This window comes from Bidens hawaiensis, unplaced genomic scaffold (assembly GCF_021521415.1).
Source record: "Bidens hawaiensis isolate Kalapana, Puna unplaced genomic scaffold, B.hawaiensis_p1.1 tig00062494_1, whole genome shotgun sequence".
Classification (NCBI taxonomy): Eukaryota; Viridiplantae; Streptophyta; class Magnoliopsida; order Asterales; family Asteraceae; genus Bidens; species Bidens hawaiensis.
In genome coordinates this window covers 1-64,713 of record NW_027506512.1, presented here as the reverse complement: position 1 = coordinate 64,713, position 64,713 = coordinate 1, and the positions used below count along the sequence as shown (strand labels likewise).

At 34.5% G+C, this 64,713-nt stretch overlaps 2 protein-coding genes across 2 annotated transcripts; one reads left to right on the top strand and one right to left on the bottom strand.

The window, feature by feature from the left end:
* Nucleotides 1-31,704: 31,704 nt before the first annotated feature.
* LOC143618045 (putative NAD(P)H dehydrogenase (quinone) FQR1-like 1) lies at nucleotides 31,705-35,731 on the top strand. Its single transcript, XM_077090386.1, has 4 exons — nucleotides 31,705-31,739; nucleotides 34,857-34,950; nucleotides 35,071-35,333; nucleotides 35,430-35,731. The coding sequence occupies exons 1-4, from the start codon at nucleotides 31,714-31,716 to the stop codon at nucleotides 35,665-35,667; spliced, it is 621 nt and encodes a 206-aa protein (XP_076946501.1). The 5' UTR covers nucleotides 31,705-31,713; the 3' UTR covers nucleotides 35,668-35,731.
* A 6,826-nt stretch (nucleotides 35,732-42,557) lies between these two features.
* On the bottom strand, nucleotides 42,558-45,181 carry LOC143618046 (uncharacterized). The gene is made up of 7 exons (XM_077090387.1): nucleotides 44,900-45,181; nucleotides 44,188-44,782; nucleotides 43,981-44,076; nucleotides 43,828-43,893; nucleotides 43,656-43,721; nucleotides 43,519-43,572; nucleotides 42,558-43,011 (listed from the first exon to the last, which is right to left on the bottom strand). The coding sequence occupies exons 1-7, from the start codon at nucleotides 45,133-45,135 to the stop codon at nucleotides 42,868-42,870; spliced, it is 1,257 nt and encodes a 418-aa protein (XP_076946502.1). The 5' UTR covers nucleotides 45,136-45,181; the 3' UTR covers nucleotides 42,558-42,867.
* Between the last annotated feature and the right edge of the window lie 19,532 nt (nucleotides 45,182-64,713).

The following is a 64,713-nucleotide window of genomic DNA, read 5'->3' as shown; positions in this document are numbered from 1 at the left end:
ACTCGAGGTATCACCAAGATAAACAATGTGTTTAGAAATGATAGAAAAAAGATGAAATTTGTGATGGTGAAGGGACTAGAGAATGCTCATCTTTAACGGAACTTATTAAGAACATGATTTCTCTAGCTTCTTCTCTTTCTAATGTGTAATCTTTTTCCCATTTAGTTAATATTGATTGTTTCCTAACTTTAATAGTTGCCATGTGAGCCTATTTTAATTTATAATATGTGCTAAACAAATCTTTAAAAAAAACTATCTTAACTAGTCAAAATAGATTATTACAACAAAAAATCCTTCTACCTAATGTTATAGCTAGCTTTAGCAAAATTATATAAATGGGTTAAATATAACAACCTAACAAATAAGAAACTAACCAATAAGTTACACATCAAAACGTATTTAAACTAATGTTATCTCCGTATGCAAAATGACGCTTCCTCACTAAAATTCGAGGGTGTGGGTCCTGCTTTGAGTTGTAGTGTACCCATGTATTGTACAATTTCGTGACCAATTCCCGTGCCACACTAATCGATGTCGGATGCTGATAAAATATAAGAAAATTTAAAGCCCTATTCACCTAATTTAGATATAATTAGGGTATCAAACTACAAACATTTAGTAGTTGGTGTGTGACTTCAGTTAATTGGAGAAATAATGTAAAAATTGATATTTTGTTTGACGGTTGTGAATACTAGTTGCATATAAATAATTAATAACAGCTTGGATTGTGAATATATAGAAACTGAACACAACCAGGCTTTGAGTTTATTAACACAACTTGTTATATGAATTCTAATCCTTAATTAAAGTTACATAAATATAAGCTTGATTACTATGATAATCCAAGGTGTAAGTGACTAGAGTCGCAAGTGCAACTGGAATCCACAACGAGTTAACATTGTACAAAGTAATCACAAGCAAACACTATATCAACCTGACACTAGTATTATACAATTATGGAATGTAACGAGTCAACACCGATAACATTAGAATGATAAACAACAGCTTTACTAATAACTTAGAACATACACAATCATATAAACTACATGAAACATTCACATCATCAAGATAATCCATCAAACATGAATGCAATCAAGTCTGATATAGAAAGTAACTCAAACTGAGCGGATGGTAAACAAACTCTACACCCGATTATGAACACAAGTGGTTTAGCCACACATCACACATGCATAGTAGAAACATAGATGTGTTGCCATCTTTTTGGTCGAAATCATGATGAATTTGAAATAGGAATGCATTACTTGATTTCTCTGTCTCATTCATTCTCTAAACTTGAGGGTGAATTTGATGAATTTCAAATTTGTACTTTTTTTTATCATTTTTTTTTAATTTGAGTGGTTAACCATGATCATGAAATCATGGTTCTATCATTGTTCTAGTTCATTTTGAACGATTTATTGTAGTTAAATCTTATTTCATAGTGGGGTGACATTGTGTGATTTTTTTTGACTTATGTATAGTTTAATGGCTTAAATAAATGATTTTTACATAAAAATATTGGCATTGGTGATACATTATACAAAATGTGAAAACACAGAGAAGAATATAGAGCATAAGCTGCCACCTAATATTCAAAGAGGAAGTACTCGAATTCTGATTGTTTTCTTACTTTTTTAGTAGTAGCTATTTTCATCCTATTTGAGCTAAACAATTTTTGCCCCTAAATGATTTAACTAGTTCACAACAGATTATTCTAACATCCACATGGCCAAAAACATCTACTTAAAATGTTGTAACTTTTAACATGTTTTATATAACAAAGATTAAATTTAAAGACCTAATAAATTCAAGACGGGTCAAACAAGTTAAAAACAAGCATTTTTACTCAGGGTATCCATTAACAGTTCATTTTAACAAAGTTAAGCTGCTATATTGGTAGTATAGCATCTTAACTTTGTGCAATGTATCAATACAACATTTATTCATATAGAGTTGATGTATGCTAAAAACAAGTATACAAATACAATTCTATGAGATCAAAGTCAAGAATATTGAAGAATTGATGTATGTTGAAAACAAGTATGCAAATACAATTCCACGTGATCGAAATCAAGAATACTAAAGAATTGATGTATGTTGAGAACAAGTATACAAATACAATTCCACGTGATCGAAATCAAGAATACTGAAGAATTAAAAACAATAATCTTCAATTAATCAAATAAGGTTCATCCCACTCAAATCTTTATATACATCCGCATATATACAAAGACCTAGAGGAAACATTGTGTTCTTTATTTATTTATCTTTTGTAAGGCATAAATGAACTAACAAAAAAAACATAGCAAGACGCTACTCTCTAGGAGAAGAAGATAAATTAAGTAACGTATTCTTCTAATGAACCGACATAACCTTTTACAAATATTACTAAACTACATCTTGACCCCCCTACACTCCTAGATAATACAATTTCGACAACAAACTAACTATACCTTAATTACATAATTGACTCTAAACTTTATAACAAACTTGATTACACAATTAAGACTAACAATGTATGTTAAAGAACAAAGACACCAGTGTCTTGATTTTATGAAATTGAATATATATGTATCTTGTGAGCTCTCCTCTCTACTTAAGTAATATTTAAAGCTATTCAACCCATTAAACGGTTTTTTTATATACAATTAAACTTTTTAACAAAAGTCAAATATATTTTGAACAACTATGCACGTACCCATATTTGAAGTGGGACATATCACATATGTACCTAATCCTAACATCATGTGTGTCATATATGTTTGACCGGGAGGCGGTCAACATATTCCTTTCAAGCAAAACAAAATTATGACGTCAACCACAAAATTGTTTCCATGTTTGCTTTCGTGATGCTTTGTTTAGACATCAACTTTATGTTTATTTTGGATGGTGACAGGTGGAAAAAAATAGTACAAGTATGCAGCCTCCATAACATAAGTTATAGGATTATAAAAGTTATTTTTTTTCCTTATAAACGATATCACCCCAAATTAATAATAAAAAAAATTTATAAGGTAGACAAAAAGTATGCAAACTTAATATTATATTTGTTAGATCCTTTCGAATGTGGTGTAACGATAACCGGTAACAATGCTAAGTTTTTTAACAGAGACTCATGTTCAAACCCCCACTGACAACACTCTGGAAGGGACATGAGTGGTTCAATGAAGGAAGACTAGGATTTTTGTGATCTCCAGTTCGATCCTGAGAGCGTTCGGGTTTTACAGCCAGTAGGCCTTTGGGTGGGTGGATTTTCCCGAAACTGGAGATAACTTGGAGGCGCTTAAAGGTTCTATAACGGCCATGTTGGGCAAGCTGGCGGTGGTCTTTTGCTATTGGGTCACCCCGTACAGAGTACCTAGACTGTTTGATAACCGTTCAAATAAAATATATAATGTTTGTTAGGAATGTTAGGAAAGAGTCTTGGCCCATGCTCTATGAAAATTGAACATTTATTGTGACCAATCACCCCATTCCCAAATATCTTTAAATATGGTAGCAACTAGCAACCCATAAAACTATAGAAGTACGAATTGTATACAAACAATACGATAAAAAAAAATATTATATATCTATAATATTAAATTAACATTGCTTTATAGGAATTTGATTCACAAAAGGCTTTTTGTGTTTCAAAGTTTGATCGCAAACGCTTTTTATTTAAATTAGTATAATTTTCACTTTTTTATAAATTGATCACAATATTTTTGTTCTTACAAGTTTAGTCAAAAAGTTACAAGTTTAATCAAAAAGTTTTTGTTTATATTTTGTGACAGCCTAACTAGTATTCACATAGGTACAAGTATTTATTTTTTTAATAGTCTTTATATTAATGTAAAACATGTGCGAGTATCTTTTGGGCATCCCTTGACTTTATTTGTTTATTATTCGGTCACACGTGTCAATATTCTTTTGGACATATCACAATTATATCAGTATCATACTGGTACCGTAGTGAACTGACACCAATCGAAACTGAATTCTCGCTACATTACGCAAGGAAATTATGCTAGCATACAGTAAAACCTCTTTAACACGTCTAGAGATAATTGTTTGATACTAAACCAACTTTAAATATAAAATAGTAATTAAGAATCACCTGATAGGATTATACATTTTTGCTTCAACATTAATACATGAATAAAATACTTTACATTTTACCTCATCATCCACATCTTTCATTATATCGTCCAAGTATTTTGCTTAAATACCTTATGGGATTTTTACAGTTCCATGGTTAAAAATAGTTGTGTATTGATACTCTCCATATATCTTATTTTAACTTTTAAGAGAAACCTTTTATTCTTCCTTAAAATATCTCACAACTACATAGTTGCAATGGATTTTGGATAGAATGGGTCAAATCAAAAGTCAAAACTTGTTTCCAAGTGATATTTGGGGCCCCAAATTGTCCAAGCATGCAAATTAGTACTTTTTTTTTTTTTTTTTTGAACATTCAAGCTTTCCTCCTACTATTTACATTATACCGCCAATGCCAGGAATCGAACCCTAGACCTCTCACCCAAAAGGCCAAAGCCTTTACCATCCCACCAAAGTGGTGATGGCGCAAATTAGTACTTTTTGTGATGATACAAGAGAGCCCCCTTTTCACACCTTTCACATCCTTCTTCCTTTTTAGTACCAAAATAAGAAGTTGAGAATAAGGATTCTTAATTATTTTATAATAATAAAAAAACCTGAAATTTATATATCATGAATGACATAATTTTGCTTTGTTCATGTGTATCATAGATATAAGATTTGATCCAGTCTTTTGTCTTTCATGCTTTTTACTGAATAATTCAAACTATTCTATATTCTATACGACGCATGTAGGACTCAAATACTTGAACATGTATTTGTCATTAACCAACAATATATATTTTCAACACGACTCGTGTATTTAAGACTTATCTAACCTCAAGCCAATGAGCTTTAGCTCAACTTTTAAGATTAAAGAGAAATGAACATTTGAGATGGAGACTAGGGTCTTAAGTTCGAATTCAACGCCAATCGGGTTTTACTTCGAATTCGATGCCAATCGGGTTTTGCTGCAACGAGCCTTTGAGAGACGGGTTTTCCCGAAACAGATGATGGTGGGCATGGGCTAGCCAACGCTGTATGCGATCACGCACATATAGGACCGCCTTTTGACGTTAGGTTATCGCACTAGCCAAGCTTTATTCGTTGGTGGTTAAAAAAAATAGCCTCAAAAGTATTTCCAGACTAATCTATGTATTTATTTTGTCAAGTAAGGTTCGACATATCGCAGATAAAAGATAAAAGTAATATATTTAATAATAGAAATTTTAGGTATATTAGTGCATGCTAAAATAATTAAACTTCTTAGACCTACTAAGGGTGGATCGAGCGGTATCGTCAGGCTGGCCTTGAAAAGGCTTTGGTCCTGCCGAAACACCACCCTAGTTTCTCCCCCTCGCCTCCCCCACCACCCCCCCCCCCCAACATTCCCCAACATATAGAGTGGGTGTGAGCACCACCCCCCCCCCCCCCACACACATTCCCCAACATATAGAGTGGGTGTGAGGTGGACTTTCAAAATGGTGAATTTTAGATTGGAAGGAGTGGGAACACCACCTATTCTCCTTCAGGATGAAGCAAGATAACTAGGGTGGGATTAGTACTCCCACCACCCTAATAAAACTACACTAAATGTAATATTAATTAGTACACCCATTTATACTCTGTAGTGTAAAATTTGGTGCAATACCAACTTGAAGGACCCGAATGGTTAATATAAAAAGTATAAGGGTGGTACGGAAGATCTCAATGGATGGTTTTGTGGAGATCTAAAGTTCATGTACCAAGTTGAATAACTTGTTGCCAGTTCTCTTTTATTTATTATTAAATAAATTAGAAGTCTAGTATGATTATATTTCCTAGTTTGAGTATGATTAGAACTGTGGGTGTTATAGAAACCCATCAAAAGTTTTATTTTTAGGTAGTAGTATGAATTCCGTTCTTGTTTCTTATTAATAAAAAAGAGTCGCATAAACATTTTATGCAATATCATGTTTGGTGCTCTACTGCTCTTGTTTCACTTGTTTGAATATGATTCACTTGTTTGAATAAACATTTGCCGTCTTAAATATGTTAAAAGGAATAAAAGAAGGAATCCAAGCCAAGCAAGCAGGCTTGTCAATTATGTATCACTTCCCAGTTATACAACCATTTGATGATCCTTGATTTGCATCATAATGGTGTAAGCACATACATAATTCAAGCCGGCTTGTCAACTATGAAAAAAGAATTTAAGCCGGCAAGTAATTATTTCATATATATTTATATTTAATCAGGTAGTGGAAGGAATAAATGCTGCCACTATTTGTATAATTGGAGGCACGTTTAAACTTAGAATTGTGACACTTTAAGCAATGTGACAATTAATTGTCATTTTTGGTGTCCTTACATTAAAAGAAAAATTGTCACCAATTTCATCAAGTCATGAATGGTAGGTAAATATTTAAAATATATTATAAATTGAAAATACAAATGAAAAATACAACTAACATGTTAAATATGACAAATATATCTATGTAGTTGTAACAATACTTTATTTTGTAAACGGGAAATTTATATGGTAAAATGAATATGTGTCTGTTAGGCACCTAACTTTACATTTGAAACAATCAGAACTACGTAATTTTGATTAAAAGTTTTCAAAAAACTGATTTTATTCTCCTCTTAAATTATGTATTCCCTCCATACTTAGAGTAAACCTCCAATTCTTAATTCATCATCGTCGAAGAAAACAAATAAAAATAAAACCCTAGATTAATATGAAGAGAAAAGGAAGATGATTAAAAGTATATTAGCATGATTTGAGTGGGAATTGAAATTCCATATCAGAAATCTATTTTTTGGTTTCTACTCTTTCATCCGAAAAATAGCATAAGACTTTTAATTATTTCATTGTTTTCCAATTTAAATGAAGGTTGTTAAAGTATTTTTTTAGGCATTCTCATCTCACTGAATTAAGAATTAGGGGTTGTCAATTAAAATTAGGGTTAAATTAAAAATTAGGGAGTTTGATTTAGCTAGTTTAATGGAAAGAAAACATAATTAAGAAAATAAAGTTTTTTGAAAACTTTTAATAAAAATACGTAGTTTTGATGGTTTCACATGTAGTACTAGATACTTAATAGCCTCATATACAGTTTTCCCAATTTATAATGTTGTATGGATTATATCATAAAATTATTTTAAAATGAGTATTGCCAATGAGGAATGGCTAATATTGATTGGTAGGTTTTGATGTATTGACAAGGTATAAAAAAAGACTTAGAAAAGTAACACACACATATTGGTAACTATACTAATGGGTTAGGGACAAACAACGCTTTTATAGGCAGTTCGCTACTGAAGCTAAGAAAAGGCTGGATCACTTTCATCGGTAGATACCAAAAGACCACCAACACAAATGGTTCAAATTTTCGTTGGCAATGGCTAGTGAGAATCAATTTTCAGCAGACGTCCTCATGTAAACCGTGGCTAATACTAAAAAGAAGATTTTAGTTGACTTTTATAGTATATGGCCACCCTATGAGATTTTCTTGGAAAGACTTACATCCTGCAAAAAAAACTTGTTACTGTCAGAACCTCATTTATTTATTTATTTTAGAAAATTACTGTTTGCGTTTCTGTGGTTTTAGGACGACAATACAATGAGTCCCCGAAAAAATTTTTGAACTGGTTGAGTCCCCGTGGTTTTAGAAACGAACAATTTGTGTCCCTGTGGTTTCAGAAACGAACAATTTGAGTCCCTGTAGTTTCAATAAAATGAAAGTTTTACCTAGAAAGTTAAGTAAGGGTAGAGACTCAAATGGTTCGTTTCTGAAACCACGGGGACTCAACCAGTTCAAAAAAATTTTCAGGACTCATTGTGCCTTCATCTTAAAACCACAGAGACTCAAACAGTAATTTTCTCTGTTTTTTTTTAATCATAGACGGATCACTAACCCACCTGACCATCTTCATAATATACCACCTTCTAAAAAAAACCCATCATAAATAAAAAACTGCAAGAAATTTACACCAAAGACTCCTAATTAAATAATGACTAAGACGAGATTTTGCATTTTGAACCACGCACCATATCCCACATTTGTTACATTTTCTAGAAATCGTTTCCCGATTAAAATATAGTGTTTTAAATATGTTGGTCAATGCTATAAACAATGATGCTTTTATAGATTTTTTAACTATTAATTTATAAATTCAACCTTGTTGGGTGGCTGAACCTAGTCCAGAATTGAAATGGTTTTGAAAAGACCACGTTAACTAACTAAACATGTTACGTACCCTTGATGTCATGATTGATTTTGGGCATATATATATAGGGTAAAGTTAAAATGAAAACCCGCCTGAGTTGTGAAAATCCTATGTAACATCGTTTTTTTTTTGTTACATGTAATATATGTTGTAACATTTAATACAAAACATCGAAACATAAAAAAAAATGTTTTGCTATTTTTAACATTTTTTTACTAATTTTTATATGTGTTTTCAGAAGAGAGAAAACGAAAACGTTATATTTATATTTACTTTTTTTATTCACTTTAATTGTGGAACCACAAGATTTAAATATTAATTAAAACATGTGGTTGAGAATGTATTTCTAGAGTTTTCATAACTCAAGTGAGTTTTTATTTTATACTTAGCCTACATATATATATATATATACTAGTGTGGGATTTTTTAAAGTACATATTAAAATCACTTATTTATTATTAAAAGTTATATAAATATATAATTATAAAAAGTTAAATGATTTATGTAATTATGTTTACATTTAAATTAATTTTCGTGTTTTGTCTTTTCACGAACACCTAGATCAGAGATCTACACGTAGATAGAGTGAGACGTGACATAGATAAAAAAAATTGGTATACTGTTGGTTATATTGAATCAGATGTGCATACATACGTATTGTTTGACGCCATTGTGCATGTATATGTGTTTTATTACAAGCACAAGTCCGTGGATATTATATAAGTTTATTGACGCCATTTTTTGGTTGGTTAATAAAATCTGTAAATATCGTTTTGAATTCAAGTGTATATATATCTATGCGCACAAGTTGTTTCATGTATGTATTTTCTGTTTCTTGTATATTAAAAAATAAAAATCTTTTATATTTTTGTCAGTTTTATTTGTTAAAAATAATTACCTAGAATACACAAAATATCACATTAGTAACAATAATTACAACGGTTTCACGATTAGAAAAGTTTTTGAGCAAATCTATTTTACTTTAACAATAAAAGAGAAAAAAGAAATTAAAAAAAATTACCTTTTAATTGATTTTGAGTTGCTGTTGTTGACAAAGGTAAACTTGGATCCGAGTGACTGAGTGAGTGAGTGAGTGGGTTTAGAGAGATAAAGGGTTGGGTTTTAGTGGTGATCAGTTAAAAAATTTTGTTTATTAAAATCGTTTCAATAAACGTTGTTAATAATAATTAATCTTATTAATTATATTTATACGCAGCGGAATGTATTCAATTAATCAGCACCGAAACTAAACCCGACAGGATCCGGTTACAAACAATACGAGTACGAGTCAAAAACATTAAATATATAATTATAAACTAACAATATATTTAAGTTTACATCGGTTAATAAATAACCGGTTGAGACACCGAAAGCTAACGAACCGAGCTAGGTGACATAACGAGATCAACGACCAACGGTGGCGGTGCACGACGGCAACGGCAGCGGTGGTGGTATCCGGACAGCGGCTGGTCAGCGGCGGCCGGCGGCGGACAGGCGATGGTGGCACCGGTAGGTGGTTGTGGACAGGCGGCGGTGGCTGGTCAGGCGTCGGCGGTGATGGCGACGGTGAAGCAGGTGGCCAGCTACTAGGATGGAGGAAGAGAGAAGATGAACTTGTTAATTGGCTTAGGGTTTTAGGTTATGTAAATATCATATATTTATATAACCTTTAATTAGGTTTAACTAATCTAATTAGTTATAAACCCAATGGGACAATAAGTCCACCTCTTGCTCCAAAGCCCGTTCCATGTAATTATATCTCGTTAAAGTATCTAACCCGGTTAAGTAACTTAAGCGGGTTAATGGTTCGTTACCTCACGGTGTAACTCTCACGGGTCATAACCCGGTTGACCGTATTGACTTACCCGAACCGGTCCATTATTCCAACAGTCTCCCACTTGGACGGTTTCTGGTTAAGTTACTCAATACTGACAGCCAGCGGTGCTCTAGCTACACATGGCGGCCCCCAACAGGTTATAACATTTTAAATTCATTAACCAAAATAATCTTGGAATACACTATTTCAAGATAACGAATTTATGGTAATCGTTGTCATTTATCCTTTCTGTATAAGACATCAATTGAACAATGAGACATGGATCAGGTTCAATCTCATATGGCATTCAATCATTATAGTTCTCGGTAAAGAATCAAAGTGGTCCAATCAAACACACAGTTAGTTTGGGTGAGGCCTCACACTTTACCAGTTTGAATCAACGAGGGCACCAAGATGTCTAACTGTTACATATCATGTAAGAGTACAGAATCCCATCTTGATTACATACAACTCCCACTAAACTTCAGATCATTCCCAACCAATGCCTTTATGGCTGGCAGTTACGCGGCAGCGGTTGACATTGATCAAAGAATAACTTTTAGTAAACGAAAGTTCTAATATGTATCTCAGGTCTAAGGATACTAAATGAGTATACCAGTATCAAAACATCTTATGCCTAAGATCCATGAAGATGATTTGATGCGAGTTACATCCAACGTCATTCATAATGAGGTTTGTGAGTTTGGAAGTCAACTCCTTGAGTCCAAAGTCAGAATAGTCTTAATTCAGAGTCGATCCCACGAGTCTGACCGACTACGGATAATTTAGAATACAATATTCATGGATTAAACGTATTTAAATCGAACACAGTTATATTATTATACATTTGCATTTAACCATTAAATTAAAAGAGAACTCAAAAGTATAACTGTTTAAATGTTCACACATCCAAATACTAAATCAAAACAAACTACTAGCTAATCTAAGACCGATAGCATCTCTGTGATGATCATGCTTGTCCTGAGTCATCTGTGTCTACTTTGCTTATTATGATGTCTCCTCGTTCCAGTATATATATCATGTATATAGTGGAACTTACTTAGAATGTGCTTGGACCTGTGATGAGATATGAGCTCTTTGGCTTGAGCAATGGCTCTTGTGTTATCACAGATTACGTCGATCGGTTTCAGAAAACTTGTAACCAGATCGAGGTGGGCTATGAATTTCTTCATCCAAGCAGATTGTGAGCGAGAATCATCTCGGTCAATCTGGAAGCTAGCATCAGTGTAACACCTTACAGTGAGCTCTTCTTCCACTCCTCCAAAACACCAAGAACATGTCTTTCGTCCTTTTCAGGTACCTCAGAATGTGCTTCACAGCAGTCCAATGGGCAATGCCAGGGTTCTGCTGAAAACGACTAGTCATGCTCAGTGCATATGAGATGTCAGGTCTAGTACATAACATAGCATACATGATAGAACCAATCGCTAAAGCATATGGAATCGCTTGCATGTGCTTAGTTTCAATGTCCGTTGCCGGAGATTTCGATTTGTTCAACACGGTTCCTTTAGCCATGGGGAGAGCTCCTTTCTTGGAGTTGTCCATAGAGAAGCTTGCCATTACTTTGTCTATGTATGTACTTTGACTCAGCCCTAGAAGCCGCTTAGACCTATCTCGGTAGATCTTAATTCCTAGAATATAAGCAGCTTCACTAAGATCTTTCATTGCGAAACAAGAGCCCAACCAGTTCTTAACTTTCTTAAGCATAGGGATGTTGTTTCCAATGATCAGTATATCATCCACATACAGGATGAGGAATGATATAGTGCTCCCACTAGCCTTTCTGTAAACACAAGGCTCATTTTCATTTTTGATAAAACCAAACTCTTTGATTTTCTCATCAAAATGAAGATTCCAGCTACGAGATGCCTGTTTAAGTCCATAAATGGACTTATTCAGTTTGCACACCATGTTTGGATATTTAGGATTGACAAAACCTTCAAGCTGAACCATATAGACATCTTCAGAAAGATGTCCATTAAGAAAAGCAGTTTTGACATCCATTTGCCATATCTCGTAGTCATAGTACGCGGCTATGGCAAGTAATATCCTTATCGACTTAGTCATAGCAACGGGCGAGAAGGTTTCATCATAGTCAATACCTTGAGTTTGAGTAAAACCTTGCGCGACTAGCCGTGTTTTATAAGTCTGCACATTTCCATGCATGTCGGTTTATTCTTGAAAATCCACTTGCTCCCTACTGCCCGACACTCGGGGGGTAGCTCAACCAAGTTCCAAACTTGATTGTCACACATAGATTGCATCTCGGCGTTCATGGCATCTTGCCATTTCTCAGATTCCGGATCTAAGATAGCAGACTTGTAATTAGTAGGTTCGTCGCTTGACTCGGCTACTAAGAGGACCTCGGGACCATCTAGATGCCATAGGTATTTAGAGTTTGGTACGCGAGTCCTATTACTTCTGTGAACGCTTGTGTTCATGTCCGATGTATCAGCAACAACAACTTGTTGATCAGATATTCCAACTTCCTCAACGGTAGTTTGTAGTACTTGAATTTCTTCAAGATTGACAATATCATCTCCAGTTCCTCGATCGAGAATTTCCTTCTCGAGGAAGTGGCCATTCCTTTTGATAGAAATCACATTTGTATCAGGATGGAAGAAATAATATCCGCTTTGGTTATAGTATCCGACGAAAACAACTTTTACGCCGCGAGGATCAAGCTTATCGTCATAATCACTAGTGACATAAGCATCACATCCCCATACTCTAAGGAAAGACAAATTGGGTTTTCGCCCATGCCATATCTCATATGGGGTTTTGCTTACCTTTTTAGTTGGAGCCAGATTGACAATGGGGGCGGCGGTCAAAAGGGCAAAACTCCAAAAGGAGTGGGGCAAGTTAGTTCTGCACATCATCGATCGGACCATGTTTAGCAAGGTTCGATTTCTCCTCTCGTTCACGCCATTGTGTTGGGGTGTGCCGGGTGGAGTGAGCTGTGAAACAATTCCACGCTCTTTTAGATGATGTATGAATTCTGAGCTGAGATACTCTCCACCTCGATCTGATCGAAGCATTTTAATAGTTTTCACGAGTTGGTTTTCCACTTTGTTTTGAAACTCTTTGAACTTTTCAACGGTTTCATGCTTGTGTTTCATGAGATACACATAGGCATACCGACTGTAATCGTCAATAAAAGAAACGGAGTATCTTTCATGATTTCTATATATGGTTCTGAAGAGACCGCATACATTAGTATGTATGTATGATTCCCAGCAGATCCTTTGCTCGTTCATTCTTATGTGTGAAGGAACCTTTGGCGAGTTTGCCAGCTAAGCAGGATTCGCAGTCATCAAAAAGTCTGGTCCTGTGGATTAAAGAATCCCTTCGGATTGGAGTCTTTTGACTCGTGCCTTGCTTATGTGGTCAAGTCGGCAATGCCATAGAAATGTATCATTGATCCCAGATCTGATACGTTTAGAAAGATTATGTACATTATTGTTTATTTGAACATCAACTTCATAAATACCATTTCGAGGTTTAGCCTCAAAATAAAAGATATCATTCAATTAGGCAGAAATAGCATTACTATTAAAAACGTACTTAAATCCTTGTTCAAACAATAAAGAAACTGAAATAATGTTTCTGGTCAAACCAGGAGCAAACAAATAGTTATCCAAAGTAACTACAAGGCTAGACGGACAAGCAAAACGATATGTGCCAGTTGCAAGAACTGGGACTCTCTTCCCATCACCAACGATGAGTTCCATGCTGCCTTGTTTCAGTTTCTTCCAGTTTTCAGGCTCCTGCAAGACATTAACGATGTGGGAACCACATCCGGTATCAAATACCCATGTGTTGCTAGAGACAGTGAAAAGTTCAATAATGTAAATAGAAATACCTTTAGAGGAGATTTCACCATTGGTCCTCTACCTTTTCAGCTCAGCAAGGTAGTCGGGACAGTTACGTTTCCAGTGTCCCATTTTGTTGCACTTGTAGCACTGGCGCTCCTCAGGAGGCGGCGATGGTACCTTTGCAACACCTTTGTTAGTGTTGGTGGCAGACCTGGCAGCAACAGTAACCTTCTTCTTGCGTTTACCGTTATGACCCCGGTTCTTGGGTTTAGGCTTGACAACACCAGCAGATCGAACCATAAGAACTTGATTAGTTTTAGTGGGAATATTCATCTCAGCCGTCTTGAGCATTCCATGAAGCTCCGGCACTGTCTTCACCCAGCCATTCATATTGAAATTCATTACGAACTGGTCGTAAGAGCTGGGAAGAGAGTTCATAATGAAATCCGCTGCCGTTTCATCTGACAGGGGATAATCAAGTTTCCTTAGTTGTTCGATGTACCCTTTCATCTTGACGACATGCGCACTAACAGGTTATCCCTGTTCCATTCTGCAACTGATGAGCTGCTTCATGGTGTCATAGCGTTCTTGACGGACTTGTTTCTGGAACATGCCCTTGAGTTGCTCAAGCATCTCATAGGCACCAAATCTTCCAAGCCTTTAGCAAGCACGTAAGACATGGTGGCTAACATGATACAGGCGACTTCAGCAGAGTCGTCCATATGTTTGTCAAGAACCCTCCTGGCATCAGCAGTATTGTTTTCAGGCTTGATTGGAACAGGTCCATCGAGAACATAGTGCTTCTTTGCCATCTTGAGAACAAGTCCCAAGTTGCGGTGCCACTCAAGAAAGTTGGTGCCATTCAACTTTTCTTTCTCAAGGATAGCCTTGTGTTGGTGCATGTTTTGTAACAGATGATCTTTCGTGTTTGTTAGAATTGAGAGCAACGGTCAAAGGGGAGACTGTTGATGCATTTTGTGACCGTCGCTATGCAATTCAGACCAGCGGAACGCCACAGGCGAAGTTAGCACAACTTCGCCTTAGGCGAAGTTAGAACAACTTCGCCAACGGCGAAGTTGTAACAACTTCTGCCTTAGGCGAAGTTATCACAACTTCGCCATAGGCGAAGTTATGAACAACTTCACCTACTGGCCCAAGCCCAAGCCCGAGAAAATGTTTTGTCTATATATATGTGTGTCTTGTTTAGGTTTTGTATCCAGAAAATAAGAGTATTGTGTTATAGTTCATTTGTCTAGAGAGTAAAAGAGAGGAAGTGTCGTGAGAGACGACCCGAGGTAGAGCTCACCTCGGGTCGGACGTGTTTCTGTTTATGTTACGGTATATAACGTGTTTTAATTATTATATAAGAATCTGCAGATTTGATTATCCCGTTCTTGTATTTGTTCGTGTATTTGTTCGTGTACGTGTTTGTGTTCTTCATCTTGTACACCATTAACGAGTCTAGGAGGATTCCGCACTCCTAGACCTCGTGCGGATCTCGTATCGATCGGCGACGCCCCTGGGGGGACCTACACCTTGAGGGTGAATGAGGAGTTATTATCAGTAGACATCTGTTCAATTAAGCAAAAGTAAATTTTATTAGTATTTTCGATGTTTTAATCCTATTATTAATGACCCAATGACATTAGTAAATAGGAACTTGAGAATTTGGCTTCCAGTTACTAATGGCAGCTGTAGCACACAACATTAGTAAGTGGTTAGGCAGACAGACAACGATTGCTAATTGTGGATAGAGCACAACTCTCGTTTATAAGGCCTATTAAGACAACATTTGCCTAAGTAGATACGTTTAGCCTCATCTATGCCCACCTTAGTCTCCAGACAGCTGTAGCACATAACAAAAGAGAGTAAAGTAATAGTCGCCCTAGTATAGTCACTTGTGAAAGAGCCGGATGTGTCAACGAAACCCTTTCACCTTGAAGGGATAGGCTAGAAATCAAGTGCGGTGCTGTAACTCCAAACACTTGAAATTTCGCAGTATGCCTCAAGTGTGACTTATAGTAGGATGGCATAGACTATTGATTTAAATTAGGATTAATTTTAAATATTTACCGAATAGAGTAAAAATCCAGTTTTACTTTATTGATCGAGACAACTTGATGAACCCTTTCATCTCTCAGGACCATTAGTTTAAATAACCTATTAAAACTAAGTTTGTCGTGATAATACCAACCAATTTTAAGTTAATAGTTTTATCTATTAAGTTATTAGTTATGGAAAATTAAATTTAGTTTAATTTTGCAAAACTTGATTGGTTAATTTATTTTAATATATTTGGTATTAGGTTGGTGGTATTATAATCAAGCAAGCAACCAAAAGAGCAAACAGAATATGTAAATCTTAAATGGCCATGATTAGTGATTGATCTTGCTATAGTCTATTAGCAAGATCAATCGGGTTAAGGGGTCACAACACAAAACAACCACAAGGATGGACTCTTGGTGCATCCCGCCAACTTTGGTAACTCCCACTGACTTCAAGAACTCCATGAGCTCATCCTCGTCCTCGGTTTTCTTCAGGTCTTCTTCATTACAAAATTATACTAATACAAGTAATGAAAAACTAAACCCTATCTATTACAATTTTGAACCACAAGGTGGCCAAAAACCATAAAATAAAACCGAAAACTAAATACAACTTTTGAACTATCCATATGGCCAAAATAAAATCATTCAACCAAACAAACAAGGTCAGACCAAATTTACATATTCAACGAAAACTAAGCCGGGCAATATTTTGGTCAAACAAAATAAATAAAATTTGGACTAAACTAGAGTTGCCCTAATATTTTATCTAAATAAAAAACGTCAACAACCTTGAAGTTTATGATGTAGAACCGGTAAAAATACCGGATTCGACTCGTATGTTGTAACCAAGGCTCTGATACCACTGTTGGGTTTCAGTGGTGATCAGTTAAAAAATTTTGTTTATTAAAACCGTTTCAATAAACGTTGTTAATAATAATTAATCTTATTAATTATATTTATACGCAGCGGAATGTATTCAATTAATCAGAACCGAAACTAAACCCGACAGGATCCGGTTACAAACAATACGAGTACGAGTCAAAAACATTAAATATATAATTATAAACTAACAATATATTTAACTTTACATCAGTTAATAAATAACCGGTTGAGACACCGAAGGCTAACGAACCGAGCTAGGTGACACAACGAGATCAACGATCAACGGTGACGGTGCACGACGGCAACGGCAGCAGTGGTGGTATCCGGACAGCAGCGGACAGCGGCGGCCGGCGTCGACAGGCGGCGGACAAGCAGCGGACAGGCAGCGGTGGCACCGATAGGTGGTGGTGGACAGGCGGCGGTGGTTGGTCAGGCGCCGGCGGTGATGGTGGCTGTGAAGCAGGTGGCCAGCTACTAGGATGGAGGAAGAGAGAAGATGAACTTGTTAATTGGCTTAGGGTTTTAGGTTATGTAAATATCATATATTTATATAACCCTTAATTAGGTTTAACTAATCTAATTAGTTATAAACCCAATGGGCCAATAAGTCCACCTCTTGCTCCAAAGCCCGTTCCATGTAATTATATCTCGTTAAAGTATCTAACCCGGTTAAGTAACTTAAGCGGGTTAATGGTTCGTTACCTCATGGTGTAACTCTCACGGGTCATCTCACAGGTCATAACCCGGTTGGCCGTATTGACTTACCCGAACCGGTCCATTATTACAACATAAAGATGGTATGGATGCGGAATTCGTTGTCAAATCGCTTAAGTGGGAACTTGACAATAACAATCATCCGATGCTTCATGGGTCTTTTGATTTGTATGGACTCTAAACCGCAAAAGTAATACTAAATCGTAAAAGTAATGAGTAAGGCCAAAAAATTAATAAAAAAATTAATGCAAAAAAGAAGAAAACAAACCCTCACGTGTTGCGACGGCATGCCAACACAAATTCAATTGGTGTCGATGGTATAGGAGCTAAATCGTGAACGCAATGACCAAACCAAAAATAATAACATAAAAATACAAAGATGATGTGACACAAGTGTGTGCTGCCACGCAGTCAAAGTAGATGATTGTGACACCAAATATTCATTTTTATCTTTATAAATCTATAATATGCAAAATATAGTATAATATTATAAGAATACTGAAGAAACGTGGATCGGCTCACTGGTAGACGATCAACTTTCCTCGGGTATGAGTATGCTATTTCACCGATGGTTCTCCGGAGTATGAATTCTTCCACCTACAAAACGAGCAGCACCGTGAACTTACCCCTCAGAAAGGGACAGAGGGGTCCTCTTTGGGGTAACCCTCCGGTGTGAGAATAAGAGATTGTAGGAGAAGATAATAATAATCTGAGAGTGAGTAAGGAATTGGAATGTATTTTCTTGCTTACCTCCCCTTGTGGAGGTGGTGTGGTATTTATAGTGTTAGGGTTTCCAATGATTGGGCTCAGATCCCATTAGGGCCTTTTTGGCCTTCTCCTATTGCTTTGCGCCACGTGTCCTTAGGACACCTGGTGCTTTTTCATTGATTATTCTCTGACCCAGGTATTTCACCTGACCCATGTGCAATCACGTGGTAGCACATGGGTTTTGCTGAGTTGTCCACCTTTCATTGGCAGCTGTCAACATCAGCATATTCTTATTCCTTAAAGGATACCTTCTGGAAGGTTGTCTGACGAGCACAATCAAGGTTGTCCTTATCCTGATTTGGATAAGGACGAGGTTGATTATGTGCATGTGTGATATGCGCCTATCCTGAGGATGCGCGAGGTCTTCTCTTTATTCTCACGCGCAGATGTTTCATGCGCAGATGTGATATGCGCAAGCATATGTAATATGCGCCACGCGCAGATGCGCCACGCGCAGATGTGATATTCGTGAGCATATATGATGCGTGAGCATGTGATATGCGCCACGCGCAGATGCGCCACGTGCAGATGTGATATGCGTGAGCATATATGGTGCGTGAGCATGTGATACGCGTGAGCATATGTGATGCGTGAGCATATGTGATATGCGTGAGCATATGTGATGCGTGAGCATATGTGATATGCGCCATGCGCATAGGTTTTGGCTTTGTGCCTTCATGATATCTTGATTTCAAGCCTCTTGTCTATATCTTGTGGGTTGACCCGCCCCGCTCGATGTTAAGGCGGGTACATACCTCTTCAAGCCCCCCCAGTCTAATGTGTGTCTTGTCTCGCGCGAGCGAGGTAAGATAGATATTAGACTTAATAGTTCTTTTAATAGGGTTTGTCTTTTCCTTTTTTATTTCTCATCGTTGCGCGAAATTCTACCCTTTTGGTTGAAATGAATCGTCCATGTACATGGTTGGTTGGTGCTGACATGCGTCAGAGATGGAGACATGTGTCAGACTTTTCGTGTGCTCGAGGTGCTACAGTTGCCTTTCCTGTCCCCTCACACAGTGTCAAGAACACGTGTCGCGCTCGTGTTGGCCTGCACCTGCGAGTGGGGGCGCGTGAACTCTGATCAGTACCTGTTTCGTTCCCTTTTATGTCCCCTCACACAGTGTCAGGAACACGTGTCGCGCTCGCGTTGGCCTGCACCTGCGAGTGGGGGCGCGTGAACTCTGATCAGTACCTGTTTCTCTCTCTCCTGGGCCTATAAAAGCAAGCCTTTTGAGTTGTTATTCTTCATCTTCATTGTTATTTCAGAGCTTTTTCTTTCCTTCTATTTTTATTCCGATTAAGAGCCTGTCTTTTGCTTCCAGATTTCCGTTCTTGAAGTAACCTCTGTTTGATTCACAGTTGTATGTCTGATAACCCAGACGCCACAATCTCCCCCAGTAAACGCCGTGTAAAATCATTAGTCATGTCCACTTTGAAGAAGACCGGCAAGGGAAAACGGGCTGCAGAGGCCTCGTCGGAGGAGGTGGGGAAGGGCAAGACAGTGAAGAGGTGGGATGAGATTCCCTGCAAATTGAGACAGTCTGATTTCGTCAGTCTCATCGCCTCTCAGGGTTTTCTCCCTGAGTACGGCTGTCTGCTCCCGGCGGCCGGGCAAACGGCGGCAGATCCGCCCACCGGCTATATCTCCTTATACTGCCATTTTTTCACTCACTGCAACCTTCGTCTCCCGATGACAAGGTTTATGGGTGCGCTGCTTCAATTTCATGGGATTCACATATCCCAAGTCCATCCTTTTGGACTTGTGCGCATGACTCATTTTGAGTTCATGTGCAAAGCTCAGCGCGAGGAGCCCACCCCTCGGCGCTTTCAATATTTTTATAAGCCAAAAATCCAAGATTCTTGGTTCTCGTTCATTCCTCGCAGTCAGAAGGTCAAGTGCTGCACTGTTTCCTTCAAAAGCCTTCATGACTGGTCTGAGAAATTTTTTTATATTAAGGCTGGTGTGGTTCCCATCCGCATGACCATGCGCGCGATCACCTCTGCGCCCGCGGATAAGAATGTTCTTAAAAACCCAACTGGCGCATGGGTTAATAAGTTGACTGCTGAACCATCCCCCGCCAAGAATATTTGCTAGGAGGCGCTGGTGGGGGTTGGTATGAGCAGGAGGTGGACCGACAGCGCGACTGAGCCTGTTATCCAAGTTGATGGCTTATGTGAGTTATTAGCTCATTGCATTATTTCTGCGCGAATATAATTCGTTTTGCTGATATCATTTGTCTTGTTTTATGCAGTAAGCAAGGAGTACGTCCATGCTGCCTATGATGAGCATATGGAGGGTGGCTCTGTCGCGCTGGGCGCTGGGGAAGTTGGTTTCCCCGATCGCTTCGATGATATGTTCATCCCTGTTGATTTGGGATTTTGCTTTGACAGCGATGCGCCTGGTAGGCCTTTGTACTTATGCTTATGCCTTTAGAATACCAAATTTGGTTAACATTTCTGTTGCACGTATTGTAGATGCGCTCGAGAACTATGAGCTGGAGCTCGCGGAAGAAGAGGTGGAGGAGGAAGCTGAGGTGCCACAACTCAAGCGTAAAGCTAAAGGGAAAACTGGCGCATGGGCCAGTAAAAAACAGAAGAAAAATGATGCCCCTGTTGCTCAGGATCCTCCTACTCAAGCGAAGGGACTTGAGAAAACCAAGGGGTTTACCTCCAAGTTTTCCTTGTCTTCTTTGCCTCAAGGTGTGGGCAGTCCTCCTGTCCACACGAGGTATGGTGCCGCCACCTCCTCTCTTCGCGCGGCGGAAAAGGGAAGCGGCACTGCGCCTGCTGTTTCCTCTTCTCCAACAGGTATACTTTGTTTATACTTTATGGTTTTATGAGCGTGATTCCAATAGAGTTATTAATGAATCTTTGCTCACTCAAATGTTTGTAAAGCCGGCGACCTTGGTGGATCAACCTCAGGCGCAACAAGGTACCGAGGCTGCGCCGAAGGTTGCTTTGAAGTCCCCTGTTTTATCCTCGAAAAGGGGGAAAATGGACTTCATGGCGATGTTTAACTCGCGAACGGCGGTGCGCCAAGGTATATATTGCGCTTTTATTTTCTGACTTTTTTCTTTTAGATCAAGTCATGAATCATTTCTCTTTGTTGGTTTTTTCATAGGAATTATAGCTGGCACACAAGCTGCTGGCGGCACTGCTGGCGCCGGCGCCAGCGCCGTTGGTTCTGCCCCTGCTCCTGCAAGCATTGAATCTCCCCTCATTGGGATTACTAAGGAGCAGGAGGCTGTTTTACGCGCTGATCTAGCGGCGTCGAGACCTCCCTCACCTCCTCCTGCGCGCAGCCCTCCTCGCGAGACTGGTTTTGATTTTTCCAAGTCGCAGGAGAAAAGACCTGTTACAGAGGATGATGAGGAGGTCAATTTTGAAGACTCCGATGGTGGCCGCGCAAGCCCTGTAGCGCCACGAGATTTCGTGGCGCAGCCTTCTCGTGGGGCTGGCGCTGACTTTTCTGCTTGCTCTCCGCAGGTATAAGTTCGTTTTGCTCCGCTGCGCGGACTTCCATATTAGTGTTTAGATGACTAGAACGTTGCTTTGTGTTTGCAGGAAGCCGATCACATATACCGCCCGAGATGGAATATTACTGAGGATAGCTCATTTCAGTCCATGGGTGTGTGTGAAGACTTCTGGGCTCACTCTGTGCCTCCAGCTGAAAGGAGGTTTCAGGAGGACCGCGCTCGCGTGGACTTGCTCAATGACCATATTTTTGCTGGGTCTGCGTTCTTTGCTGCCTCCCAAGAGCTTCGCTATGATTATGTAAAGGTGCGTGATGCTCTTGCGGAGGCCAAGCAAGAGGCTAAGGTGTCTGCTTGGAATCTTTCTGACGCTCGAGAGAGAGCTGAGAAACTCCAAGCAGAACTCAGCGAGAACCGAGCAAGTGCCAACGCTGCCTTCGTGAAGCGCGGGCATGAGCTGCAGGCTGCGCGGGAGAAGCTGCAGGCAGCAGAGGCGGATGCGGCCAAGTACGCGCGGCGAGTACGCGATTTGGAGCTAGATGCAGAGGCGCGTGATCAAACTCTTGTGCAGGCTATCACTGAAAAATCTTTATTAGAGAGTGAGGTTGCGCGCCTTAAGAAAGAGCTTGTGGCCGCGCGGGCAGAGAAGGATGAAGCCCTGGCGACGGCAGCGTCTGGCCAAGAAGAGCTCGATGCTGCGCGAGCGGAAAGGAATGAGGCCTTGGCGGCAGCAGCGTCCGACAGAGAAGAGCTAAAACAGACCAAGGAAACTGTTGAGTTGTTAAACTCTCAGATTCCTGCTCTTGAGACGTCTGTTTCTTCCCACGGATGGCGCCAATGAAGAAACGTGGATCGGCTCACTGGTAGACGATCAACTTTCCTCGGGTATGAGTATGCTATTTCACCGATGGTTCTCCGGAGTATGAATTCTTCCACCTACAAAACGAGCAGCACCGTGAACTTACCCCTCAGAAAGGGACAGAGGGGTCCTCTTTGGGGTAACCCTCCGGTGTGAGAATAAGAGATTGTAGGAGAAGATAATAATAATCTGAGAGTGAGTAAGGAATTGGAATGTATTTTCTTGCTTACCTCCCCTTGTGGAGGTGGTGTGGTATTTATAGTGTTAGGGTTTCCAATGATTGGGCTCAGATCCCATTAGGGCCTTTTTGGCCTTCTCCTATTGCTTTGCGCCACGTGTCCTTAGGACACCTGGTGCTTTTTCATTGATTATTCTCTGACCCAGGTATTTCACCTGACCCATGTGCAATCACGTGGTAGCACATGGGTTTTGCTGAGTTGTCCACCTTTCATTGGCAGCTGTCAACATCAGCATATTCTTATTCCTTAAAGGATACCTTCTGGAAGGTTGTCTGACGAGCACAATCAATGTTGTCCTTATCCTGATTTGGATAAGGACGAGGTTGATTATGTGCATGTGTGATATGCGCCTATCCTGAGGATGCGCGAGGTCTTCTCTTTATTCTCACGCGCAGATGTTTCATGCGCAGATGTGATATGCGCAAGCATATGTAATATGCGCCACGCGCAGATGTGATATGCGTGAGCATATATGATGCGTGAGCATGTGATATGCGCCACGCGCAGATGCGCCACGCGCAGATGTGATATGCGTGAGCATATATGGTGCGTGAGCATGTGATACGCGTGAGCATATGTGATGCGTGAGCATATGTGATATGCGTGAGCATATGTGATATGCGCCATGCGCATAGGTTTTGGCTTTGTGCCTTCATGATATCTTGATTTCAAGCCTCTTGTCTATATCTTGTGGGTTGACCCGCCCCGCTCGATGTTAAGGCGGGTACATACCTCTTCAAATACGATATAGTATTAGATTCACCGTTTGATAGTAGACAGATTAGTAGGTGTATAATACGGAGTAAATAATTAAAATGATAAAAAAAAGTATCTATATCTATATATTCTATTAAAAAATTTCATTTGGCTAATCTACCTATACTATTAAATTAATAGACTTTTTAAACAAATGTCTTCTTCTTATTGGTCAGTCTCTCTATAATTTTCATATATACTAAGGCCTTCTAAGAATTTCTTTATATTAAAATAATTCAAAAATAAATTATTATATTTTTTCAATAAACCTTTTTATTTCCTTTATAATAAATTAAGCACTTAATGTCAATATTACCGGAGATCTGTTTTTTTTTTCAAAATCATAATTCTATTTATCTCACATTGCTATAATAACAAACTGGATTTTAGAAATCTCTCTATCAAATAGTGTTTGACATGGATAATCAATTTAGGTTTCACGAATCATCACCAACAAACAACCCTAAATCGATTTGGGGCTTAAAATAGCCAACTTCTCAAACCTGGATTCAATTTTCGTTCCAATTTCTTTCGACTGTCAACACGAATTGTCTCTCTACACTATTACAAAATCGAATCCAATTCAGGTATGAACTCTAATCGATGAATATTAAGCATTCCTATAATTTCTTAGTAATATAATAATTCAAAAATAAATAAATATTAAATTACCAAAACAGAAAATTTTAAATATTAAATTATTACTATTGAGGATGCATTGATTTAAGGAAATAGTTTAATATGAGAATATCATTTGAAGAAGTTTGACCACTATTTATTTTGCCAACTATTTTACTTGCTAGTCAAATGTTTTAATGGCCACATTAATTGGGATCATTCGGTTTCAATTCTTCAAAGATATATATATAACTTACCAGCCATCTACCTCAAGTAAAGTTAACCCTAATTTCAATATGGCCGCTCAAAATCCAATAGATTATGCAGTAGTTGTTCTCCATATGGTATTAAGATTGTGAATATTGTCTCTATTGTTTGTTAATCTAAGTTTTACTTTATTTAGGTTTTTAATCGGTTGATTGTGTTTTGCAAAGTATTTTGATTCCTATCTTTATGTTCATTGTTTGACCATCATGGCAACGCTTGATTTTTATTCGTTTATTAATGTTCTCTATCTAAATATTTGATTTTTAGGGTTTTAGAATTTATTTACAAGAGTGTTAAAACTCTTCTTGGCTTTGTGTTAATTATTTCTGGTTTTTGCAAGCCTATTGTTCCTGCAAGGTACAATCTTATTCCTCTTTGGTATTGTTTATGAATTTAATGATTGAGTGCACGTTTATTGTTTGTGAAATTAATAATTGAGTGCAAATTTACTTAGTAATGCTAAAAGTATCAAATTCCCTACCAAAATACTATGATAGTATTTACCAAAATAACACTTTTAGACAAAATGCTCTATTTTAATGTATTAACACTGTTTGATCTTGAAAAATCGAATAATCATAAAACAATTAAATTTGTTTGTTATTGATTTTTAAAAGTAAACATTCATGGTGCAATAAAATGGAATTTAGTTATTTTATAAATATGAAAAAGTATACATACAGAGTAAGCTATATAAAGTTTGTTGAAAACTAAAATAATATGGAACATTGATCAAGTTTTATCGGTGTAAGTTTTATTATTATGAGAAAAACCTTTTTATTAGCCATTTAATCATTGTTATTTATTTTAGAGATTCTGACAACCGGATATAATTTAGGACTTGTGATTGTGACGACAGTCGGAAGTACTAGGCCATATATGAAGGCAAATATATCATTTTAGGTTTCATATTTTTTATGCATTTCTAAGTGTTCATACATTTTGTTTTGAAGATAAGGGGTTTACAACATTCTCGTATATCTAAAATTAAATTTTAATAGTGAATTTTATTATGCTGACCAATAATTATTATTTTGACATATAGTTATACTTTCTATATATGTGAAGCTCTTTGAATTTAAGCTTTTGTATTTTATTTTGACCAATAATTATATTTTAAATAAAACTTTAATTACATAATATTTTTTTATAAAAAATTAGACTTTCTATATACGTGAATATGTAAATCCGTTTAAACTTAAGTTTTTTCAAATCATTTTGAAACTATTAAATATGTATTTTTATACATATTAGTCAACTTCATTTTCATATTGTTTGTTTTGGATTGTCATCATGTTCATATTCTTAAATGTCAAAATGAAGCCATCACCTCGTGATACAGAACCTAAAATCAATGGTTAATATTCGAGTTTTGTATTCTCTATGGTTTACTAAAGCAATTACAAAACATATTCTACATTGTTATATTCAGAATACTTTACTTTTAAGATGTCTTTTTTGACTTTTCTTAAAATGATTTTTAGAAATAATTTATTTTTTTCAAAAGATTAGACTCTTTACCTTTCCATAATTCTTAACACATAGCCGTTAACCGTTTATTTATTCAAACAATTTTTTTAAACAATTTATATATTTTCCTTATTTACCAAAATCAAATACTTATTTTGTATTAATTATAGTTAATTAGGTTTTGACCTTTTCTTAAGATAGGTATTCAAGTTGTTTGTATTAGTTCATATTTTTTTAAGATAAGAAGTTAGTGAGTAGCATCCATTCTTTTTTATTTTTCCTCTCTAAATAATTACTTTGTAAATTTTGACATAAAGAATGCTTGTTTGCTTCGTTTATTCTCGCAGGTTGCGATATGGTTGTGAGTACAGACTGTGTTTTTTTTTATTCAATTCAGTATTGTATTCTAATAAATGATGTTTAGGTAAATTTTAGTAATGATTTCATAAATCTTATATGCAACCAAATATGAATGCTTACTCTTTTAGTTTATTGAGTGCTCATAACAAAAACATAAAAATGATGGTGTGTCAATTATTTTATTTTGTCCGAGACATTGGTTCAACGTTTAATTTTGTTTAGCTTGGTATATGTTTGATGCGTTAATAATTTTATAAACACTTGAAGTGATCATGTTTATGGTTAGGCTACATAGCATAATTCATGGCATAACTTTTCATCTATGGTAAATTTTTTTATTCCTACAAATTTAATTAACGATTTTTATATTTCTACCCGTGTAATACACGGGTCAATAACCTAGTTTCTATTGGTTCATTACTATAGTTTCCATACATACTAAGGCTTCTCAAGTTTTCTTGGTAATTAAATAATTCAAAAATAAATAATATTATTCAAAAGTAACAATTCAATTCATATATTAATGCTAATGATTATGATATTAAATAAAATAGTAACTCCTAATTTACATATGTGAAGTTGAATACTATTTAACTCCACACATTTTGGTCATATATATTCAACACATAATGTTGGTGGATTAGACACTTTTACATTAATGATTTTATAATACTTTATTCCGTTTGAAGTTAACCGTTATTCTTCATGTCAAGTAGACTAAAGTATGTTATTTACGTTTTCCGAGTAATGTTTATAACTTCCATGTTTTTACAATTATATTATGAACATCCAATAAAAAAGCCACAATTGTGACTTAACTTAATACTCTATGTTGTCCCGTTTTTCTAGTTGTTACGTTTTGTGTATTAAAATCCTTCATAATTAAAAGTTTTTTTTATTACATCGAAGCAGAAGGTAAGCGGACAACAAACTGCGCCGCTACCCCCTTTTCAAATTGCAAAACCCAATCTTTTAAACAGCCTATAAACGTTTTTTTCTGTCAACATTTATGGTGTTCCTCATTTTCATATAATAACTTTGTTATATTATATTACAAATGTCTTTAAAATCAAAGAAGCGCAATTTTGTTCAATCAACTCTTTCAATAAAAGGAGTAATTCAAACGGTTAGTCATTTTAATATTCTTTATTTACCCTTCAAATGTTATATAATAATGCTTTTTTTATATATAAAAGTGGAGTGTCAACACCAAGAGAACCACCGAGTAGCATTGAACGGTAACAAATTATTTATAACGCTTTAAAACAGTAACATATCTTAAAATTCATTTTTTTATGTTATTAGCTTCAAGTTAAAGCTTACATAAAAGGATACAATATATTATAAACATGAACAAGTATTTCTACATCGCGCGTTGCGACGGTGCGGGTTAAATGCGTTATATGTTCGAAGGCTATCACGTTTTGCGACGGGCACGCGGCGAGAAGTCAGTTGATATTGCTTTGATTATTATGGTAAAAGTTTTGTGGCAAAAGTTTCATCAACAAAGTTGATGGGCCAAAAAGTAAATATATGAAACTAAGTTGAGGGGTAAAGAAAATATAAGTGTAAAAACCTTTATGTCAAAAGTCTAATAAACCAAAGTTTGTAATAAAACTGGTTATAAAATTATAAGAAAAAAAAATTTAGTTTTTACCTTTTAAATGCATATATAATACTCGTGCAATTGTTAGTTGTATATTATGTAGAAAGATTTGAAAATTGATATAAATAGTAAATGTGTGAGTGTAGAAAATAATGGTTTTCAATATATATATATATATATATGTATGTATGTATTGTCAAATAACAATTGATTTTTATATACTATCAATTATACAAAATGTAACATACATAATTTGTAAAAAATAAGTAAACTAACATAATGAGATATGTTGTAACCATCATTTTCAATGCTATTGACAACATATTTTAAATTATTTTAACACTTAATGCCGAAATTCAACTTTGGTTGTTTTTGTTAGCTTCTAATAAATAATAAATGGAATATCTTATATAATAGTAAGCAAGTTTCAAAAGTGTTCCAATTAAGTTACTCATGTAATTTTTCCTTAAATTGAGTATCTAAATCTTCAAATCGAGTCTCACCGGTATTTTTGTGCGTCAAGAAAGAAATGAAGGATATTTAAAAATATAAAAAATTGTTTTTTATATTAAAATTTAAAAATAAAAAATAAAATACCGCATTAGTTTACTTACTATTAAAATTTTAAAGTATATTGTTTAGATATTCCTATTGAAGTTATGAATTTTTAAAAATATATTAACTTCTACAGATATTAACACCGCATTAGTTTAGTTTCCTCAGTACAATTGATAACATTTTTTGGGTTTATTTTAAATACTTAGCTAATTCGCCTAAATCCAATTACATTATAATTTTTATATAGTGTGTACGTATTTTTCGGCATGATGCTTCGTAAGGACGACCAACATGATAAGTTTTAGTTATCTTTTTGACAATATACTTTCTTATTTTAAGTCTGTAAGTTCTAAATTATGTGTTTGCAGTATTTATTAAAATATTTATTTGTGAAATATATATGTTTTTATAGATTTTTTCATGTTTATATGATTTACATTATATTTATTTGTGTATTTAAATTACGTACGTGATAAATATTATGTTGTCATCCCAAAAAATATATACTACAAATTATCTTATCATTTAAAATTATATGTGTTTGTTAGACGATTTCTATATTTCCACCCGTGTCGTACACGGGTCAATAATCTAGTATATGCATCAAATCTTGAACACAAGCCATACTTTTTCAAACTTCATTATAAAATAATATAATGAGGTTTAAAGGTATAATGTTTGAAAAGGTATGGGTTGTTATCATAAAACGTTTAAATTATAGGTAAATGGAATAGCTTTAATAACAATTAATTTGTGAATATTGAGTAGCCTTTAATAGCAATTGAAGCACTTAAATTTATTAAGAAAAAATAATGGTGTTATAACGCAATTTTAATAATGAATATGGTTGAAAAAGAATGTAACTGTAAGTCAAAATATCATTATTAGTTTTTTTAGAAATATATTTATTATCATTCATTATCATTAAAGAGTGTTAGTTATATTAGGACAATCATAGAACACGATAATCAAAATAAAACAACATTATAAAGAGGTTAGATATGAACGTCTTATCGATTTAGATTAAACCCTAGATCGATTAACATGAGATATACAGGATTATGATACCGCATAAACGTAAGATAATCTTTGGGATTTGATAATTGTTATGAAACTAGTGTTTTTACTCGGCGCGTTGCACCAGGCAGGTTGTTAAAACTCGGGCGTTGTTAAAACACGAACATTGTAGGTCCCGGATTTGAGGCTATAAGTCAACACGAATTCGGTTAGTTTTGGTTATGTGCGTTATGACTTCGGAACTAAAACAAAAAATAAAAGAAAAGCAATTTAAAAACTGAGGTGGACCAATGAGGTGGCTTCGGTCAGTAAAGCTCGTGCTTTGGTAAAACCTGAGCATTGAGGCGATGAGTCTACACAAATTTGGTCGGTCTCTGTCACGCTCGTTACGATACCAGAACTAAAAAAACAAAAACAAAAACAATATCCGGTCAGCTTTCTTTATTGTACCGATACTAAAACAAAATACGGTGATTGTATGCTAATTGGGTCGGTTTCACTTAACAACAAGACTATCTGGTCCATGCCAAAGTTAATGTTGAAGGACAAACCATTCTACCATACACAAATACATAAATAACACAATTAAAAAAATAAAACCATAATCTGCGCCATCAGGGATTCGAACCCGGGTTGCAAGTCGGAACCACCAAACAACAAAGCCATCCTGCCAACACCAATGCATGTGCTAACTATCAAAACCATTATTACATATACAAAAACAGAAAAAGCCAAATTTGTGGCACCAAAGTTCTCAATTATACTAATTAGATAATGTGATTGATTTTCGAGAAAAGTGGTTAAATGACAAGAGGGAGAGAAAAAAAGAACGGGTATTAGGTTTTTTAATGTTGTGGTTTAAATAATATGAAGGAGATGAGTTGGCGATTAGTAAGATAGAAAAATTATGAAATGACATCTAGTTAGTATCTAGATGGAGGCCCCATAATGATGCAATCTGGAAAATTGTTGTTTGTTTCAATAGTATAGTAAGATATCATAGCTAGGGTAAAGTTAAAACGTAAATGGAAACAAAAATGAGAAGTGAGAGAAGGATTTGTGGTCACATAAAAAAACCCTAAAAAATCAAAAAAATAATAATAACAAAATCATAACTCAATATATAAATAGTAAAACAAAAAAATTAAAAACCAAAATGTTTCCCTCGTCATTCCCGTTAAAAAAAACCCCGATGAAAAGACACAATGCCGGCAAAAAAGACACGACGACGAAGATGAACAAACAACACAATGATAAACATAAAAAGACATAATAGATCGCAAAATATAACACAATGTCAAATAAAATATGACGCAATGTTGAGTAAGAGCATGTTTGGGATTGAGCTTGAAAAATGCTTATTAGCTTGTTATGTTTTTTTAAAAAGCCATTTTGAAAAGCCTGGATTTGAGACTTTTTGAAAACTGTTTTTTAATTCTTTAAAAAGCTAAAACAAGAAAGATTTTTGTGATTGCCAAACACATTTTAATTTATTAGCTTTTTGAAGTACACCAATAAGCCAATAAGCATTTTTCAAACTCAATCCAAAACATACTCTAATATAACACAATATAAAAAAACACAATTAATGACGAAAATAAACGCAAATCACAATTATTCTTTTCATCTAACATTGTGTTTTTTTCGAGTGTTTTTTTATGAGAACGAGGAAGATGGTGAAAACATTTTTCTTTTTTTATTAAATTTTGAGTTATGTTTCTTGTATTAATTTTTCATTATTTTTCTGAGGGGTTTTTCGTTACGAACCTTTTCTATCTTTCTTATTTTTGTCCCAATCTGTAGAATAACTTTATCCATCATAGCTAATGCAACATAATAAAGCTAGAACCCCGCATTCAACCCGAACCCGACCCGTAGCAATAATAATGATAGTGGTAGTAAGTTTAGGGAGACGTCTTTAGGAATGAAAAATGATGATGGGCGTGACAACAACATGCCATCATTACCCACGCACATCATCCACCAATACGACGCCGTTCCGTATTAAATTCCGCCAGCTGGCCTTATGTCAACTCCCCCAGTATAAATACCACACGCTAGTGCTCATTGTTGGCAAGTCAATTCAATCAGTTTCGTCTTACAGTTGACCACAAAACACACAGCATCATCTTCCATGGCTACTACTAAAGTGTATATCGTGTACGTGCTTTCATTTTAATCTGTTATTGATCTGTTAATATGAACTTGTGTGATTCAGATCGGTTGATTAAGTTAGTGATGATATGACGTGTTTAGGTTTAAATTAGTAATATCGATAGCATTATTATTATAATTATTATTATATTACTATTATATGTATTGTGAACAACATTCAATCGGTTAGAACGATCTGTTAGTTATTGTGAATGAATATGAATCTGTGCGACTCAGATCGGTTGATTAAATTATATGTATTCATAGAATTAGTTAATTAGTGATTATATGATCTGTTTAGGTTTAAATTAGTATTATCGATAGTAGCATTAGCATTATTATTATTATTATTATTATTATTATTATTAGAGTAAACTGTGGTTTTCGTCCTTGTGGTTTGCCCAAATATGCGATTTTAGTCCAATAGTTTCAAATTTGTGATTTTCATTCCAGTGGTTTCATTTCACTTGCAGTTAAACCCGATCACACTAACCCCGTTAAGTCTGGCCATTCACATGAGGGGCAGTTTTGTCTTTTTCCTCCCCAAATAAACCCCAGCCCTAATTCGCAAACCCCCTCATGTGAGAGGTCTGGGTGTATTTGGGAAAAAAGGACAAAATGCCCCTAACGTGACAGGCACGTTGATGGGTTTAACGGTCAGACTTAACGGGGTTAGTGGGATCGGGTTTAATTGCAAGTGAAATGAAACCACAGGGACGAAAATCACAAATTTGAAACTATTGGACTAAAATCACTGATTTGGACAAAGCACAGGGACGAAAACCGCATTTTACTCTTATTATTATTATTATTATTATTATTGTGAAGAGCATTCAATCGGTTTTGAATATGAACGGTTAGAACGATCTGTTAGTTACCGTGAATGAATATGAATGTGTGCGATTCGGACCGGTTGATTGAAATTGGAGCGTTGATGAGTGATTGATGATGATATATTGATATGTGTTTAGGTTTAACAATATTAGTTAATGAGTAATAGGAAGCAGCATTAGATGTGCTTGTTGGCGAGCTACTCAAGATCGGCTTGCTAAAAAGCTCGATCGTGCCGAGCTTAATTGAGCCCGAGGCCGAGCTTTACTTATCGAGCTCTAGCCGGCTCGCGAGCGTAAATGAGCCTGTCATCAATAAAATTTTTTAAATATATATTTAATAATTATTAATTAATATATATAATGTTATGAAAAATATATATAATTAACTAAATAATATATATTATTTTATACATAAAATTATAATAGAAAAAATATATAAAAATATTATAATTATAGAAAAAATAATTGATGAATAGTAAATGAGCCGAGCTCGAGTTTGAAAATTTACTCACACGCGGACATCGAGCTTTGAAAATAGAGCTCGAGCTCTATGTAAGTTAAATGAGCTGAGCTTGAGCCCAGTCGAGCTCGGGCTCGGCTCGGCTTGTTTGCACCCCTCAATGTGCATTTGAAGAACATTCGGTTTGAATTTTTAAGCGTTGAACGAACGGTCTATTAGTTGTTACGGATGAGTATGAAGTTATGCGATCTAGGTCAGTTGATTATTTTTGTAGTTTGAATAAATATAGAATTGGTACTGCTGGTTTTCTAAAATGAGGTTTGATTTGAGTTTGGAGTGTTGAGAGTGACGAGATAATATGTTTAGGTGTCGAAATAGTTAATTGTTGATTGGAAGTTGAGTTAGACGTGCATTTTCGATGGATCGATCGGTTGATTAAATTCATGGTTAAAATGGGGGTTGCAGCGCAGCTTGTTGCCTGCTTACATGTCTGGCTATTGAAATGGGATCCGTTATTTAATATTATACACAATTAAATAAAAAAAATTAGGTATGATTTGAATTCGAGTGTTAGATGAGTGATGATTGTGTTTGGGTGTAGAATTAATGATCAAAAGTAGAATTAGATGTGCAATTTGGTGAGATCGATTGATTAGTAAATGTTTACAATTGTCGTCCTGCTAAAACTGCTTATGCTTAACAGAGATCGGTACTGGTACCGTACTGAAATATTTTGATACTGAAAACGAGTAAAATCATATACAAATATTCAAATACCATACCAATTTTTTCCAGTTCGGTACCGGTACCCTTAAAAATACTGAATGTAGGGTACCGATACTGAAAACATGAAAAACGAGTACCGGTGTCTTTAAAAATACCGAAAATGCAGGGTACCGGTATTGAAAACATGAAAAACGAGTACCAGTACCGATTTTGTTCGGTCAGTACCATATCAGTATTGGGATTCGGTAAAAAAATGCTCATCTCCTTTGTGGTATTAGGAATAAGAAATTTTGTGTCTGTTTATGAATGTTGTTGTAAATTGTAATGCACTGATTTTGATTGATATAATGACTGCTGAAACAATAAAATTACTTAATGAAAACATGTTTCTTAGAATATGGAAAGTAATAAACCAAATTATGGACCAGTGGAAGAAACATTGAATTGAGAAAGATGTGTTGCTAGTCCTTTGGTAGCAAGTAACATGGTGCAAGAAGTTTAAGATTATAAAAGATTTAGGTAATGATTAAGACACCACATAAGGCATTTAGTTATATTGTGTCTAGTATGTACCAGAACCTTACATCACACCTGACACATGTCAAGGTGTATTAATATGTTAGGTGTAGAATGTACTTATTCTTTTTGTCTTGTTTGTGATCATCTAATAGTGTCTTATTACCAGGACTGTAGGAAAGTCACAAGTTGTTCACAGAAAGTTATAAACAGTGTTCTTTGAGCTCAATAAGTATTACATTCATACTAGATAATGTGGATCTGCTCAAAAGAAACAATTATATGAATCTTAAACTTTTGATTTTGATAAAATCAGTTATATCAGTGTATAAATGCTTAATAAAAATAATTCTTTTCAGTTTCCCTGCAAGTCTGCAACAACTATGAAATGCCTATTTTTTTTCCAATTTATTTAAGAGACCGAGTTTTGCGTAAACTTGCTATGATCCTGTAAACGCTATCAAGTCCTTAAAGACTGATATTTCTATCTTTTCTTATTACAGAAACAAATCACATTTTAGTAATTTACTGTATTTGTTATATAAACGACTTTCTCGGTTACCGACAGTTAATTCTTTTCTGTAACAGGTACTACTCGATGTATGGACATGTCGAAAAGCTAGCTGAAGAAATCAAAAAAGGAGCCGCGTCTGTTGAAGGAGTTGAAGCCAAATTATGGCAGGTAGATAATATGTTTATCTTGTTTGTAATCCTGACACAACGAGTAACGGGCCTGGTCAGTTCGGGTCAGGTCAAATAAAGTTTATTATTAACTTATTATTTAATTTTTAATTCAATGCAGGTCCCGGAGACACTGCACGAAGACGTGCTCGGGAAAATGAGCGCACCACCAAAGAGCGACATTCCAATCATCACAGCAAACGAGCTTGCTGAAGCAGATGGATATGTGTTCGGGTTTCCAACAAGATTCGGTATGATGTCGGCTCAATTCAAAGCCTTCTTTGACTCCACTGGTGGCCTTTGGAGAACCCAACAGCTTGCTGGCAAGCCAGCTGGCATCTTCTACAGCACCGGATCCCAAGGTGGCGGTCAAGAAACTACCGCGTAAGTAAAAATATCATATCCAGTTATCCAAAATTAATGAAAAGATAGTTACAATAAACACTAACTAATATATTTTATATGATGTTTTATCTACAGTTTGACCGCGATAACTCAACTTGTTCACCATGGAATGATATTTGTGCCAATCGGGTACACATTCGGGGCGGGTATGTTTGAAATGGAGCAGGTGAAAGGTGGAAGCCCGTACGGTGCAGGGACGTACGCTGGGGATGGTTCCAGACAACCATCTGATCTCGAGCTAGAACAGGCGTTTCACCAGGGAAAACATATCGCCACCGTTGCTAAGAAACTCAAGGGAGCTGCTGCTGCATAATGGTTTAATATCTCTATATGTGATTGCTAAAAGATGATTGTTGCTTTTTTTAAAAATATTTTGATGTTCGTTTAATGTCGTTTTTTCGTTATTGTTGGGTCATAAACACCAATAATATATATGATTTGTTATACATGGTTCAAAAGAAGCATGATACATATGGAGATGCAATGAATGAGTAAACTTAAAATTTGAAATTGTGTGTTCATTGTGCACAAAATGTGATCTTAAAACTTAACTTGTGTTCTTACGGGTTTACGGCCTTTTTTGTTGGGTTTGTGAAGGCTTGGGCCTCGGTTTGGACCTAGTTACTTTGAAGAGTTGTTTTATTGGGTTAATGAAGATTGAAGACATTGAGAGATTTTGAACCGACACTCTATCTCATTATCGGGGCCTATTTATATTTTCTTGTCCTATAAAGTTTGAAACGTTAGTTTAATCTCCTTCTCTCTATATATAAAGATATTCTAATCATTATACTTATAATGTCTCATCATGAGAGCAGAAAGCAATAATAGGACAGCTTAGACCGAACCATATAAGTTTTAGTGTTTTTATTTTTAGCCTCACTTAACCGATTTGCACAATTTCACTCATATTGGTTAGTTTTCTTTTGGTTCATAACTTCAAAATCTGGTTCATTCTATTCATGTTGTGTCATTAAAGTATGCTCGGTCTAATATCAATATTAATGTTGTATTGTTGTGCTTATATGCAGTGACGAAACTTGAACTTTATATTGGAGGGGCCGAAAATAATCAAACTTTCGAATCATCAAACTTTGAATCACAACCAGCAGATAGCGATTGACATGGATAAGAGGCTTTTTAAAAGATTGGTATAAGCCATTTTTTCTCTAAAATATGTTTAGAATAAGAAAATATTAGACTAAAAAGGTTATCGTTAAAAAAAGTTAACATAATTGCAATTTTTTTTAAAAATTGTCCGAAAACTATACAACAAATATTAACCTAAATCAATAAAATGCTAAGCCATATATGCATGAGATAAAGTAAAATAAAAAAAAATCAAAATACTTGTTAAAAAACTATCAGCTTCTAATGCATCAATCCGTTCACTGTAATAAAACTATTTTTTGTTTCACTTTTACGAGACTTAACACTTAATCTTGTCACATATCAGATAAGAAAATTTGCAACTATATCTCTCTCACTCATGGACGTCCTTGTTCGCCGAAAAAAAACCATTCATGTTCTTTTCATACTACTATTTTTACTGTCATTTCTCTAAAACACAATGATTCAAGAAGTCAAAGTTCAAACCCTAAAAAACCAACTCCTACAAAAACCCATATCAATGAAATTCTTGGTCGGAAAATAAGGGGGGGGGGGGGATGCCATATCAATAAGGTTCTTTTAAAACATATTCTTGGCCTCTCAAATAGCAGGGCCGGCCCTAGGCAAGGGCAAGCCGGACTCACAGTCTAGACACACTTATTTTTTTCGAGGCACTAAGTTTATATACGTATTTTAAAATATAAAACTGAAAGACTTGTTGGGCCCTTTATATAAAACATTACACCCTCAAAACTAATCATTTTGTTATATTTATTGTTATAACAAAATTAGCTTATATAATTCGTTAGGGCCTAAAGTCTAGGGCACTTGAATATTCAGGACCGACTATGTCAAATAGCTCTGTAATTATTCACATTCGTAGTTTGGTTGAGCAATCATATCTCAATAAATACAAATGCTTATTTCTCTCACTTTGTTTGAGAAACTCACATAAGAATATGAGATAATTCTTTTCCTTAAGCATGAGACTATGCGTTGTGGCCAAGCAAGCATCGGCTTCAACGAGTGGCGCGAGCCACGTCGGCCACGAACAACACCACACCCTCGTTTCACCACTCGCTGCGATCGGGCGTCGGGACCTCAGGCGAACGTGGTCACTTAGGCTAAAGCAAGAAGATTGATGGGTTGGCTCGCGTGTCAAGGGTTGAATTCACCGGTGGCCCGACTGACAATGGTTGAAAAATTGGGTCCAGTCAACGCCACATGACACAATAAGAATGAATGAATTCATCTGCTGACTTTAGCGACAATAAACAGCCTAACCATTAAACTATATAGACCAGGTTGTTTATTAAATTATTAGTTACCATGTTTCATGATTCACATTTCACAATAATGTGTGAAGATAGGTTGATTAATATTTAATTATTACATAAAAAATTTTAGGTCAAAAGGCATGTCACACAGTACTCTGTGCAATAAAAATTGTACATTTTTAGACTTAAGGTAAGAATTCCATAGGCCTATTATTGCTCAAAAGTCAAACAAGTCACCGTAACAAATAAAATATTGCATAAACAATTAAACAGTAAGATATTACTTGGATAAAAATTATAGGTAGACCTAAGTATAAGGGTCGGTGTTATGTGACAGGCACCGATTTTAATTTCTTTATATAATATTATCTAGTGTTTAAACAATTTGTTTTGATTTGCAATGTGTGTATTGCGTTGTGTATAACGTTGAGTAACCCTTGATTTTTTTAGGATTGAAACAATTTGGTGGTATACTCGAATTCTCAGTCGGATAAAATCAAAAAGAGTTTCAAATGCGGGAATTGTGTATCTATGATTTTGTCTGCGTACCCTAAAATATGACCATTTGTAAGTTTAAGTTAAATTAGGTAAGCGGCTTAATTATAAACCTGGTACTTGATATGTAATTGCCTTTTATTTTCTAACTTGTTAGGATTTTCTAACCAGAAAAGATGTGGTTTTATTCAAGTGGCCTTTCAATCGGCATCCCACATTTTTGAGCGATCATTGTTTCAAAACTTTTATTGAGACGCCTATTTCCTTTCAACATTGGTTTTTATGTAAATTATTAAAATTACAAGATCTAATGAATTCGAATAAATGGCCGTTCATAAAAAAAAATACCCAGCCAGGGACTATCACCCTTTGGATCCCGTTTCCAGAGGCGCTCCCTCGCACTCCTGGTAAGGGAACTCCTATTGCTTAGGGTTTTGCCCCTGAGAACTACTTAGTGAAGTTTGGTAACCGGAATCGATAAACACAAAAACGAATTTAGATCATAAGCTCGATCTCGTAATTCTCATTAGCTCAAAAATTGCAATTCTTTTCTTCTTAATGATATAAACCACAAGCTCGGGCATATATACTAATTTAGATTAGAAAACCCAACTAGACTAGAATACAAATACTATAATCATATTCAAATACTAATTGGTAAAAACAAATCTAAAAAATAATTAATAAATAAATTCCTTGTTGTCCAAGTCATTGGCTCGACTTGTTCACCAAGTAATTTATTCCATGTAAACCAAGTCACGTGCTCAACTTGATAAACAAGACACCAACCCATCATAGGCTCGATGAGTCGGCTCAACCCGCCTCATTGACTCGAGGACGGAATTAAGTCCAACACTTAGATTCCTACATACTTAGAATGTTAAAAAAACTCAAACAAGCATACAATCCGCGTATTATGACTTCTTTGAGGTATATTTTAAGCCATTTGGTCAACAAAGTCAATCACGTTACATTTAACTAATATTGATCAATGACACTAAATACACCAACATATCATACCTCGAGTAACACTTATTCACAACTCATATATCATAAGGTGTGGTCAAATGACAAGGTTAACAAACCCACACAGGTGGTTAATGTAGTTGAATAAATAACGTGTTACGATAACTGGACTTATGGTTAAATGACATTGGGGTGATAGTTAAGGCTTGGGATCTCTAAGGTCTTAAGTTCAACCCCCCCCCCCCCCCCCTCAATGAGGTTTTCCAAAAGTAGCAGGTTTCCTTTTTTATAGTGTTCTTGGGTAAGTCAGGTTTACAATATTAAAATCAGTATGGACAGTTGCCATCTCGTCTTTGAAATACGCAAGCAAGAAAACTGATAAAGATTTTGCTAAAATGAATGTATATATGATGGCAAGAAGTAGCTAGGTAGGAAGTCATAATTTAATGTATGAAAACAAGTATGGTAATGATGGGATCGTATTTGGGTGGGAATGAGTATTATTAAAGGGAAATGAGAGGTGTTAGTGTTGTCGCTATCGACCCTTCAAATAATAAACAAACAATATAAACATAGACTAGTCCCTTTTTGTTTTCGTTTAACTTCTCCTTTTGTCCTTCTTTCTTTATGTCACTCTTACATCATTCACACACCATAAATCTTACATTCTAAGAAATTTAATTTCAAATATATGCAATGATGCACAATCACCCATGTAGCCGATATTGTCGATATATCATCGATAAATTGGTGATATATCGTTAATCGGTCCAATGATAAAATATTAGTCAGAATATCGGTACGATAATATCGGTGAGATTGACCGATATTTGATCGATACTGGGCCGGTATTTGACCGATATATCCCCAATATTATTGATTTTAAGTCATAATTATCAATTTTTAGTGTTCAATGTTAGTGTTTTAAGTCTTAATCATTTCATACGTGCTACGATTGTTAGTGTTTTGCAAGTTGCAAAAGGTTATATGCTAATAGTATGAGAGTATACTGAATTATTAGTGTTAAATTTCCATATATATGAATTTTACATGATATTAAAATTACCGATATCCCATCGATATCTCACCACGATAACCGATATCTAAAATATCGGTACTTGACCGATACCCAATTTTTTTCCGTATTAACTGCATAAATAATAACCTATAAATAATTAAACTAGCATTCACATGAATTCCTGAATTATAAAAAACTAAAACATTTACTTCTTCAAACTCTAAAAGATGCATGCCATGTAACTTTAGACTAGGATACAAATATGAATGGTGTTTTTGTAAATTTAAAATGCACACATGTATGATGATAAAATAATTATAACTTGCATGGTAACTTTATATGAGAGCATATTATGTGATTTTGCCTTTTTGACACCCAAAATTAATACTTTCACCTTCAAGCATGCATCCCACTTTTACAAATTTGCATTTTCACTCCTCAAAACTCTCATATTGGATGGCTATGATTAAACTTTAAATCTAGTTATTTACCAATTTGCTTCACCTTTTCTCTTTACAAATCCTTTTTCAAAAATATATAGAACATTTGGATCTATATTTCAGTTTTCAGTTGCTTAAGTGCATGATTCTTGTACACAAATTGTGTAATTTGCTATAACACGCTTCGTTAGATGCAGTCATATAATTCCTTAAAACTCCGAAACCACGTAAGAAACTTGCACCGCACACGTCAACTTGTTACTTGCTTATTGTCAAATTGCATGAATTCAAGTGGATATAGATGAAATGTTGTGTCAAAAAGCTATTTTGATACATTTTATTGATTAAAGTAGTTATTTGTGCGGTTTTCATGAAAAATTCCTTTCTAAGAAAAGTATTTGTCAAAATTATATCACATGTTCAATTCGAACTAATATACTCTACCATATGTAGCAAATTGGCATGATCGTGACTTTCAATATATCTTTTAAACTTTGTGTTATCTTTTAAAAGACTTAGGTTATCATAGAACTTTTGCTTGAAATTTATATTGAAGATCCATTTGCTCGTACTTAATCGCTATATTTTCAGAATTAATAATTTATTTAAAAAAAAAAACACTGTCTAAGATTGTTCCAATATGAAATTATGTGTTCACCAAACTATGATAGTCATATGTTGTAGACATAATATGATTGTACTTTATTGAGCATCCATCAAAGAGAAGCAAGGAATATCTATGTAGCCTACTACTTAATGACGCTATCATTCATTTCACAACAGAGAAAGTTAAATAATAATAATAAAGAAAATTGATCTTAGTTTAGTTATTATGTTTATTGATAAAATACTAATAACATTTTCATCCTTTTATTCAATTGTTTTATGTGATTGTATGTTATGAAATAGTGTATTATATTATATTATACAATAATACTTGTTCAATCATTAGATTGTATAATAATTACATATTTTGAGAACAAAATCATAATCATAATTAGCTAATACTTTTTTTTAAAAAAAAATAGAGGGTATTTTTAGCTAGGGTGAGCTAGGCGCCAAACCGATACCGGCCCTAATTTTTCTAAAAACTTGGTATCGGTACAGGTATCGAAAACGCTTGGTACGATATCGGTACTTAAGACAAAAATTCGATAAATACCGGTGCCAAAAATTCAAAAATTGGTATCGAATTAGCGCTGACGATAATGGTTTAGTGCTAGTACTCGTACTCGTTTGCTCATTCCTATATTTAGCTATTCATAGACATCATTAAATAACAAAAAAACACAAATTAGCATATGGGTCCTATTACTCTTCATCAACACCCTTCCGTTTCCTTTTTCAGGAATCTTAAACATATAAAATAAAAAAGAAATACTATAACTAAAAACGCCACATTTCCACTAGCTCATTTATTCCTAACATTATATTCCGTTATTTTTCTTTTTGATTATCAAAATCATATTATAATCACCTACTATTATTCTCAAATACATAAAATATATATTCAAAACAATAAGCTTAATAAGTAATTTAAAAAAAACCATATTTCAACAACAAATTTCACACACAAACCTTTGATACTACCATATTTTTAACAATATTTGAGCTAGGACTTCTTGGTCGTGCAAGAGTTGTACACGTATATATCTAACCTAGTTAAACTTATAAACAACATCAAGGACTACGTACTAATAACTTTAATCCCTAATGAGCATTCGGACACATTAGTTAGTTGTTATCGATGCAAAGGCGCTGCTAAAGAAATTATGGGTCATCATAAAACCTATAGTTAATTAATTAAACTGTCATCTTAGATGCTAGCTAATTAATAACATAAATCAAGGATGATCATGAAAAAGAATTAGAATTAATTAATCAATATACAAATATGATTAATTATGTATGGTATAATTAGAACCTGTTCTCACATATTCCTACACAAAACTTTAGCTAAATAATCATTATTAATGCTACAATTATTACAAATATACCCGGTTTTTATGCACAAAGATGGACAACTTTAACTCAACAAGAACATTGGCCAAAACTGCATCATTTTGGTGTAGCTGGCCCAGCATTTTTATAAAGATTCATATCTTTTTTTCTACTAGATATTTATAATTTATTGCCTAGAATTAATTCCTTTGATGATCGCTACCGGCCCCATGAACAAATTCGATCTTTCTGGTTTAATTTCGCATTTATCTGAAAGTTCCTCCAAAAGATGGTGTCCAGAAATCTACTGGAGTTTCGTTTGTCACCGGGAATGTGCTTGCTATCGGTACTAAACATAGTCCTCGAGTTCTTAGATCTTGCCTTGATCCATCCAATGGTTTGTCTAAAATCTGCATCAACCCCATTTCATAAATTTTGATTATTTGATCATTACAAGAACAAATTAGAACATTAATGAATTGATTATTATTATTATTATTATTATTATTATTATTATTATTATTATTATTATTTTGGATGACTAGATAGTATAAGATTCTGATAAATATCTCTATGTGTGCTTTTATTTAAGTTCTTGTACCTCTAGGTGATAGCGAATTGTCTAGAAATACAAGAACTCTCAAAAAACGCTTAAATAACAACCCATGTCATAAGTTTGAGTATTTAATTATTACAAGAACAAATTGGAGCACTAGATGGTTTAAGATTCATATATAAGTATTTCTATCCGTGTGTGTTTTTTTATAATGTTCTTGTACTTCTAAACACTTAGCAAACTCATCGATAGCGAACTGCCTAGAAGTACAATAACTTTTAAAAAACGCTTAAAAGGGCTTAATTGAATCGTAAACCACCTAATAATCCAAAAAATTGTGGATCAATTAGTTTATAGGCACCTGTTTTTGTTGTTGCATGATTGCAGCATTGTTCATGTATGGGGTGCTTAGAACCTGAAGAAATAATTAAGATTAATGCTAGGTTATTTATAAGCATTTATTATTTTTTGTATCAATTTTTAACTAATCAAACTTACATTAACTTGTTCATGGAGAAATTTAATGTATACGATAGCCTCAGACAACACGGATGCTGTATCGGTCTGAAAAAAACCACAAAGGTGGCTTTAGTTTCAAGATTAATCATCAAAAAGCGAAGAAAAAGACGACGAAGAAATATATGAAGATATAGATATTGATCATGCATACTTTTCCAAAAGGGGAAACTAATTGTTGGAGTGCAGTGATTCTGTCCCCCATCTTCTCTTTTCTAGCCTGATCAAACCAAATTAGTACAAAGCATTCAACTTTAATTGTGTTCTCAAGATTCATAAAGAGTAAAAACAAGATTAATATATGTACCTTTAAAGGCGGCATTAATGGTGGGTTCTCATTTCTTGGTCTTTTGGTTGATGGTGATTTGGTGTTGCTTATTTTCACCATTTCAGATATGGGATTCTTGTTATATTTGCAAAGATAAAAAAAAAAAGCAACATAAAATATTAGCCTTTTGGTTTAATTTATTAGGGTTTGATCATTGTTAACTTCTATGTATATAATTATACATACCTTTGGTTTATCTTCAATGGTTGATGAAGGTGACTGCATTGGCAATGGAAAAAAGCTTGGTCTAATATCATTCATGGAGGCGGCGGATGCATTCCAAAATCGTGCGTCGTTGGAAAAGTGCAGTTGCGTGTTCAGCTGCACTTTTGATGGTGAATGCGTTGAGAATTTTTGTTGCGGCGGTGGAGGAGGGTACTCTCCTCCCCCGCCACCACAACCACCACCAGATATGGTCATGGCACCATAGCTGGATGGCGGATAGGAATAACTCAATCCTTGGTTTTGGTAATTATGATCATAACTAGAATCTTGTTGTAGGCTCGTGTTGCTATGATCCGAACCGAATAAACTTTGTATTATTGTAGAATTACTTCCATAGGAATGATCCATATGTTGGAAGCCTGGATTTAATCTGCTTTCATTGTTGTAGCGTGCATGTTCGTTTATTTGCTTGAACTCGGTAGGTGATTCGGAATACATTTTATGTGATTTCCATTGGTTTTCTTGAAAATTGCTTGTGTTTGAGCTCAAACCATGATCTCCTTGAATTAGGGTGTGGTAACCACTTTGATGATCATCATTTCTTTGATCTCCGCGGCTGGTTTTATATCAAAAAGTTAAATACTTTTTAGCAACCAAAAGAATCAAAATAAACAAAATTAGGGTTTTGTAAAGAAAACAAGAATATGTTCCATTATATGTAAAGAATACTTACTATAAAGTTTGATTCCAATCCAAGGGCTGTGATATTGGTTGTGATGAAAGACCTAGTTCCATCATATGTAAGTTCGGGTTGCCGTCCAGCAACCCTGCACCACCACGGTCGCCACCACCACTGCAGGTGACGGTTGTGGTGGTGCTATATGTGGTTTCTTGGAAAAGATTCATGGAGGTGATAGAAACTGAATTCAGACAAGGTCTTGTTCTTGAATCCCACCAGCTATCTGCCATCTTTGAAATGAATCAACTTAGTTTCTTGATCTTCAAGATACCTCCAGATTTCTTGTTTAATAAAAGTTAAGTGAAATCAATATTGGAATGGTTTGTGTTAGTATTTATATGAAACTGAAAACTGGAATTTAGAGTGTAGGTAGGGTAAACAGAAGAAATGCCAAATAAGTGGACTTTTTTATTTATATATTGAAGTTATTATTTTCTTCCTAGAAAACAAAACAAAGTAAAGATTACATTCTTCAAGGAATAACTAAATTTCACTGTACTTTACTATTTATCATTTTATCCCTAAGAAAAAAAAAACTTTCCACTTTAGTCTTTAGCCCTTGAATTTACAGTTTATATCACTAACAAACCAAAATATATGCTTTGTTAAACAACTACATTAAAAGCTCAAGTTTATTCCAAACTAAAAATAGGGTTTTGTGATCCAAATATTATTTATGTTGAAATTGTCATAAACAGTTTTTAATCTTTTTCTACAATGACTTGATGAGTAACCGGATATGGGACTTATAGAGATTTCAAAAAAAAAAAAAGTTGTACACGTTAAAAGATTGATTAATGTCACGGAGTTATCTTGTCGACTTATACTGTTAGATAAGTGTGTTCATGCATTTTGGAATATTTCTTGAAGCATATGGATTATCTCATAAATTAATATGCCCGCGTTCACTTCCATTATTCTTCATAAAGTTTGGAGCCATGGTGGCAAGAATGTGATAACTCTCATCTATCATGTCAATGGTCTACTTCTTCTGCTAGCTTCTGATAAGGATTCTTGATGGAAATTAAATAGTTTCATGTCCTACTTTAGAACAATTCACAAGTTGAGTTTCCAATCAAGGAATTGGGTATATTGATCTTGTCCTTCTCCAAGGAAAAAGTGCAAAGACAATGTCAGTGTGTTTATATTGATGGTGTTGGTTATTATTAAGAAATATATCATACGTAAATTAAATATTTGATTTTTTAAAGTATTTTGGTAGACTAAGATCCATATTTTGCTCACAGATCAGTGTAGTCGACATTGCGTAATTCATATGGTGCATTGAACTATTTACGTATGATATTGCAATAAAGGATGGATTCTCCACGGACGCCCCATTGAATGTCTTGTTTGTTGATGTCCGTGGGGTGTGGCTATAGCAAACTACAGACGGGTTGGGGTTTTTTTTTATAAAGAAAAAAAGAAAAAGAAAGTTGATGTGAAAGTTTTAAGAATGTTTGTTGAATGCAATTGGTGGTTGGATGACTTGGATCAATAAAACTAAAAGCGAAATGAATATTTTATAATTAATAAAAATGTTTGTTAACTGCTTAAAACATATTTATGCAAGGTCATTCTAGCTTGATAGACATTGTTAGGCCTCTTTTTAGTTGTAGCGTAATTATTTCAATGCAACCGTGAAATTCTTTCTCTAATTTATATTATACTGTTTGTATGTAATCTCGCCTCACACACACACAAATATAAATATATATATATATATATACACACACACACATAAAGTGCAGCCCTAGAAAATATATTATTTGGTCTAAATGATTATAAATTGAATTGATAAAAGACAACATTTATAAAATACTTATTTGTTTATAAATAAAAATAAAGTTGTATATAATTATATCTAAATTACAATCAAGAGTATAATGGTTCTGCTAAGCTTTATGTTCTCACCCAAATGAAACTAATAATGAACTCAAAAATATATTATGTTCTCACCCAAATGAAACTAATAATGAACTCAAAAAAATATATAGCTTAAAGCTTAGCAGAACCATTATACTCTTGATTGTAATTTAGATATAATTATGTACAACTTTATTTTTATTTATAAACAAATAAGTATTTTATAAATGTTGTCTTTTATCAATTCAATTTATAATCATTTAGACCAAATAATATATTTTCTAGGGCTGCACTTTATGTATTTCTTAAATAATATTAGTTTAGGCATGTATTATATGTGGCACTGTTGAGTAAGACAAAAGGTTCCAACTCATTTAAACACTAGCTCTGCCCTTTCGTTTTCTTTACATATCAATATATATCTTATAATAGTTTTGTATCATTTAAAATGTTTAAATGTATTATGAATAGGGGGTTGGATCAAATACAAATAGAATTAGGGTGTACGTAAAGCGTATGAATCAAAAGAAACAAGAAAACACATGGTAATATTATAAATAATTGGCCAAGCTATTGAAGCTTGCAAATCAGTCCGGTTGATTAATTGTGAATCGAACTGAATATACTACGTCATTGTATTCTTCGAACCATGCGAATTGAAGGAAATTGAAGCTTGCGAATCAAACATGAACAAAGATAATTACTCTACATATACATGATAAATTATCATTGATAATTTTAAGCGAGATAATTACTCTACATATAAAACAACTATAATTACAAAGTGTAATTATTTGTATAAGTTGAGGAATTATTATATATAAGATGGTTAATATTATTTTAAAAACCCACTTGAATTGAGAAAACTTTTGAAAACCCAAAGTAACAATAAAATTATTTTTTTGTTTTTTTAACATAATGTAATATATGTTATTACAATCACATGAAACAAAAAAGAATAGTTTACCTACGAGTTATGCTATGTAAACATTTTGAATGTTGCATATCTGATGCGTACAACATACGTAAAGTAATGTATCTACGCATGGTATAACTCGCAGGTAAAATATTTTTTTTATTTAAATTTTGTTTCACGTGATGATAATAACATATGTTATATTGTGTTAAAAAATTATTAAAAAAATGATTGTTACACTGGGTTTCAAAAGTTTTCAAACTTAAAAGAGTTTCGAATTACACATCCTTCTATAGTAATTACTTTGTAGTGTAACTACTTGAACAATCACATAATTTGTGCGCTTGAACAATAGTGTAATTGGTTCTTTTATAGTGAAGTGCAATTACTTGAACAATAGCATGAGTATATGCATGGTTTTTTTTCTAAATATAGTAATTCTTATGATATAAGTTTTCGCTTGCAGAGTAATAATTTGTATAAGTAGAGTAATTCGATATACAACAAAATCAAGTAATTATATATATATATAAAATTAGCAACCCAACATTACATACATTTTGGTCAACATCTTTTCACCTTCAACTTTGATCCCTATATTTTTTTTTTATTTTTAACTGATTGTACTTTATTTTTAATTTCTTTTTTTTATTATTTGATTTTACTTTTTAACCCTCATAATTTATATCTTTTACAATTTAAGCTTAACATATTTTTACCTTCAACTTTGGTCCCTATACTTTTCATCTTTCACAAATTATTCGTATTACATTTTGGTCAAAATTTTACGAGCTAAAGTGCGACAACGTGGGTGTGTGGTTCAACGTTTTTACACATATTTTTCCTATTGAAAGGGCTCTGCAGCAACCCACAGGTCCTAGATTAATTTAATTTGTTTTCTATGTTTTATGTGTTTCGCTTGCTTGGTTCAACGTTTTTAAGTCTACTTTTCGTTCGGTTTTACTTTAACTTAGTTATTGTTTTATATGTTTAGTTTCTTTTATTTATTTCTTTTTTATACGAGCCTTTCTAGTGTTGGTAGTCAACGGTGGTGGTGTGGCATTGTTGATACTTGGAACACTTTAAGCCCCTGCCTCAGCACGAGGGTTTTTATAATGGTTCACAAAATGACTCGCCACGAAAGAGGAGATGTTGAGTGAAGGCAATGGCAGTGATGATGGTGATTTCATGTTTTCAAATGAAATATACGTGTAAATAACGGTTTTACATCCAACGCTGCAGCGCATGGGTGTCAATTTTAGTTACTTTACAAACAGTAAGTACTATAGGTATATTTAAAATTGTCTATTAATCAATAATACAAAAATATCACCGCTAGTTTCGTGAGAGAAAAAGATTTCCTAATATTTACAAACATGTTACATCCAACCTACTAAGACATCATTCAATTCATAAGATTTGTAAGTTAATTTGTTTCTATGTTAACCGAACCCATAGATTGTCATCGTGCATCTTAATATATATGTATCGTCGATAGCTACTAATACTAAATATTAAAAGAACGTGGCATGGGATGATTTGGATGATTAATCTCCTCAAAGTTTTTACTTTTTAATAGATGTTACCCTACTTATACTGCTCTACCTAATTTAAATCAAACTGAATTAGACTGGTCATAAGCGAGGCTCAAACGCTTAACATCAAAAGGAGCTTCACTGCTCTAAATATGAGCCTTCAATGATACATATTTAAGACTACTAGCCGGGTGCCCGCGCAATGCGGCGGGGTATGCACACAAACATGACATCGAGCGCGTGACGGTGTTACTGTTTCAGTATGTGCGTGACTTCACAACAGTATTTGCGTAACCCGACGACAGTATGCTCGTTATGCGGCATAGGAAGCTTAACCGGTGTTCGTAAGCACATCACATAACGACCGTACGCATGTAATCAGGTGTGCGCACGTGCGCTACATTGAAAGCGTCTTGACCCGTAACTCGTTCCGCCTGACACTGTATTAACCCGAAATCCGTTTTGACTTGACCCCTTTTGACCCGAACCCGTCCTAACCCGACCCAAACCAAATTAACTTTTTTTTATCAGCCATTTCCAACCTTAACTTTTTAGACCCATTACCAGAACAACAAAACCCGCCCGACCCGTTTTCCGGTCCATAATGGCAATCACGTAACACTTTATGTTTTTAAAATGAAAAAAGTATAGCAATACCATACTCAAATCAAAGAGAGTAAAATACTCGTTTTTATGGTATAATGTTTGTTAAAAAAATATTAACGTATGAAAAAATTATAAACGTTTAAACGTCGTGGAAGTAGTTGGTTTAAAATAAAGGGTATATATATAACTATTCTATAACTTAACAAAATGTGATTAAAGTTAAAGGAACAAACTTGTAATTATTTTTCAGTAACCATATATTATTTTGCTAAAAGACAAAATTATCAAAAGACTAAATTGCCCCTAACATGTCTAAATCTTATGCATTATAGTTTGTACTTAAAGCAACAAGTTTAGCACCACTTAAAATTTAAGAGGTCCCTCACTCATGCTTTATATATAGTATAGATTTGCGTCGATATGTTGTATTAATCTGCTAGTCCTCTTAATATGAAAGGACATGATGGTCATAAAAAACTCAAACTATATAATAAAACATAAATCTTTAGAGCATTTATAATAGATTCTCTAAACTGTGTGAGTCTGTACTCTATTGGTTATGAATAAAAGAGAAAAAATATTAGTACTCGTGAGTAAATTTGAAGAAACATTATTCATACTCTATAATATTTGTTGAAAGCAACTGTGAATGAATGAGAGGAAAAAAATAAGAATAAAAGTATAAAATAGTATTATTTAATTGAAAAGTATAAAAAAAATTTAGAATAATTATAAAGATAGAGAAACTACCGGAAATACTCTTAACGATATCCTATTTTACAATTAAAAAAAGTCATATTAAATAGGTAAATTTATCCACCACTTGTGGTCTTATGGTAGGAAGACTTGGTTCTTTAGCAAAGACTCAAGTTCGCCCCCCCCCCCCCCCCCCCACTTGTGTCATTTTGGTGGATATGACAGCGAAGAATTTGAGCTAAACCTTAAGAGGTTGTCAATTTGGATCCCGGGCCCACCTGAGTTTTTTTCCCACCGTGTACTACGTCAAAGAATTCTGCTCATATGGCGGCACAACGATTGCCAAATGGTAGCCAGACGTATGGTTTTTCGATGGAATACCAAAGCCAAACTCTGAAGTTGGTGTGGGCCCAGAAAACAATATAGTCTGAACAAATTGAGATAGCGGCTTTCCAATTTAAGGAGTGCAGTGACCTAAAACATAAGAAATATGAAAGTCGTTAAAGAAAAGGGTAAAAGTTAAAAGAAACAATTGTTTACTTTTGAGTGGAAGAGGACGGCGGCAGACGGTAGTTGTGGTGGGGTCATGGCGGAGAAGCGGACTGACTGACTGGTTGTCTGGTTGGATTTGACTTTTATTATTGTCTAACATTCAAATTATTATTTGTTTGTTTGTTTTTTACTGTCTTCCATATTTGACAAATTTAAGAGTCAACTACTGGGCTCCACGCGTGCAAACTGGGTTCCAATTGTCAAGTCTTGAAAATGATAGATTCCCATTTTTTTATTATATTTATTTTTTTTACAATAAATTATTATGTAAATAATATGATAATATCAAACTTGGCGACGTCTCTTATTGACCATAAACTGTGGTAAAACCTGTGTTAGTTAACAAGTTTAAGTGGGTTATCTTAAACTAGTCAACGAAGTTAAATTGGGTAATTAGTCAATGGGTTAAAACAGGTACCTATCTTATAATTTTTAATTTAAAAATTGCCAAAATAGGTTAGTAGCGCTAATTAGAGGTGCACAAACCGGTTTAAAACTTAAAACGGGTTTGGGTTAAAACCAGTTCGGTTTGGTCAACAAAAGTCAAAACCGATTTATGATCGGTTTCGGTTCGAGTTGAAACCGGTTTCTTACCATGGTACGATCGGTTTCTGGTTCGGGTTTTGATCGGTTTCAGTTCGGGTTTTGATCGGTTTTTACCGGTTTCGGTTCAGTTAACCAGTTTGGAACCGGTTTTGGTGGAGAAAATTACAAATCGGTTCCGAACCCACTGTTTCAATCGGTTCCAAATCGGTTTCTACATAATCGATTTTAAACCAGTTAGGTTTTGGTTCAGTTTTCGGGTCAGCTCGGTTAACCGTTATTTGCCCACCTCTAGCACTAATGGCCTTTGTTTATTTTTCGTCTACTTATCATTGTTTGTCTTCTTCTTTTCACCGTCACCACCGACGTCGCCTTTGCTATGACACTCCAATGCCACATCGACACTCCACCACCCCCACCGGTAGGGGTCGGTGGGTACTTTTTTCTTTTTTTTTTCCCAAAACGACTTGTTTCAACCAATAGTCAAGATAGGCAGCGTATTTTTTTTAAAACAACTCATTTTAACCCGATGCGGGGTGGGGATTTGGTGAACATTTTTTGTCTCTTTTTTTTTAATGATTCATTTTAACCTAGGGCTGGGTTTACCTTTTTTAAACGACTCATTTCAACCTGGGATGGGTTGGGCCTTGCGATGGGTGAGGTGCGGTGGGTACGCTTCTTCTAAAACGACTAGTTTTGACATGGGGTGTTGATGGATACCCTTTTTTCTTAAAAAAAAAAAAGCAAACACACACGCATGGAAAGAAACACTTGATTAATGCAAATAACTATAAAGAAAATATTAATTTACAAACTGATTATATTTAGTCGTTTTTATGTCAAATAAACATATACCAATAAAAAAGCATACTACAATAAAGCTTCAAGAACCATTTTTTTTACGACCAGCAAAATTAAAATTAACGAAACCTGTTATCGAGACTAACAAGGAGCCAGTCCCGAAAACCAACAAGAGTTACACCCGTAACCACCTATTACAACAAATCAAGATCAAAATTACACAAGCATCCAAAGTAAACCTCAACCGCTTCGACATATTTCCATACTAAGAACCTCTTAAAAACAAATCTGAAAATATACAATATAGAAAGCGATATATGAATATTGCATCCCCTTGACAAAAATATATAGAATGAAAAAATTGACTCATTTAACTAATAAAAAAGAAGTTTTAAGTGCCGTTAACTTTTTTGTAAATTTGTTTCGTACACGCTCAGGATGACTTCATTGTTATCTTGATGTAACATCACCACTTTGTCACACTGTCTTTCAATTTGTTGTTTTCCTTTCAAATAAATAATTTATTACAAAAACTTAAAAGTCAACAGGGCATATCGGATTTTTTATTTATTTATCTTTGCTATATTAGTTTTTATTAATATTAATTCCTACTATCATCTTTTGGCCGATCCCAACTAACAAATTGGCTGCGACTAACGTAATCCTAACGTCGTTAGTTTTAGGTCGCCGAAAAAACGTTTTTGGCCGGAAAGCTCAATTTTTTTTCCCGAAAACTCAACATTTTCATCCCAAACATCTTGTAACTTTGTATTGGACCTTTAAGAACTTTTTTTCTAGTAAAAGCCTCAAGTATTGAGGTCGCGGAAACCCACCCTAGAACCATCGTCGGAATCGGTTAATGGTGCTCAAGTGGTGGTAGTTGGTTGCCGGTGTTCAGGTGGTGTTTCCGGCAACAAATTTGACTTTCCTGGCCAAAAACATTTTTCCAACGACCTAAAACTAACGGAGTTAGGATTCCGTTAGTTGTGGACCATTAGAAACAAATATGTTAAAAGTTGGGACCATCAATAACCGATTCATTAGTGGGGACCGGCAGTGACCAAAAGGGAATGTTTGAAATTAATAAAAGCCAATATACCTTTATCTTTATAATAGTAAAATATATTATCTACAAACCATCTAATCCCCGGAGTGGGTGATTCAATTAATCTATTTCAGAAGATGAAATTTCACCTCTATCATCAATATGTTTAGCTAGGGCATTGATAACGCCACCCAGCTAGGCCTCAGTCATTGGTATCTGAGGAATTCTTCTTGATGCTTTTACAAAACTCCCCTTCTTGTATCAACAACCATCAACCATTAAAACAACACCAACATTAGTTGATTCAACATTAAGAGCAATACCTATTGTACCTTCATGAAATTCTACTAATTCACCCGCCATTACTTCATCAAGACCATGAATACGAGCAATACCATCACCTACTTGAAGTACGGTACCGGTATTTACAATCTTTACTTCTCTATTATATTGCTCAATGCGTTCATGGATAATATTACTAATTTCGTCGACTTGAATGGTTACCATGAGTATTTCTTCATCTTTTTTGAAAAAAAATCAAAAAAAAAAAATAAAAAATAATACCTAAACTAAACTAAAGTAACTTAATTACTTTTTTCTTATTCATTTAAGTTTGTATTCATCACATAGGTCTTAACTTATATCTAACTAGATTTTATCCCCTGTGTTATGGGAGTTGTTTTACATTATTTGTTTTTAATATTTATATATGTATATTTGGATTTTAATTTTATTTATTGTAAGAAAGTTAATAATTAATATACTTGAGGTTTGATTATGAAATGGTTTCACAAATAAATGATATGTTATAATCCGGTTTAAAAGCTATATGAGTTTGGTGATACCAATTACCTGTTTATTTTCTTTATTATAAAATTGTTTGTTGTTGCTGGATCGGGTTGGTGGCTGGGTGGCGGTGGTCGACATGGTTGGTAGCGGTGGCTGGTCGACATGGGGTGACCGAAGGTAGGGGCGCCGGAAATAGTGGGGGGCGCCGGAAACTATGGAGTCGAAGAAAACATGGGGTGAACGGGGTAGGGGCGTCGGAAACCAAGGAGTCGCCGGAAAAGGTTGGGGCGCTGGAAACCATGGAGTTACCGGAAAAGGTTATTGGTGCCGGATCTGGTTGGTGGTTGGGTGGCGATGGCAGGAATGGTGCCGGTGGCGGCGTTAATCGACGATTACGCTTGACGAAGGAGCTATTCGATTGTTTTGGCCGTTGGACTTGTGACCTAAGTGAGTTGGAAAACCCTAGTGGTGGAGGTTGCACGCCAAATGTTTGATGAAATGCCGAAGAGGAATAACGTGTCGTGGAGTGTTTAAAGTTGATGTATTAGTATGATGTTTATTGTGTTTTTGTTCCTCATGTTCAACATAGTGTGTCATGCCAAATGTTTGATGAAATGCCAAAGAGGAATAACATGTCGTGGAGTGTTTAAAGTTGATGAATTAGTATGATGTTTATTGTGTTTTTGTTCAACATAGTGTGTTATTGTTCTTGATGTTATTGGTCTTGTGTTTAAAAATAACAATACACTGGATGAATATGCCCCTGTAGTGTTATAAAACAAGTATTAACATAAAACACACTGCCTAAAAAACATACTTTTCATCTAGACCATCAGATCATCAAATCTAACGCACCAGATTACTTCCTACACTTTTTAGACACACTCCACTTCTTATTATAACTCCACCCCTATATATATGCATAGTTTTAAGGCATAAATGGAGAAAAGATATTCCAAAAGTGAAATATAGATTTCATAAGATGAGATTAAAGATGGAATATTAATTCCTTATAACTATAAAAGTTTTATATTCTTTTTTATGAAAGAAGAAACCTGGTATATACGCTTTTTCATGAAGAATAAACGTAGTGTATAAATGTTAAACAAAGAAGAGACTAATGGTCCTTATATTTTATAAAGAAATGAGTATCAAGGTAAAGGTTATGCGAACATACTAAATGTCTGAAGTTAGATCGTCCCCGTATTACGGGAGTTGTTTTGCATTATTCGTTTATAATATATATATATATATATATATATATATATATATATATATATTTGGATTTTAATTTAATTTATTATAAGAAAGTTAATAATTACTATACTTGAGGTTTGATGATAAAATGGTTTCACAAATAAATGATATGTTATAATCCGGTTTAAAAGTCATCCATTTTGTAGGATTTTCATATCAAATAATTGATAAGATTAATTTTTAATTTAATGAGATGTTATAACCCGTTTAAGAGCTATCTGGTTTTGGTAAGACCCATACCCATGAATTTGGGTTAAATCAATGAGAGGTCTCCATTTAAAAATCAAGAAATCTGGTGGCTTCCATAAAATGGGGGAGCGACCGCATCGCGACACATAGGATTTTTGGGTTTTCGTTTATATATATTATAGATAAATAAGTAACTATCCAGTATCCCATGATATCTATCTATTTTAATAAAGTAAAATAAATGGGGACAATTGTCATGTTTTGGTTAATTCTCACAAATTATTTCTCTCCAAAACTAATATACCCTAATATATGTAATAAATCAATAATTATTAACTTTCCTTTTATACTATATTTATATAATATCTATATATTTTTATAAATATGAACATTAACATATTATTTTACTATATATTTCAAAATACTTGGTGAATTCCAAAAATCAACAACAAATCATGTTTCTCAAATGAAAATTGTTTCGGGTTTTTTGTGGAAGTTAAATTTGATTTTATGGGTCAAAAGTTGGTAAATACATGTTTGGTACAAGTTAACTACATTTGAGTCAAAATTTGTTACAGGTCAAAAATGAAAATTTTGAGTATTTTTAAAAGTTTGAGAATGCAAAATAGCTTTATCGTTAAATTTGTTATGAGTTCAAAATGTGACTTTAAAATGCCAAAAATATGAAAGTTAGAATTTTAAACATGATTCGGGTTTCAAGTTTATTTTTAAGGGCAGTTTTTGAAATAATCAAAAGGTTCAGGATTTGACAAATTGACTATTTTTCCCTCAATTATTAAAATTTAAGAAAAGATTACGAACACTTTCGACATGCCACCCCCATGCCTATCAATGCTTCTAACTTTTATCAAATTTGAAATATTTATGTCAACATTAATTTTTCTTTCAATCGTGATCAAAATGTTGTATGGGAAGTATGTTATGCAAAACTATGCTCAAATTAAACAAAATATTCACAAAATTGAATTGGTTAACATGCTATTTTTTATGTTGTCAAGAAGCGCTCTAAAACTTATCAAAATCATTTTTATGATATAGCTCAGAAAAACATAGTTCTTGAAGAACATCCATTGCTACAATTTAATATCCTACTTTCCTTTGACGGGTGGTAAATTGATAAATATATCAATAAAGGTAACGCCTCTTTTGTATTTAAGCTGAGTAGTTAGAACTACAATCGTATGAGAAGTCTTATTTTCGAAATTGGTTCATAACCAAAATTCTTTCAATTATACATATATGACACCGAGAATGAATTTTTCAATAGAAAGAAGCATTCTCGGGTACGATTTTGCACGGACATTTTTTTTTATTAAGTTCATTTAAAGAAAATCATTTTGTGATATAAATAAAATCAATTTATGTACACATTGTATAGATATAAGCATAGATGTAATACATTTTTTTCATATACGCTATGTAATTATTTGTTTTACTTATAATTTTATAATTTGAATTATCCCGTGTGTGACACGAGCTCTAAAACTAGTAACATTATATAAACAAGAATCTATATATATCTAATAAATAACTACCGTCTACTATGCGTTACGATTATGTGAGTCTAACCCATAATTCTTGTTTGATATATTTTAGCTTTCACCCTTCGTAATATAAAACTGAGAAGTTGAAAAAAAAAATGAATTATATGTATATATATTCATTTTCAATATTATTGTGTTATTACTTAAATTGCTTACTTATACATAATTTCATCATGTCTTATTTTAAAAAATCGTTTTATAATTATAACTGTTTATTATTCCACTATTAAATATTATATCTATTAGATCAGTCATTGTGTTCATTCTCAGTTTGATGAAGTGTATAATATGAGGTTAATGGTTCGATCCATGTAAACTACAAAGTAACAATATTTGTTTAGAAAAAAAAAAGAAAAAAGAAACCCACCCATAGCGGGCTAACAGGGGGTGCCAAGGCAGCCACATCGGCTTGTTTGTTAATGCCCTCAACACTATGTCATGCAAAGGACCTGGGGCGTCAAGGGGTGGGGCACCCCCTTAGGCCTTAACTCTTGGTAGAAAGAAAGGAGTCGAGGACCACCCTAAACCAACCAATCATACATTTTTTTTCTTTTATTTATTTTGTAGTTAAACCATAACACACTTGTTAAAGGATAGGTTAGTTAAAGCTTTACTGTTTATGTGACAGTGAGGTAACGTTTTGACTAACATAAGCTAATTAGTCTATAACCTACGGTGTAATACACAAGTTTCTAATCCAACTGATTAATATAAGACATTATAAGGTTGAAGTCTTTAGATGTATGAAGTGGAACACGTGGGTACTTTGTTAGAAGTCAACACATTTTGCAGTCCAAGATTTGTCAACAGAAAATTATTATTAATTTTGACTTGTTGATAAACGTGTGAAGCAAATTCCGTGGTTGAAATAAGTCTTTTACTTCGAATATTGACTTTATTATCGAAGTCTTTATAAGGCTGAGGGGTGTGGGGCTCTAATGGGGGCTTTAGTGGGGGCTCCAGCAAATAATATTATGACGTGTGGCAGAGAGAGAAACTGGATAAGGGGGGTGTTGGAGCCCCTGGCCCTGGTGTGGAGGGGCTCCAGCAGGGGCTCCAGCGAATTTTTTTTTTATTTTTTTTTAAATATATTCAAACAACGTATTATTAAAAAAACTCATAAATTATTAAAAAAACACACATTAATAAAAAAAACACATTAATATCTAAAAATAAAATAAAAATAAAAGTACTTCGATCAACCTCTTTCGGATACGTTCCTTTTGCTTTTCCATTAGCATTTGATCGACCGGATTTAGGTTACTGAAGTCTCTAGTAAGGAAGTCCAAATCTCTCATTCGACTTTTTTCCTTTTTGTCATTAGAGACCACCTCCATGGTTTTGTTGAATTTATTGAGGGATTCAACAAGATTGGCGATGTTTACGGCTTCCCCCTCAGCCGGTTTTTTCCCCTTGGCGTCCCTTCCCAATGGCCGCCTCCTCGGCGGTGAAAACGTTTCCTCCTCCGCAATGTTTAGGTCGAATCCAACGCGGCAATCCGACCCGGTTGAAGTGCTATACGCTCCAGACGAACTAGTTTTAGTCCGTTTCGCCCTTACTTCCGCATCAAAGTCCGGCGCCACCAGCTCAACCCACTTGGAACACCTTTTCAACCTCTCCCACAACAATAAATCGTCCCACGTCTTCACCATCCCATACCTCCGCAAACATTCCTGCTTCCACTCTTCGACCGTGAAATTGTAAACCGCCAAATCATCACTGCCACTTGGTCTCATACGACCGCTGTTCCTGTTGAAAAGATTAGTAAACAAGCCGACAAATTTTCTGATTTCGGACCACCGACTCGAAATCATATCGGCGTTCCGCTCTGTACTCCCAACGAGCGTATAGAACGTCTCCCTAACCTTTGTCCAAAAAATCTTGCTCTTTTGGTAGTCGGCTGCAAAATGAATAAATAAATTAGATTTCCATTTAACTTTTTTATTTAACTTTTTTATTAAAAATCATTTTTAAAAACGTAAAAACAATTACCGCAACGCCGATCCTCAGAAATGACTATCCAAGCCCGACACAAGGCTTCCTTCTCATCCGATGACCACGGAGTGGTTTTCGGTTTCGTCCTCGGAGTCGAAGCCGGTCCCGACCCGTCCGTTGCAACTTGTTTTTTCCGGTGGACGCGTCTTCTTGGTCCCGTAGCTTCACCGTGTGATTCTTGTGTCTCCGGAACAACAAAGTTAAGAGACGGTTGTATGTTGGATGGTTGAAAGCCGGATGATTCTTGCGGCCCCGAATAAAACATCGGTTGGTGCGGTGACGACCATAAATTGTCGTCAATATAATCTGAATCTAGGTTTGGGTACCAATTTCCAGCCATTTTTTTAAAAAAAAGTTGGGAAGATGGGTTGATTTTGGGTTTTATTTTGAAGTTGTGGTGATTGATATGGGTGAAATGAGGTATTTTATAGATGAAAAAAAGGTTTTTTTTTTTAATTAAATAAGAGCCAACGGCTCTTTTAAACACCACCAATGGGTCTTTGCACACTCCCCTATGCCACTTTATGCCCTCCTCTGCCGCTAACCCCATCACGCCTGCTTTGTTTTTCGTGCTCGCGCCCCGCTAGCGCCCCGGCTAGCGCCTGGTGGTGTGGTGGTCGCGCCGCTCACGCCCCCGTTGAAGCCCCACACCCCTCAGCCTAACCAAAAAAGTTTGGTATGCTTCCTTCTTCTCCTTCCTCTTCGTAAAACCTTTATTAATCTTACTACAAGACAAACAATATTTAAATTCATTATCATTTCAAATTTTTAAATCATAAAATGCTTTAATTATAACTATTTAAAGCAGATATATATTTGTCTTCTATTTCAATGTAAAAGAATGTATATGTTTAAAACTAATTATTTTAAACCTAAAATGATTCTATTTTGATGAGTTCCTATGTTAAGATCGTGAGTTTTATAGTTCGTGTTTGAGTTTAGACATATTATACACAAATCAATTGTTGCATACAAACATCCGATCGTCTAATAAATAATCCATGTTAAAATAAAGATAAATACAACATAACATTTTTATTCAATATAGTAATTTCAACAACTAAAGTTAAATGAATATAATGTCTCCCGACATTTAATTTCGCTGGTTGTATATGTACTTTTCATTCCATTGATACATTGTTGGTGGTACGAGAACTATAATACATAACAAGATATATGATTCGATAATATTAATTTTTTTAATTAAACTATTTCATCATTTGATATATAATTTTTTAATAGATATAAATGTAACAAGAGATTCGATAATACGATAGTTTTAATAAATATAAGAACTTAATGGAAAAAAGTTAACACATATGTCTAAATAAATACTAAACTATACAACTAAGAATTCCACATTGTCGGAACATTCATACAGATTCATGAATGGACAATGAGTATGGACCTACTTTTGGAGAATGAAATACTAGTATGTTCCATGAATGGACAAAGAGTATGTATCTACTTTTGGAAAATTGATCTCTCTTATTACCTTATAATTCATAAAATTATTTAAGTAATAATCCTCACCCTTTTTACTTAAAAAAAAGGTTACTTTATTATTTTTAAGCTAGTTCAAATTTGGAAAGTTCAGTTATCTCACTCTGATAGACCGTTGTCTTAACCGAGCCCACGCTGGCTTCTGGTTTTAGCTTAGGCGTTCCCCAGAAAATTATAACGCCGGTTGTCACTTGACAATTGTTGCGCCGTCACAAGGGCAGAATTCTCTAGCGTAACACACGATGGGACGAAAACCCGGGCTGGGTCGCATTCGAACTGACAACTTTGCACAAGACCTAGTTCAAATCCTTGGTTGCCATAATCTACCAAAAGTGACACAGATAAGAATCAAACTTGGATCTCCACTGAAAATCCAAACCTCCTACCACTAGGTTACTCGTGGTGCTAGCAGTTATTAACTTATTATACTATTTTCCACATTTATATATTTTCCAAAGTTTTTTTTTTTTTTAATATTTGACTTTTTACCTTTCTTAAATGAAAGGAGCAATGGTCGAAAGACAAAAATAAATAAATAAAATAAAATAAAAAGCAACTATAAACATCAAAACTAATCAAACAAAAAATGATTATCCAAGCCCGGCTCATAGACCTATCAAAGCCCAATGCATATACCCAAGTTCTATCTTTAATCCTTATCAAGCCCACATATAACCCAATGTAAGTCAAGAACTAATACAACACAAAGAAGCCCCACAATCACTTTCTACGCTACATTATAGATTTATAGCGGTGAAAAAACCCGGGTATGGACTCGTAGACTCGTACTAGCGACAACGGGTTTTTCAATGCTCGGTTATTAGGTATGCGATCCCAAACTCTACCCTACCAGTATGGTATGCATAAGGTACGATTTTTAGCTTAACCCGAAATAAAACGTTTTTTTTTTCAATGCCCGAACTTTATACCCGTTATTCTAAATACCTGACTAGGTTATTTTCTAATACCCGAAAATTGGGTATAACCGGTTTTGACCATTGGGAGGCTTACTAGTTGTTTTGTAACAGTTATAAGGTTATTTGGAGCCTTTCTTTTTCTTTTTTTTTTCAACCATTTTAAGTTGGGATTTTCTAACATGTGCTCTAAGGGCACATGCAAGAAACATTAATTAAGTGAATATTTTTGTTGTAACTATAATTTCATATTAATTGTATTTATGTCTTAATAAATACCATATTTAACTTTCTGTTGTTCCCTTCTAAATCTTTCCTCTATTGATGACTGCTAAATAAAAATTTTCTAATTAATTCTAAAATTACTATTTTATCTCTTCTAATTTCCCACCATCTTTATAAGTATTCACTATTTAAACAACACATTTTATTACCTTTCTGTTTGTTTTTTTTTTAAGATTTGAATGAGCTTCCTATTGAAGAAGATGTTATTGAAGAACAAAGTGAAAACAAGAAAAAAATTTGTGAGAAAACCATTCGTTGGTCAATGTATTATAAATGAAGAAAAGACTGTTTTTTTTAATCAAAATTATACAAGAACAAATGGGTTTTCCGTTCGAAAAGGGAGGTTTGTGAATAAGATATTATGGAGATAGGAAAAGACGTGATTTTTTTTTGTCATCGTGAATGAAAATCAGAGCCTAAAAGACTACACCAAAAAATCAAGAAACAGAGGCTATGCAAGATGTGAATGCAAGGCTCACATGCATATAACATTGAGAAGAATAACGAAATTTTTCCAGAAGAATGGTAAGTCATTATAAATGTTGAAAATACATCTTCTTTTGTTATCATATAATAATGAGATTACTTCTTCTTTTGGTTTTTAGACTTTTATATTTTAAATTTAAAAAAGTCAATGTTAATTTAGGTGTACAAAAAAAAGTACTTTCATATTTGAATATTCTTTACATATAATTGAATAGAAAAATTATGGGAGATGAAAAAGTAATTTTAGAAGGAATTATAAAAATTTTATTTAATTGTCATTAATGTAGGAAATATTTAGAAGGAAACAATATAATGTTAAATATGGTAGTTATTAAAAAATGAATGTAATTAATATAACATTATAATTTCAACAAGAATATTCACTTAATTAATGTTTCTTACATGTGCCATTATGACACATGTTAGAAAATCCCTTCTAAGTTTTGTTAGTACAAATAGCTACGGGGTGTTTAGGTTTAATCACAACACCAAAAGACGTTCGAAATCTTAAAATCTCACTACAAACAATCTAAAAAGCGCACCAAAGTAGCATCCGAAGGTGGGTAATCTTTCGATGGTGTTCGTTCTTCGTCAAGTCACGGAACTTGTTTCAAGTGTAGCGGATTTACTCTCGACCACTCGGGTATAAGCCCTAAAAACTATCTTATAGTGCTGAGAATGTTATATTGTTAATGTAATTAATTCTGTAAAACTATGGGAAAGTGGATATTGATTGCAAACAAACATACATAGTAAAATTTCATTCATAAGAAGTTGTTGGTAGGTAAAATAATAATACAAAAGCATTTGATTTTCAAACAAATTTTCTTTTAAAATAAACGTGTGCAATAGGTTTACAACATCCTTTACTGGTTTACTCATTTCCGTTTTATTTGCTAGGTTAAAGTCAGTTTTTAAAAATACGGGCTGCAGAAAATTTCAAAAATCTATTGAGCGGGATTAAAATCGGTATTTGAAAAAACTTGCGGTTCAATGCTCTACCAAACAGCCCAAAAGTGCAGGGTCCTAAATACCAGCTTCTTGTTCTGAATATGGTATAACTAATTCAACTGGCGGGTACGAACCGATTTTTAAAACACGGGCTCTAAATGCTATAAAATTTAAGCCCAACCCATGTTTTTCAGAAGCCCAAACATTTTTTTCATTTGTTCAATGTTACGTTATAGAGGTGCACAAATTGGTCAACTATTAACCGGTTAATATTATTAACCGGTTAATAGTTGACCAATTTGTGCACCTCTAGACTCCTCTACAATGTAACAAAGCATAAAACCTGACCCGACCCGATGACCAGGCTACTGTAAATTCTAAGACCGAACCTAAACCCTATGTTTATGGTTGGGTATCGGTCCTAATTGGAATCGGTCTGCTGGTTTTCTGGTGCAGACCCGTGACTGACCTTCCCACGGTCCAACGCTTCCTCATCTATTCAATTCAGGTATGATTGTACTTCTTTGTTCTGTTTACTCATGCTCGATTAGCTTTGTTTGTGCTATTTTCAATTTTTGTGCTTAATCGATCAACATACGCTTTATTACTTGTTTGTATTGAGAATGCCCTCCAAATGTTTGATGAACTGTCTCAAAGAAAATAGGTTCGAAATCAATGAACATAAATGAACAAGAAAATGCAGGGAGTCTTGGACATAATAAACGAACAATGAACATAAATACTGAAATTAATCACAATTAAACTTAAACAGTAATGAAAATTGAACATAAACGAACAAGAAAATGCAATGAAAAGTAAGCAAAGGTTGGTGTTCTTTAAGACGTCCGCAACCACCGGTTAATTGATCTCCGATTACTCGCAGGGAGTCTTGGACATCTTTTATGATGTCTTATCAATGAACATATTCCATTCTTCTTCATTAAAAGAATCGTTCTTCATTAAAGTAATCATCGTGAGAACAAACTGTTGATATATTTATAAGTGTGTTATGCATAATGTGATATTTATGTCATTAGATCCATAATTTTGTTTTTCATTTTGTCTACACATAAAGACCATATGATCAATGTTTGCTTATGTGACTGAATTCATAACTTTATATGATTGCTTATCGAGTCTGTTAATTAACCATGGAACTCTAAGTTTTAATAAGGCGTGATTTTTATATAAATTACTTATCAATTCTTAATTGCTACTGCGCGTTTACTATAATTTCTATCAAGTATTTAGGAATAATTGTTACATTTATAATTGATAGGTTATGAGTAATCAAAGCAGGTATTATATGTGATT

What these genes read in the sequence shown, in the direction of transcription:
- LOC143618046 (XM_077090387.1), bottom strand. Translation starts at nt 45,135, where the DNA reads ATGGCAGATAGCTGGTGGGATTCAAGAACAAGACCTTGTCTGAATTCA. An exon ending in GATTGGAATCAAACTTTATA is followed by an intron (nt 44,783 to 44,899) that starts GTAAGTATTCTT and finishes ATATAAAACCAG; the next exon opens with CCGCGGAGATCAAAGAAATG. An exon ending in TAGTTTCCCCTTTTGGAAAA is followed by an intron (nt 43,722 to 43,827) that starts GTATGCATGATC and finishes GGTTTTTTTCAG; the next exon opens with ACCGATACAGCATCCGTGTT.
- LOC143618045 (XM_077090386.1), top strand. Translation starts at nt 31,714, where the DNA reads ATGGCTACTACTAAAGTGTATATCGT. An exon ending in ACTACTAAAGTGTATATCGT is followed by an intron (nt 31,740 to 34,856) that starts GTACGTGCTTTC and finishes TTTCTGTAACAG; the next exon opens with GTACTACTCGATGTATGGAC. An exon ending in TTGAAGCCAAATTATGGCAG is followed by an intron (nt 34,951 to 35,070) that starts GTAGATAATATG and finishes AATTCAATGCAG; the next exon opens with GTCCCGGAGACACTGCACGA.